This window comes from Empidonax traillii, unplaced genomic scaffold (genome assembly GCF_003031625.1).
Source record: "Empidonax traillii isolate 1590-97213 ecotype Southwest subspecies unplaced genomic scaffold, ASM303162v1 scaffold482:size1200881, whole genome shotgun sequence".
Classification (NCBI taxonomy): Eukaryota; Metazoa; Chordata; class Aves; order Passeriformes; family Tyrannidae; genus Empidonax; species Empidonax traillii.
The window spans coordinates 347538-419626 of NW_020955675.1; the positions used below are offsets into that span (position 1 = coordinate 347538).

Consider the following 72089-nt stretch of genomic DNA (forward strand, 5'->3'; position numbering starts at 1 on the left):
ATCCAAAACATAGCAGAAATTGTGTTTTTAGTAGAGTCTCCTGGGTGAAATATCATCTATATTTATTAATATTGGAAAAATAATTGTTTTTGTTCACTGAGGTTGGAGTCCAAAGGATTTACCAGAGTGCCCATTCCCATCAAATTTTAAGTCAATGACAAACTACTAAGACACTTTCATGAAGCCCAAAGGATTGCAAATCAAATGTAAAGATACTTTTAATTATGGTATATTCTATCAATATATGCATTTATTCAAAAGTAGATATACCCTACAGAAAGATGGCAATTTTTTGTATGAAGAAAGGTGAGGAGGGTCAGAAAAAATGCACATTCTGCAGAAAATAGGGAATATGGGCACTGTAATTAATGGATCAAATTGCCAGGGAATTGTAGAGAGGATCAGAGGGCAAAAAGATAATTACCAGATCAAAGGGTAAGAAGCCAAATGTTGAACTAAAGTGATAATAATGGAGACAGCTAAAGAGGAATTATTGACCAATAATTGTATTGCTTTAGGCAATGTGTGCTTTGATAGAACCATTATTAAGAAGGTTTTTAATGGACTAATCTGCTTTTATAAATGTGGAGTTATGAATGTCAAATGCCATGAATACACTGTAGAGCCAGAGTGCACTAACAATAACCTAGTTTTTAGGAGTTTGTAACAGGAATATCCAGGGAAATAGAAGGAATTTAGACCCTTGCTTTAAATAGAGAAATAACACAGAGTGTGATTTTCGGTGGTTTGGCTTGTTCTGGTATCAACAGAAATTATACAGTTTATTCTGGAGTGGGAACACCCTGAGCTAAAGCCTCTGGGAATCCTCGCCATTGCTCTGAGATTTATTCCCTTTGTTGTCCAAAAGAGCTCATTTTCCGTGTCACAGCACACCTGCCTCCCGGGAACGAGGCTGGATTGGCAGAGGGAAACGCTGAAGGGCATCCAGGATGTTCCAATTGTCCCCTGAAGGCCTGTGTTGCTTGAAGTGCAAGATCTCTGCCGAAGTGGAGACTTCAATCCCGTTTTCACCCCCACACCGGGTTAGACGTGGGGTCTTGCTATGGCAAAACACCACAGGATGTGGTTAGCCAGGTAGAAAGAGTAGGTAAGACCTTTTTTTTTTTGTGCCCTCTGATTTCGGACTTGAGCTCAAAGCTGAGGGGGAAACCTGACGCCATCGTTGCCTCAGCCCAGTCTGAGGCGGCTAAAGCCGTCGATCTGGCATTTTTGCGCCCAGAGATAGGAAATAAAACCCGCTGAATTGTTCTTTATTGCTTTCTTTGTTCCCAGGTGTTGCCAAATTGCCCTGCTCAGACCCTATCCCGTAGTTTCTTGGAGCAGGAGTAGAGACCTGCAGGCTGAGCTTTGACCGAGGCCTGGCTTTGCAGTCTGGACTAACAGGGACGGGCCCAGGCTCGGGAGCTCCTGGAGTGGCTGGAAAGGAATTTTAGGGTATGTTGTTGTTATTATTTTAAGTAATATGTACTCTGAGTGTGGATAAAGATTGGAACTGCTCCAGTGGATCAGATTTGTGGTACAATGAAACCAAACTGTTGAGAGCTTTTGCTGAGGGGAGCAGAGGGCCCTCAGGCGGGCTGAAATCACCACCAGTTTTTTTCAGGATAATTTTGGTTTCTGCTTGCATTTTGCAGACTCCATTCACTAGGAATATGTAGAAACGTGGAATATGAAAAGTAAACAGCATCTTTAGTTGGCACCTGGTGGATTTTTCTCCACAAAGAGGAGTAGATAAATGCGATTTGTTCACGGCTTTGTTCTCCCATTTAGCTCATCATTAAGAGAAACCTGTGGGGGAAAAAAGTATGTTCTGAGGTGTGGATTTTTTTTTTTTTCTTACATAGTAAATATCTCTCAGATTATTAAGGGATAGCGAAGATTGAAAATGTCACTCAGAGGAGCTCTTATGCTTCTGCTGAAGGCAATGACAAAACCTTAATTAACTAAAAATCACCCAATTGTCTAAAAGTGGGAGTGCTGGGTCACTCCCAAAGATAGACGGACATGGAAGTTTTATGGAATGGAGTCAATGGTGAGTGTGGGTTTGGTTTGTAATAATAATTTCTGCAACCAGAGTTATCCCTGCTACAGGATCAAGCTCTTAAAAGCAAAGATGGGGAAAGTTCTAACTATGTTCATCACTATAGTCCTGAAAATGAAACATGAAATGGAATGAATGTCTAGATAAAATACATACTGGAAGATAACAAAGCAACACTTTTTTTTTTTTGTTTTCCTGCAGTTATCACTCCTAATTTTAAAAAAAAAAAATGTGTTTTAAGTCAGGAAAAATGAGACACAGTTAAGGTTATTTAATGACTGATGTAATTTAGTGACTGTAACAGTACCTATAAAATTGGCATCTCTGTAATTAGTGAGTGAGAGAAGTTTAATATTTCAGAAGTATCATTTTGGATGTGTAAGTCCAGCTGGTTCTCAGTGCTAAATAAGGTGCCTGTGAATTACTTTCTAAACAACTCTTGATAAATGATCAGTCACATCTTTTGCTACTTTTTCTGGGTTGATACCCTAATTGTCTCACATATGAGATGATGAAATAAGCCCAGGCTCAAAACTCAGTAAAAATGTATGTATTTTGTAAGAAGTGGTGCTGCACAGGCTCTAATAGAGAGAGAGGATGATGAGGTGCCCTGGAGTGATTAGAAATGCTGCAAGAGGGAATTTAATTTGGAAGATTGAGAGGTGTGGTGATAACTCCTTTCTGCCTCCACACTTTTACCACTACTCAGTCTAACTGAGGACTTCTAAATACTTCATGAATTAAAGAAATTAACCCCAGCACTCCCAAACTGAAGGGGCCCTCCACACTATTAGTAGGTGGTTCTAAACATTAACTCCTGCAGCCAGGGGATGTCTTGAAGCAGTGAAAACATCAGAAGGTGCCGTTTTTTCCAGGCAAATATATGGATTACAGTATTTTTACAGTATTTTTAAAAAGTGATACATATGCAATGACCAGATTCAATAAATCCCAGAAGACAAACCCACACCCAGCCTCTGCAAGTGTCCTCAACTGAGGGGAAGAAAACTCTTTACTTGTTGATTTTCGTGCTGGAATTAAGCTTCATTTTCCCTCCTAATTCTCCCCAGACTAACTGAAATCATTATGTGACTAAAACCCTCCCTCCCCAGCCCAGCACTTCTTGCCTCGAAGCCTTATTTAATCTCACCTGCAGTCCAATTAAAAGCCTCTCAAAACTTCACACCTGCACTAATTGTAGATTCACATCAGTGCTTTGCAGTCATTAAGTCTATGAGTTAAAGTTTTTATGAGTGCAACTAATCTGGTTTTATCAACAAAGCACTGGAAGGTTTCCCTGCTAAAACAGGATAATCAGTGCTCGGGCTCCAAGATTTCTGCAGGGGTCAGGAAGGAATTATCTTGTCTTACCAAGCATTTCAAGATGCCTAATTATGTTTGTTCGTCAAATTTGCTCCTGAAACGACTGAAATCCGAGGAAAAGCTTTTGAACTTTTAACTGTGAATGACTAACTTGGCTGAGGCGCTGTTTTATGTCAGAAAGTCTTGTGGGAGTTTTAATGTTCGGTAAAGACCAAAAAGATACCGGGCTTGTGTTTTCAAAGTGGAACACCTAAGTTTTCATCTTCAGGTGGCTGGGCAGGTTGGGACCCTATATTTCTGTGGATATATGTGTGCATGGATGCATATTCCCTGAGAGAGATGCACTGTTTGGTCCCCCCAGCTCACAGAACAGAGTGGAGGTGGTTAAATATCTGTCTTATTATCAAGGTTGTTAATAACTGTGCACACAGTTGCCAGATTCCTGTTGTAGATCCCAAAGTTCCTCTATGCAAATGGCTAAAATTGTCTGTTTTGCTAAAGATTTTCTTTTTTAAATTAAGTTTCTTCCCCCCTCATCCGACAGCAATCACTTAGCAATGGAACTCCCACCTAGGACCCAAGTACAGACAAGGCTAAACAAAAACAGAGCGAGGAGAAAGAGAGAAATACTTGTAATTCAGCCAGGAAGCTTTATTTTTTCCCTAATGGATTCTTGCTCCCAACCCACCCAGAGTAAATCAACACGTTTGTGGCACGTGCTCCAGCTGGAGCAGCCGTGGGGAACGTTTCCAGCTGCACAGATCCCTTACACAGGTGCTGGGGTTTGGACTCCCCGGCTGGCCAAGGGCAGGGAGTTTTTGGCAAATGCCCCTAATTCCATGGGCTGGAAGAGAGAAGGCAGGGAGAGAGTGGTCAGCTGGCACCAGCACTTTCCATACAGCCCCCAGCCCGAGCCAAACCTGCCTGTCTCATTCCTCACCCCATATTCTGAATCACAGTCAAATTCCTAAACTTATTTGGCAGTTCGGTGGGAGGATTTTTGGCTGGAGTTACTGGAACAGAGACACTGGGATGCTCAGTACCTCTGGGTATGGTACTAACCCCTTCAACTGTTCATTCTGGGGCAGAAAGGCTTGTAGTGGGGTCTTTTCTTCTCCTTTTTTTAGTTTTTTCTTCTCCTTATTTTTTGTTCTCCCCTCAGTGCTTGGGTTTTTTTCCCACTGTCCCCTTTGTGTTTTTTAATTCAGGTTTTTTTATTCCTCCCCTTGTTTGTTCATTTTCTTAATTCCCTCCCTCGGACATTTTAAACTATTTTTTTGACCCTTTATTTTTTTACTTGTGGTTTGTTGTGTTTGTTTGTTTGTTTGTTTTTCCATCCCTTCCTTGTTTATTTTTTTAATTCCTCCCTTTGGATTTTAACTATTTTTCCCCCTTGTGTTTTTTGGGGTTTTTTTTTTGGAGGTTTATCTTCCCCCTTGTTAAATTTCTCCCTCCTCAACTGGAAGGGAAGGAAGGACAAGAGGATTCTGTGGCCAGGCTGGCACTTGGCAGTGACAGCTCAGGCTGCTCTTCACGAGCTGGACACGCTGCAGGTGTAACTCAAGGACAGTGACGTTTGTTGTGGCCCCTAAATAGCTGCTGATGATGTTGCAGAACTGGTGCTGAGCCAGTAGAAATGATAAACCACAATCAAGCCCAAACCCACGACGTTATCATGTTGATAGAGACAAATATACATCTCTCCTCTGTTCATGCCACATTCGGATTAATCCACGTGGGATCTGCACCTGAAAATGGGCCAAATCACCTGCTGATGGTCTGTTGGGAAAGGAATATTAGGAGGCCCTCCATCAGTTTTTTTGTAAACTGAGGTAATTTTCTCTCCAGCACTCTAATTAAAGTAATAATTATAAAAAAGCAAGGCTTAGATTCCTTGTGTGGCAAAGATTCTTTTCCAGCTGGGAGCTGACAGAGATGAGTTGTCTGTTCGTGAAGATCTAAACTGGGCACGTCCATCTCTGTGTTTATAGAGCTCTAATCTCTGCTGTATAAATAACCTCTAGTGACCAAAAAAGGCCAAAAGGCAGACTTCCACTTACACAGAAATTTGGCTTTATCAGTGTGATAAACTTGGAGTGATGGCCAAGGCTTAGGACAGCACGGCCTGAGCACCCATCCCAAAAACCTCCCAGAAAAATGAGTGCCAAATCTGCAGTGGGGAGGAAGCCTGGAAAACTTGGGAGGGTCTTAGTTGTGCTAGAGGTGACTTTTAGGGGCTGAAGGTCCCTGTTCAGGGTGAAAAAGCATCAACATTGGTAAGTCCAGCTGTGCAGACTGGCCCTAGACAAGGTACCATGAATAACATCCCAGCTCTCTCCAGAAGAGATGGGATTTCACTCAAAGAATTCTGAGCTTTACTGAAAGCTTGTCTAACCCAAAGTCATTCAGACAAAACATTTAAAATGGAAAATAAATAAATAAAATAAATAAAATAAATAAATAAACGGTGGTTTTATTAAACAGTTTTGCTTGGAAATATCTGACTTCAGTCCTTTCTAAAATATGTGTGAGATGTCTGTCATTTAACCATTGTGCTGGTAGATTATAAACCTGACAACAACTGGTTTAATGCCAACACTTTTGTTGGCATTGCAGTTTGTTTTATTATAACCTTTCAGCAAGTCTGTGCCCAAATTCAGAATCCTTGCTTTGGATATCAAGAATGGTAAGGAAGAATTGACACATTTTCTCTGCTTTCACAGAGGAACTTGTGTTTTTTGGCTCTCATGAGTGAAAATAAAACATAATTAACAACATTACATCTTCAGTGAGGTCTGGGTGAGACATCCCTCTAATATCCCTCTTATATTATCAATGACACAGGTTTTTCTCTTTCCTCTTTGTTACCTTAACCATTTACATCCAAACACTTGTTTTTTCCTTTTTTGTATGTGTGAGACATGAATATATACATGATACAGTGATTTCATATGGATGATAAATGGAGATATTATTCCCCAGCATGTGAATAAATACAAAACCACCAACTCACACCAAGAAAATCAGTAAAACCACATCTCAAAAAGTGGTTTAACCTCTGCTTTATTCAAAAAAAGAGAGACCTTCCCAGCAAAATATTTTATGAACTGCTTCTCCACCTGTCCTTTCCAAAGGTTATTTTACATTTTAATTGGCTCAGGTATTTTTCCCCTCATTGATTAGGCTGATCAGACAGATGGAGGGGGAAATATACCGAAGAAAAGGATATCAAAAGAAACAAATGCTGCTTTTAAATGTGCTGTTGGTGCTGTCAATGCTCATTGTGGCAGATCAGCGCCCAGCACATCTATGAAGCCCAGAAATAAAATGGGCAGTGCCAGAACTGCTCAGTGATGGGCAGAAAGTTCATCCTCCTGTGTTTATTTTCAGCAGCTCGTCACTAGCACGAAGAATATTCAATAAATACCCAATGCACTGTAGACTAACACAGCTCTCCATGCCATTATTAATAGCAGAAACTATGCTAATATATGTAATGAGCTTCTTATCTCTGCTATAAACATGTAGTGCTGCATTAAAAGCACTGTTTAATCCCAGGTAATTTTAAGTTTTGATCAGCTTGTTCAAAAGTCAGATTTTTTTTTCATTGTGAAGCTTTGACTGCAGCCTTTGAAATACTGTGCTAAAAGGTGGCTTCCCATAATGTAGCCAGGAAATAATTGTGTTCTCTTGGAAATAACTGAACAGATGATAAGCCATCATCTCTTGCAGAACTTGGCCTTTCTGTATAAATAAATCCTCTCAGAGCAGGGATCCTGTGTGGTCAAACTGATTGCCAGAAAGAGAACACTCTCTGTTCATTATCTGGATCTCTTCACTCTACTCAATCCAAAGAGGCATTTTGCAAGAGCTTGCAATCACCAGAACAGAAAATAGATGCACTGAGATGTTATTGCATTTACAGAGAGCTCCAGGATAATTTATTTATGAGATGCCTTGTTGCTTTTACATACTACTTACGTTCATCAAATTTTTGGCATTTATTCTTCCCAGTTGGGCCAGCGAAAAGCAGCCAATTAAGGTGTTATTCAGGCATAAAAATTCCAGCCCCATCATCACAGAAGCAGAGGAGCAGGAAAGGGAATTATCCAAGGGTTTTTTGTTGTGTTTTTTTTTTAGAAGCTTCTAAGAGGTTCAGCTCAGGTGGGTAGAAAGGGGTCTGGGAGATGGCAGGTAGAGCTCACTGGAGTATGTCAAAGAGCTGGGTCCTTCCCACCAGGGGCACAACACTTCTCTGCAGTGATGCCCTTCCCAACCCTCTCCAAGAGGAGTTTTTGGCAAGGTTCCCCCTCCTGGTTGGTTCTTGATGAACCATTTGGTGAAATATTTGGCCAATTTTCTTTGTGTGATCTGTGTGGATGTTGCTGTGCAGGGCCAGGGGATGGACTCGATCCTTGTGGGTTCTTGTGGGTCGCTTCCAACTCAGCCTGTTCTGTGATTCTCTGTTCTGCAGGTGCAAAGACTCATCTGTCATGTTCTATGGGGCTGCCCCCTGACTAAGAGGCAACTCAGTGGACAAAAAAATGTCATAATCGGAGCTTATCTCCACAGCAGAGACTTCTACCAGGTGAAGACAGTGGGTGACTGAGGAGGGGAAAGCTGTGAGTTCATTCCTTGTGAGTCTGTAGTTCCTCACTCCTTGAAAGGTGAGGATGGAGGAAGCAGAGGTGTGGGGTTTTCTGCCTTGTTTCACCCCAACACTTGCACTCAGAGTGCTGATGGTTTAGGCTTTCAACACACAGCTTGAATCCTCTCCTAACGTGGCTTTGTCCTACAAATTTAGCCATTTAGAAAGTGATTCCCACTTTAATGGCAGCCCTAAAACTTTTTTTTGTCCAACAAACAAATATCATTTTGTTTGTCCAGCAAAGCTGTTGTACATTTATGTTTATGTCAACTCAGTTATGTCTGAACCAAGGTTTAAGTGTGGTGGTGTTGCAGTTAAAGATCAAACCCAACTGTGTTTTGCATGATAACACTGTAAATCACTGCTATTCCTATTAAAAAAAAATAAATATCCATTTTCCTCCAAGAGGTTACATTGTCTCTTTGAAGTGTGAATTTAAGCAGCTAATATTTATAATAACATGTACACCATTAATCTTCAGACTTTACAGTCCTATTTAACCCAGTGAAGCTTCAAAGGGTACAGATGCCATACACTGTTTATTGAGATAGGAGGCAAAATCTAAATGAAAGATCTGAGGAATCAAAATTATATCTGTAACATTGTTGTTTTGTTTTGTTTTTTTTTTTAATCTGCAGAACACATTTAATGCCAGAGATGTTAGAATGCTACCTGGATATTTGCCTGATGAAGAGTTCTATGGACACACTGGAAAGGGTAAACATATTAATTAGAGCTTGCACAGCTCCTTCTTGCTGGTGTAATCATTAAATTGATTTTTCCAGTCTGACATGTAATTGTTCCAGCGATGGAATCCTGCTTTCCACTCTCGTTCTGCTTCATCAATATTTCCTGTAAAACATGAAATGGGTTACATTAATCTAAATTTGAATCTCTTTGTATGCTAATTGAAAAATAATTTTGATTATCAATGTCATCTGCTCCAAATACGTTGTAGGCTGGTCCTTTGCTTCTTTTCTTAAACCTGGAATGACTGAAAATTCAGTGATTGATGCTTTGTCTTTACATCAGGAAGGAAGGACTGCAAAGATATCACTCTGGCACATTGCAGGGCAATAAATATACTTATTTATGGGCTTGTGGCTTTTGGATAATACTTCTGTCCATCAGATTCATCATTTTAAAGCCACTTTTTTTATTTTTTCCGTCCTCAAAACATTCCTTCGGTTCAACATATCTGCAGTGAAAACTCCATACCCTGAAGACTACAATATGTAAAATGAGATAGATGCTTGTAAAGATAGGATGAAATCACAGCTTTATTCCAGGCAACAACAGGATTGCTATTAGTTTGGATGGATTTCAATGGATGGCCAGGATTTCACCCTACCCTGGAATAAACCCCCAAGTTAAAAGCAAAAAGGGTGCAGGTTTGGAGCAGGAACTGTGAAATGTGAACTATGTCAACATGAAACCACCTTCTCTTTCTAACCTGTAAAGCATTTGCTGATTAATCCCGTGCCCCAAGGCTACATTTATTGCCGGAATTGTTGTGAGCGTCAGAGCAGAGGGTGAGGATGAGAAGAGTAATAAAAGTACAACCTTTCCCAAGGTTCCCTGAGTATTTTATAGACAGGGATTGCTCCCTCCAGCCCCCAAAAAGTACTTAACCCTCCAGGGAAATGCAGTGACCTTGCAGGAACAGCCCATCCAACAATGACATTAAAGGTGAGACAGGCAGGCTGTGCCACACCCTGTGGTTCATTAGTTTGTAGCAGTTGTAGGCTTGAAGAAAAAGTTTATAAAGCACTGATGACCTCGGAATGCTTTATTCATTCTGGCCCTGACTATCTGGGCGTCCCTGTTGCCATAGGCTGGTTTCCAAAAAAACTTGGTTATTGTGTTCAGGAGAGAACAGTTCCATGGTTTCTTTATGCTCCTCTGACTTTATGTTCTTCTGCTGCAGTGGAGCATCAGCCCTTTCCCTCCATAAATACACCCCCTTCCCCCTTTTTTATGAGCTGCCAGCACTGCAACTGTAGCTGCTGATGTGAAAATGAAATACTTTTGTGTTTTACACATCAGTAGAGAAAATATTCGGGAAAGAGAGTTAACTGAATCAGAGATTTAGTCTGGAGAAGCATCCAGTAATTTGGTTGCTTATCTGCAGTTTAGCTCAACATTTCCAAACCTTTTTGGTCTGGAAATCCAGATGGCAATTTAATGAGAGTTTGAAATGAGATTTACATTGCTTCTTGGTTTTAGTGAGACCAGAAATAAAACCAACTTGTTTCTTGGAAAGTTCTGTGCTTTGAACTTCATGTGGTTCAAAAGGGAAAGTGTAGAAAACAAATATGGGAAAAAAAAATAGTTGAAAAATTAACCACTCTCTTTTCCCTCAGTTCAAAGTTGTAAATAAGCTTGGTTATATCAGAGATCAAAGAAAAGTTCACATATTTTTTATTTTTTTTTCTTCTGCAAGCTACAATTGCCCCTAACTCAGAGAGGATTTGTAAGTGCTGGTAACAATAAAACTTCATTTTGATTTCAAAGCCATGACTCAGAACTATGGGGAGAAGACACGCACAACATTTTGCTTTCCTGGCTCTGAGAACTCCCCTTTGCACATTTCTTAATTTAAAGGTGTAGGCAGGGTCTCAGGTAAAGCCAAATTTTCCATGTTCAGTCAAATGGGTTGGTAATTTAGTGTATGAAGAGTGTTAATATTATTTGGAGAAAAATACTTAAGCCATGTTTCTTATCTTGTTCTTGATTTTAGGTATCCAGTTTTACTTATCCAGGCAAAGCCTCCACTTATGAATTAAAAAAAAGACCAGTTCCTTCTTTAATTATTCAAGTGTAGATGTGTTTGAAGTCTGCCCAAAGACTTTAGAAACTGGAATATCTCTACCATAGACACATCTTGAATTAAAAGTCACTGTTGTAGGGTATAAATTATGGGGCATTTCAGTGCTTCTTAAAGATTATGGTGAAGAAGTGAGTCAGCCAGAGAAAGCAGGCACCAGAAAATTCAGAGTAGCCACCATTATGAATCTAAAAGACAAAAGGGGGAAGGAAAACACTGAAATAAGAACTTGGATTCCAATTTGTTTGCTTTTTTTTTTTTTTTGCTTTTTTTTTTTTATCCCAGTGATAAGATCCAAATTGAAGTCACAAGTCAATGCATCCCATTATCACCAACATCATCAATCTCTTTGAGGCAACCACCCATGACTTAGACGAGCTGACAGCTGGGAGGCAGAGAAGGGAAAGATGAGAGAGAACTGGAGCTGACCGATAATTACAGCTGGGAGCTCTGGGTGGCTGCTCCCTCCTGCCCTGCCAGGGGAGCCACCAACAACCCACAGAGGGGATTCTGCTCCCTGCAGTCACTCAGGCAACACAAACCTTGGAGTAATTCCCATCAGCCCAAAGCAAAGCCTGGTGAAGCTGACAGGGGGGAAAGGGGAGATTCTCCAGGCAGTGAATCAGGGCAGGTCCCAGTCTGAGGGTTTTTTGATCCCTCAGCAGTGGCATTTGCTGTCCTTCCACACAGCCCTTTAATGGCACTGCAGCAACGGGAAATTCATAACCACACCATCCTCTGGATGGGCCAGTAAAGTGCTAATCTTCAACGTATTTTTGTGCATTAACATTAAGACTGGGACAAAGGCTGTGTAGCTGTTATGATACAGTAGAATTAATAAGGAATGACAAGTTAGGATTAATTTCTGCGTCCTCAACAGCTCATAATTAAAGGCACTTTAAAACTTCTTGATTCATTAGTGTGATAAAATGCCACAGGTTTGTGCTGTAGATTCTCATGGTGAGGGTTTCACAAAGGTCCAGGAAGCAGAAAACAAATGGGATCTATATTTCAGTATCTCTATTCAGTGTTTTTGTGTCACCTGCTCCAGGTGATCCTGCCTTAGGACTGGAGGATCTCCAGAGGCCCCTTCCAGTCCCCTGAGATTCTTTAAATCACACTCTCTGAACATCAAAATTTTGTTAGCCTCAACCATATATTGATTTTCACATGTATGTTTAAGAACTTCAGATTTCTTCAGTAGAGTTCTCTGGGAGAGGAATTACTGTAAAGGCTGTTGTCTTTCCAATGCCATGGGATGGAAGGTCCTGGAGTTAGAAAGAAATCCGATTGCTCAGAGGTGCAAAGAGTAAATTTTGCTCTGTCAGTAGGTGCTGTAGTTCTGGTGAGGTGACTTTTGACTAGTTCACATTTCGGTGGAAATTTAAAACTAATTCTGATGACGAATGTTCTGTTTAGTCAAATTTCTAATATCCTGACTCCCCTGAGTATTTAGCTCTGCAGAACCCAGACACTGCTGGGAGGATCACAGCAAACACAATTATTTTTGTTACTCATTGGCCAAGAGGTTGAACTTTTCTCTGCCTCCACATCCAAAATCTTTTTAGGGTGGTTTTAAAACTTAATGTATTTATGTTACCTATTTTGATTTCTCTTTAGATGATACATGATGCAGTAATATATTAAAAAAAATAGAAAAAATATGTATTAGGCACACTAAAATAGTAATGGACCAGTAATGGAAAGCTTGGCTGCCTGCAGCTTTCTATAATCAAGAGGAAGCTGGCATATATAAATAGTTAGGGCTCTAGATGCATTAAAGATTGTGTTGAGGAGGTAGAGACTAACATAGATGCTTTTATAATTAACATATGATTGCTCTAAAAGCTACTTAAAAGTCACTTAGTGTTTACTGTCCCTCCAGTGTGTCTCTTGCAGAAGCAGTCACCAGCAAAACTCCTGGGGCTTGTCCCAGTGCTCACACCCTCAAATGGAATATTAAATCTGAGTGCTCCCTGCTCGTCTGGGGGTGAGGGGATGGAGGGTGTGCCCAGTGCCTTCCAGATGGGGTTAAAATACCCTGCAGAAATCGTGTCTACTTGGAATTTGGAGCTCATGGGAGGGAGCTTTAGGGCCACTTTACTTGTCTAGTGATTGTTACCAAGTCGGGCACACAAAGAAGGGCTCTGACCCAATTATAGATTTATGTATTGAAACTCGAGGAGAAGGCATTGAGAAATCTTCCAAAACCACACAAAGAACTCTAGAGACATCAAGGCCATCTTTTACATGTGGCTGTTACTCTGGTGTTACTGTGTGAGGCTTAAATCGTTCCTTATTAATTTTTCTAACCCATAACCGTAATTTTTTTTTTTTTTTATGTATCTGATTTAGTTGCTTGAGGAAAAAGTTAATTATATAAAACTAAAGATGGCAGGGGCTAAATATTTTCCTCTCTCATATACTTTAACTGCCTCAAGGAACTTGTCTTGCCCAGCCTGCGATGGGAACAAGCTTGTTCAGGTGCAGGACATGTTTGGAGCTGGTCATGAAAAGCTGAAAAGACCTCAAGGGGTGGCAAGGCTTGTGCTTGCATGGGTCAGGAACTAAACGAGTGGTTCCCAAGCACATCCTGGTTGCTTGACACTGAGAAATCATGGCAATTTCTGTAAAATAAGTTGCTTTGGGTTCTACCTGATAGAATTGTACCTACCTGAACCCTACTTGAACCTGTAATAATGATAACATAAAATCTCCTTACTTCTCCTTCTCTGTTGTCTCACATCACCCCGTGTTACAGCAACCTTTCCCTAAGAATATTGCAATGGAAGGAGTAATAGAAAAGAGACACCCTCAGAAAATGAGAAAATACATATATTTATGGCATTCGCTGTCCTTTGGGCATAAGAGGAGAGGGGAAATGCAAAATAATACTTCAGTGAAGAGAATTATTGCAATATAAAGTATTATATCATGATTTTTAGCAGAACTTTATAGGGATTTTTTTTCTTTGTCAGAGTGCTGTAACACTGTATAGGGATCATAATGGAAATACTATGTTTTTACATTTACAATATTTCAAGGACTGACAGATGCAGACACACGACAAAACAGTGCTACCTCAACAGCATTCTCGCCTCAGCTCTCTATGAGGATCCAGACACGATGATGCTTTTCATTTTTCCCAAGAATATTCTCATGGATTTCTTGTCATTAAATTTATATTGTAAATCACTGATTATGGCAAAGTGATGAGTTTCTGGGGGATGTCTTCCCTCCTGCTCCAGCCCAGAGCACTTGGTTGTGCTCAGCCCATTTGTTGGATACACATTTTTCCACAGGGATTCCCAGCCGGGTTCAAAAAAAAAACCACGGAAAACAGTTCAGTTCTCCTGGCTCAGCACAAATGGCTTGTCAGAGTCTTTGAAACCTCCCCAAAATCCATCTGTAATTTGGAACGCCGTGATTTTAAAAATCACAGAGTGAGGCTCATAAATTATTCATTTTACCTGCTGATTTTGCTTCTCCTGATTTAATTGAAAAACATCTGTTGAATTGAGAGGGGATAAAAGTTGAGCCATAATACAGTCATAGACTCAAATGAGGAAGGAATAAATTATTTCAGAAGGAATCATCTGTGCACCGTGACAGTTTACATATTTTTAAGACTTAACATATTTTTAAGACCAGCATTCAAACCGAGCCTTACAGGAAGATTTTAAATTACTAATTAACATTTTAAACATGTATCTCATTTTCGAAACCAGACTTTCCCCCAGTCGAACTGCAGGATGTGGTTCCAGAGCTGCAAAATCACTATATAAAATCAATTCCTTTTGAAATCCAAAACCCAGAGGCTTGGTCTGTGTGCTGGGCTTTGTGAAAATGATGGGGTCGGTCCTCTAAAAATTTGAGTTCCACCTGTTCAACTGGACTTAGAATTTCAAACAGCCCCTTATACTCTTCTAGGTAGTGAAATCTCAAACCCCTGTTTTATATAGGCACAAATTAGTTGTTCAGTTCAGGCAGATCTTGCAGTGTCTGTTTGTCATCAGTGGCTGACCCTCCAGAAATAAAACACAAGGCTCTCACGTGAGACAGAAACCAGAATCCCCTCCTGGCAGCAGCCACACACTTAATATCCTCTGTGGATTAGCTGCATAATAATAGAATCCCATAAATAATAGATAATATAATCTACCAGCCTCAGACACACGAAGTTTACACAGAACATCTAAAGCTTCCAGAAGTCCCTCCTTTAGCACTGTTTTTCCTGCTTTCCAGAGCCTGGCAGCACCAAGACTCTTGCAGGGGGGTACCTTGAGAACAGGGATTTGCAGCGCTTTTAATGCCTCCCATTGTGGCTGCATCTGCGTTTTGGGACAGAGAAACTCCACATCACAAAGTCCTAGGCCTTGGTTTGTCCCCAGTTTTCGTCCTACCTGTCATTTCCACGACTTTGGGGAAAAAATATTTCCAGAATCGACACTGCTGAGCCCGGAGTTTCGTCAGGATCTCTGGAGTGCTGGTGTTTAGTGTCAAATATTTCTGCTCAGTACTGGTGAAGGTTGGCCACCTTACTCCGTTAATCAGGGTCCCGTTAGGAGCTCTAAATGAGGAAAGAAACACTTCATTTGGAATGAGAAATCACTTCAGCATACCAATACAGCATTATTTGGTTTTACTTAACAGTTATTTCAGTTTGAATGAGTTAGTTTGGATTTACTGATAAATCCTTTTGTAAGCAACGGAAGGGGGGGGAAAGAAGGTAAATGTGATTTATATATGTATTTATAGTCCCCTTTTTAGGTGTTCTGGGTTCATCTAAGGGGAAAAGTTGATGAATGACCACATGCAAACTACTTGAATTTGGAGATTCTCACTGGAGATATAAATTATTGTGGAATACTCAAGAACAAACCAAGCCACAAGTCTGGAAGGTTGAGTGGTTTATGATTTAACTTGAAGGTTGCTGATCCCTTTAAATAGATTGGACTAAAGAACTGGGATAAACATGCAAGTAAAGCCACAAATAATGTCCAAACTTGAATGAGAAAACAATTATCCCTCATTAGGCAGAACTGTTCCTCCTTGAATTATGTTGAGCCCCATTAGTAGAATGTCAAACGGGAACAATTTGAAATCTTCTGGAAACTGGGAAGAGGTACAGAGTGCTTGACCCTTTATAACACAACCTCTGCATGTTAAAGGATCACAGCTGTTGCTGTTAAAATAGTTGTGATAAATATTTATAAACCAACAGAATTCATAAAGTTCTAGGGACAGGCATCCGGTTTTTCACCTCCAAAAAGGACAGTACCAAATGAGGGGAAAAAAAAAAATGTTTAAATATGTAGAACAACAAGAGTTTTGCATTAAGGAACAAATGAGACAGAACATGATTTTCAGAAAAAGAAGGAGATAACAGAGGAGTCCAGGCTGTGTGGAGCCCATTTGGGTTCTGCTTGCCAAGAGTGGGAAGGAGGTACCAGGTGTAGGTGGGAGCAGCCAAAGCACAAGATGCAGCTGCTGAAGTAGCATCAACATCTCCCAGTTAATTCAGAATTAACCAAGCTTTCACACCAGGTTTTGGTGTTCTGGGGTCTTTGGCACGGGCTGCTTAGAGAAACTGTGTTGAGGGAAGAGCTTCAGCATGTCATTTCCTCAACTGCTCCCTTCTTTATGAATTTTTCGTGACTGATTCAGCTCTGATTAACCCCCAGCACCTTTTTAAACTGCACATTTATTTGTGGATCATGAGAATGATGACTTAAGCAGAGCTGACTTGCACTTCAGTTCAAGATCAGAACACTAATGGTGCTGTCAGTATTCATTTAAGAGCTTTTATGCTATGAAATAAATCATGACATCCCACATTATAATTTCCAGGTGTGTGGGGGGATTACACAATGGCTCAATGGCTACAGATGTATTTTACTAAAAAAAAAAAAAAATGATTGAAAGAACTGTCAGGTGAACACAGCACTTTGAAATCCATGAGCCTGCTGATTATGACATTCCCACTGCATTTCTAGGAAGTTTATGGCTCAAAGAAATGTCCAGCAATTTCCTTCTCCGCTTCATTATTGAAAATTTCCCAAGTTAAAAAGCAGCTCCCAGTTAGAGCAAAATGGAGATCACAGGAGCATAATTTTGAATGGGGAAGAACAAGTTATGATTATAACCTCATTGTTCCCTGACAATTGCTTTCATTCCTTCTTGCTAATAACTTCATGATGAGAATTGCAGTGCCCAGAATAGGCTATAAAATTCCCTGTTCTTTGCACCAAATTCTAAGTATAATAATATTCATACAGAAAAGGGAAAGTGTGGTGAGAATACCCTTAGTGAGCAGACAGGAATCCAATACACTGCACAAACTTCTGTCCATCTGTGTTTGGATGGACAGCCTTTGCTGATAGATTACAGGAACTTGTTTCTGCTGACAAAAATAAGTTCAATTTCCATGCAAACCTCCTTCTTTTCATTTCTGGTACTCCTCAGCCATCTCTGCTTCACTACATTCCAGTTTTGCCCTCTCTGTGCTGTCATTGGGGCCTGGAGGTGTGTCCTGACAGTGTTTGGATCATGAATCTTCAGGGAAAACTTCTATCTCGTGCATCTACCTTGTCAATTCATCTTTCTTCTACCTCTCTACAGAACTACAAGCTCTAGTCAGGGAAAACCTTCATTTTGTTTGGAGAAAATCTTCAAGTGGTTTGGGTTGGAAGGGACCTTTGAAGGTTGTTCAGCCCAACCCCCTGCAATGAGCAGGGACATCTCCAACTAGACCAGGAACATTATCTTCACTCAACATTTCAGAAGGAAGCTGGTTCCTTTTTTACACAGTTTCTCCTGTTTACAGAAGCAAGTCTCAAGGCAATTAAGAAATACAATTATTTGAATTGCTCCCAGAGAAGAAATGTAAGAGATAGAGGAAAAAAAAAAAAAAAAAAAAAAAAAAAAAAAAAAAAAAAAAAAAAAAAAAAAAAAAAAAAAAAAAAAAAAAAAAAAAAAAAAAAAACAACAAAAAAGACCAAAACAAATTCAAACCACCTGTGTTTAAATTCTGATGTGAACAGAATTTGTCTCACTATTTCAGCTATTTTTTTTTCCTCTGCATATGCCCTGAAGTTATAGCTGGACTCTCTCTATTCTGATAGTGATACAGCAGCTCATTTACAGTTAATTATTTTGTTAAGGTATGTCTTTAGGGCAGCCAAACTTATTTTCTCATTAACTAGAAAACCAGAGTATCTTTGTGGGCTCAGTCTCCAGCAAAGCTGCTCTCGTGTTCTACCTTCAAACTCACGTGTGCTGTTATTGAAATTCATGAGCATTATTTAATCTTGTGCTCAGGGGAAGTTGCTTGGTTGTACTTGTTGTTGCAAAGATCGGGTTCTCCCCCCTTTGAGTATTTATGTCCACAACTGTCAATAATATTTAATTTTCAAGATTAATTTATAGTAAGCATATCAGATTTGACATAGAAGTGAAAAGGGTTTTACAGGAGCTTATTCACTGATCATTTCTCTGTATTTAATGTCCATCTTCAGTAATTTCAGGAGAAAGTTGATTTCATTCAAATGGAAAATGCAACATGAATGCAGTTCTGTTAATCATAATAAACATACACACATTACCATTCTCATTAATATGATCAATATAGTCTGAAATACAATCCTAGCTCACTGCATATTTATTAATATTCACATAGCATTCCTTTTACAGATGGTTTATCACACAGATACACAAAACCATGTAATTCATCATCTGACTTTTTTTTTTGGTGAAAATTCGTGTCATAAAGTGCTTGGAAAATATTCACTTTATTTTGTGAGTGAGCTCTGAATAGCAGAGTGAGAACTCATAGAGTGCATTCCATCATTTGAAAGAGGTTGTTGTTTTATACTTCTAACTTATATTTTGACATAGTCCACAAAGAAAAATTTTCCCTGCTAACTCTCCTGAAAACATTTTTAGGCAGTTTCAGGATGAGTGCTGTAAACCAAGTGTAGCACATGCCATCTTAGATGGTCCCAGCCTTTCACCACGTTCCTCTTTAGCTGTTCTATTTGTCAACAGATCTGGTTAACGTGCCGTGCATGTCCCCAGAGCACAAGAAAATCAACCTGCCCGTTGTTGTACCTGCCTAACACAGCTGGATTAGGCCAACCCAAACCCACCCAAAGCTTCAGAAGCTGGAAAGCATTTTTACCCCCAGTCCCTGGTGCAGCCCCTTCCTCCAGACTGACAAATGTTTGCTCTGCCTGGCTGGAGCTGCTGGTGGAGGGATTGCTCCCTGTGAAGCCTCATGCCCTGATTTCACCTAGAAATGAAACAGAGCCCTGTCCCTCCTAAACGTGACAGTACCAGCTTCACCCTGGTGGGAGCTGCTGATGCTCATTTTCAATTTGGCCCTTTTTTTTTTTTCTTTTAACCAGCTTTTCTTTTAAAGGAAGGAGAGGGTGAATGTGAATCATTTTTTATTACCTTTTGTGATTCCTTGTATCTGTCGGGCAGCACTGGCAGTCAGCTTGTTTTTATGGGATGGTGTTTTATGGTGTGTTACCATGGGCACGACAGAACTGGGAGGGAGAACGGCCTTGGAGCTGCAACAGCAGCAGGAACCCCATCATCTCGTGCAGGATTTCTGCAGCTGCCTTACAAAACCCTCTCAGAATGATGGAAACAGTCAGCTCAAACAAGAAGCACATTGTAAATGTTTCACCCCAAAGGAAGCTCTGGGAGTAAGGGATGGCTCTGCACATTTCTACATCATATAGACATGTCTATAGCACACCTGGAGGGATTTAAAAGACATGTAGATGTGGCACCTGGGGACACTGGCAATGCTGGGGTAACAGTGATAATCTCAAAGGTCTAAACCAAATAGATGAACCTTTTCTTTGTTTTTCCTTATCTTTATTTGGTTGGTTGGTTGGTTGGTTTGGTTTTGTTCTTGGGGTTTTTTTGGTGTTTTTTTCCGCACACAATCTGGAAGAAAACATTTTGTTGTTTTCCCTTTTATTCCCCACGGACAGAAGGACACTTCTAATTAGCAGCAATGCTGATGAGGAGCACCAGGCCCGTGCTACCTCAATGCTCTGCTGAGGGCAGGGAAGTGGTTTTGGCATTAGTCAGGCAAACTTATCCAGATGTCTCACGTAATTTCTAAAGGCCAGGACGTGTGATATTTATACCTGTGTTCACTTTTCCAATGCAACACAGCAAATGCCTGGTTAATATCAATTTTGGGGAGTGGTGTGGTTTGTGTTAAGCTTTGCCTGGATAGTACAAATGGGAGCTTAACAGATAATCCCAGCCCAGTCCCATTAAAAAGAAGAGCAGGTTTTACTGTTAACTACTGGCTGAGTCTTTTCAAACCCTCAAGCAGTTTGTCTTATTACTGGTTTCTTCATGCCAGGCTATTAGTTTCAGATGACTCGCTGATAAGTAGACACCAGAGAGGGCTGTGAGGTTGAAGGCTCCAAGCCCTTACCCTGAGGAGCAGTCCTACCTACTGGAACAAAGGAAATGAACATTCCCTGGAAACTTTCCTAAAAAAAAGTTAGCCAGGGAAAGGATGAAGAAATATCTGTAAAAAAACCAGAAGCTCTAATTCCTGTCTAAAATTTCCATTCAGAGACTGGAGCCTTTATAAATCTGAAAAGCTCTCTCTGCGTGAATATGTAGATTGCACCTGATGCAATATCACCATCAACTGGGTTGATATATCTTTGGTTCAGTATAATGAAGTTATTCTTAGCTTTTTTTTTTTAAATTCAGGTAGTTATCCAGGACATTTTCCTAAGTCAGCTAATCTTCTACCACCCATCAAAATGACTCGATGGGTCTCCCCGGATAAAATCTTTACGTTATGCCAAAATATTTTACATTAAATTGCACACTTTGAGGCTGTTTGATATTTAAAAATGCAAAAGCAAAAAATAAAAGATGACAGGGGCGCTTTTCTGCTCATTATCCAAAGTTTATGAGTGGCCCATTTGGAATAACAAGCAAGGGGGAGTAATATTGGTTTTGGTGTCACTGCTGCTACCAGTTGGTGCTCTTTATACATGATACTGCATAATAAGTTAACTTGTTAGTTTTAATTAAATTGAGGAGCCCTTCAGAGTACTGCTTAGTATCAGCTAATCATGAAACATCCTTTTTACTGAACCCTCTGCACAATTGTGCTGCCACACTTACGAGTTTATTTTTAAAATACTGTCTTAAGGCCTTTATCTTCTTAGGCTGATGGGACAGACAGCAGTTATCTAATCTATCAACTGAAATTATTATTGTTATAGAATAATAACAATAATAATAATAATAATAATAATAATAATAATAATAATACAGCAACAACAACCAAACTTTAAAAACTCTCACACTGGAAGGTAACAACTCAAACAGGGGTATTATCAGCATGTACAATACTGGGTGATTGGAAAGTGTCCATGATTATCTGTTTCATACACTAAATTTCATCTCAGCCTTTGGCATCAGTGTTGCCAAGGTCTCAGTGCCTGTGGCGCTAGGAAGAACTGTGAAACTTGGAAAAAAAAAAATCCAAAAAAAAAAGGGCATATTTAAAATAATTTGATTTATTATAAGTGAATTGTGGTGAGAAAATAGTAACCAGTTTCTGAAAATCTAAGTAATTAAACCTTTCTCATTTGCTCGTTCCTTAATAAGGTGCAAAAATCCTAATTTTGTGAAATTTGAGCCCACAGTACTGAATGGAAGGACTCCTGTGATGAGCACTGCAAGTCTGGGAGAGGTGCAGATTTAAATCCTTCAAATACATTTAATAAGCAGCTGGTTCTGGGAAGTTCATTAAATCCTGTTATGCTCAGCTCTCACTCCCAGCTCACACACATGAGTTCATAATCCAGTGACTGTAAAGTGCCCCTGAACCACAGTGGAAAAAAACCTGCTTTGCAAGTTATATCGAAGGTAAATATTATTCCTTCTGCTGATCCTTGAGGAAACCTGTAGGATCCAGCTGGCACAGCCCTTAACTGGCAGAAAGTGGAGAAGGACCGTTGCAGCCAGGCTTTCTTACACCTTCACTGGCTAAAAAAAGCTCAGGATATTCCTTCCAGATTCCAGCTGGGTGACAGCAGATGAGTGTTTAAATGCCTTAAACTATAAATTATCACACTATGTGCTGTTACAACCAGTATCAGTTGCAGGAAATGAAGCAACAAGATGTTGCTTCTTTCTTTCTTTCTTTCTTTTTTTTTTTTTTTTTTTTTTCTTGGTTCTTATTCACGAATTCCTGGTATAGATATATGGTAGGTCTTCGGGTATTGGCCATAAATAACATAGTTTTTGAGAAATTCAGATCCAGGATGTTCTGCCTTAGCTCTCTGGGCGTTCCTGCTGTGCATTTGGGGTTCCTCAAATCCCTGGCTCCTGGACTGGAACCTGCTCTGCTATCAGGAGGAATAACGAGCTGGGTGAGTTGAGCCAGAGCTCCAGGACTCCACGTTCTGGTGTGAATATATTCACATTTCATATTTACCTCGCTTTTGAATAGACATGAGAGAGGCAACACCACAGCTTAGTCCTTCTTTATTCTGAAGGAACACTTCTGCCTTTTTTATTTTTTTTAATGTTCCTGTAAAGTACTTTGTAAGATCCTCGTGTCCTTTCGTATGGGATCAATTTTAGCTTTAAAGGACCACTTTTCAAAGCTGTTATTCCTTAACACTCTTGGTTGCAGTAAGAAATCAAATGGAACTGTAGTTTTTAGTCTTAGCTTGTAGAGGTTCAAGAGGGCTGTTTGGAAATGGAAGAAGGTCCTGAACCCTATTGAGACTTTGAAGGAGGAAGTAACTTCCAAAGAGGGTAAGTAAAGGAATAAGTGGAGAGGAAGGCACGTGGCACTTGTCCTTTTAATCATCCTCTGAGACCTCTTTTCCTTCTTCTCAGGACCTGGGAAAAAAATCTTACACAGTGTCATAACCAGAATTACTCCCTGGCTCAAACCTAAAGAGAGGGTGTGAAGGGAGAGAAAAATTATTTTATTGCTGTGGAAGTATTAATACTGTGCAAGTATTAAATTCCCAGTGCCTTTGGTAAAATTTGTCAGCCCAGTTGGTTGTGAGAGAGTGGATACTGTGCTCATGTGCGTATGATTGCTGGTTCCATCCCTTCCTTCCTCTCCCATTAATAAAGTTCATCCCAGGCACCCAGGAATTGTTGGAAAAATGTGTTCAACGCTCTCCTTATCTCTAGAGCCCAAATTTTCAATACACACTGTGCAGTTGATAGTACACTAGGATATGATGTTTGAGATTTGTTTCCAATTGTAATTGCCCTAATCATGATTTCCTTTCGAGGCAGATACTCCACACAGCCCTGCACTGAACAAAATCATGTGGATTCAGCGTGTCCTGATGGATTTCATCACAGTGGCATTTTCCTTTTTATTCTCCACTACTGCCACTGCTTTATTTCTCTGAGTGGGAGGAAGTGCATGAGTCACAAACTTTCACTACCATGTAATCCAGGCCAAATTGAGCAGTCCTGTAAAGGAAACTGTTGGGTAGCTTTCAGGAGGGTGTATATGTGTTATTGCTTCTTCAGAAACAGAACTGCTGAGACTTCATGTTGCAAGATGTAAACAAGAATGTCTAACATTCACAACCTCCCAAAGGTATTTGGAAATAATAATAATAATAATAATGAAAAGGATGAAGGGGTTTTTTTTTCTGGTCTCTTATAAATTCACTGCAGGTTTGACACTTACAAGTGGAAGTTACATGTAATTTTCCTCGATAAACACATTTAAATTCTCTCCCAGCATTGTAACATCTACCAACATTTGGACTGAGAGCTGTGAAAGACGCCCTCAAGAGGAAAAAGGGGGCATATCTGAACCTCTTTAAAGTTCTCTTTCAAAATTGAGGGGGCTTAATTGGAAATTATGGTGTGCAACTATTTCACAACTAGGAAAAAAGCAACTGTTAAACCTCCAAGCATTTCCAGTTGTACAGAAAATTCACTTGGAGGCTACTCACTGAGAACACCGTGAGTAAGATGCGTGAGAGGCAGATATTTAAAACCTCATTAGCTAAAATTTTAAAAAAAATCACAGTATTTGAACAGCCATTCCAGTAGGAAAAGGATCCCTCTGGTGTAAATTTGAGTCAACAATCTTTAGGATTTGTACTGTATAAAATTAGGAAGTTGTTTAATGTTCCCTCAAGGAAAGGTAAAGAACACAGATGGGGACCAGAGATGTCTGGAAAAGCAGAGGATGGAAGCTTTTAATTTTACATAGAATTGTGTAACGTTTAGTAGAAAAGCTTCATTTCTAATAAAGCAGCTTCTAGATTTGTGGGGACAGAACCTCACAAACCCTGTGACTAAATTTCTAACTACATTTACCAACAAGTGCCTTCTCTTGCAGCTGATTGGAAAAAAAAAAATTAAACAACATGTTGAGCTACCTTCAAAAAATATGGTGTTGGGTAACCTCTGCTGCTCCTCATTTCCTCCCTTCTCCCCTTTGCCACTTCCCTGAAATAAGCCAATCTCTTGCTTTGGGGAGTAAATTAAAATGTGTACTGAAAGGTTTCCATTCTTCCTGGGAAATTTCTCGGTAGGACTTCAGATTAGTGTGTTCCAGAACCACCTGGAAAAATGGGGTTTGCAGACCTTTCAAACTTTCTGCCGTCTGATGATGAAACAAGGACTAAGCTGCAGAAAAGCAGCATGGAAGAAGAGTGGCCCTGAAAAGGGGATTAACTGTGGGTGAACATCAATTAGAATTTCACAGTGACTTTGGCAGCCACATGTTTAGGTGTCTGTAAAAGTTACGATATAGGGAAAGCAATCCCTAATCCTAGATCATCTCTGAAGGGTGTTGCTTTTATGAGTGAACCTGCCTTACAGATAAGTCTGAATGATTTCATGTGTACCCTTCCTTCATTTCTCTGTTCACAGATTTGTTCACCCCCTGAAGTGCTTACAAGTCTTTTGGATATTTTCTTCTTTCATACATCAATCTCTTTTTGCTCTTTCCCTCTTCTTTGTGTATTTCTTGGTCACTGACCTCTTGCCTCAGTCAGCGTTTCCCTCTCTTGCTTTCCCATTTGCCTTACCAGTGTGCTTTTCATCAAACACTAAAGTATTTCCACTCAGGCTTCTTACTCCCACTCCCAAATCTGAGCCCCTTCCCCAGCTCCGTTCCCTTCCCTGCACACGCTCCAGCCCCTCAGATTCCCCTCCCTTCTTTTACAGGGTCAGCTAAAGGCAGCACAGCTCTGCAAAAAAACCCATCTCAAAGAGATCCACTCCTTTTCTCGGGCCTGTGTGTGGGTGTTGATGTGTCTCTGCCTCCACTGCAGACCCAGGGAGTTCACTTTGCTCCGTCCCAGGGCTCTGAATCATCACTGATGGTTTTGATCCCTCAGCCTTCGACAACTGAATTAAAGTTTCCCCTTCTCCATCAAGCACTGCCGGTCCTCTCTTCAAGGCAAACCTCTGCATTATGGTCTCAGGTTTTCAGTTTTTATGTCTCACTCAATTACTCCTACAATATTTGGACATTTCCTTAATAGATGTTCTCCTCTCCTGTTTGAAAATAATAGCTTGACTCATCTGTTGTAGGGAATAAAATCTGTGTGGACGGAATTGCATTTGCTGCACAAGACATCCTCTTGTAATTGCAATATTTGTAACAGCATTAAATCCAATCTAAACAATTTTGTATCCCAGACCTATTTTGAGAAGAGGACTGAACCAAATACTCCTGTTTTCAATTCTGAAAGTCGATGACAGCTTGTCAGCTTGCAGCCAGAAAGGGAGAGACGCCTGCCAAAGCAGGGCTCGAGTTACTGATTTTTTTCCATGATGCACTTTTTCCAAATACTTTGCTAAAAAGGTGTTTCCATTACTGCTTCTGAATATAACAATATATATGGACCCTGCAAAGATGATGAGTCCCTTTTAAGAACCTAAAACTGAAGGTGGAGAAATAGGAACAAAGTTTCTTAAAATTTGACCTTGTTCTTTGGGGTCCTTCTTTTTTTTTGTTCATTACTGTGATTTCCACAATTTTTTTTTCACAGCTCAGAAATTACACTAATGGGAGTGAATTTGAGACTAAATATGCCCTTTAGGATCAAAATGAAAGCTTTGGTTTTCCTTAACATGGGAAAGGAAGACATTCCATGGAACTATTTTTGCTTTTAGAAACCCTTCTCATGGTTTGTTCACACTCCTTGTGTTTTTTTCCCTCACGCCCAGAAATCTTTTTGTTCTGGATTCTTGACCTTATCAGGGAAAATCACCAGTTAAGATGAAAAATGACATTTTTCCAGATGAATGTGAGGTATCAGGAGCATCAGCCTCAGGAAAAGTCTCCTCTTGGTGCCCCTGAGCTCTGGTATTTGAAGACCCTGTAAGGATCAGAGGGGCTCCAACACAACCACCTTCCTCTCTCCATGTGGCTCTCTGGAAGAAATACAGCCCACAGTAAATTTCTGACCTCGAAATGGCTTAGTGGTACATAAAACTTCCTGCTTCCTGAAGTAGAAGAAAATTAAAAGTGGTTGGAGTTTTTTATTTTTACTTTTTCCCAGTCTATCCAGTCCCTGCCATACAGAGTGTACAGGTCCCCAGTTCAACTGCTGCCTGGACTCTATATGAGGCTGTTGGTTTTGTTCTCACTGCTCTGAAACTACTTTCTATAAACAGGTTGTGATAAGTTGGTAACAAAAGCACCGAAATTTATTATATGTCTACCAGAGGAACATCAGGGAAAGGCAATAATAACCAGACAAAGTGCTTCAGAGCTTTAGTGGGACAATCAAAGCCTCACAAATTCCCCTAAAACATAGCAGGAAATATTTCAAAGGCTTCACTTTATAGAAAAAGCTGCAAAGATTTGTTTCAGAGGTTGTAAAACTGGCAGTGAGACAAGCCTTGCCCGTTTCCTTTTATCCCAAACATTTTTCACAAAGCCTTAAAAAAAAATATTATCTTTGTGTGTTCCTCTATATCCTTATTCGAGTTCTCATCTCGTCTGGTTTGTCTGTCCCCCTGACACTTTGCATCACTCACCACTAAAGAACGCAGCTACCAAAATTAATGAAGAAAATAACAGGAAAATCATAACCCAGAGCCCACTGATTTTGGGGGCCCTCCAGTTTTTCATGTGAAATAAAACTTCTCCTTTCTAGAGGTAGCAGAGAATTCTGCTGCTTCTGATTGATGGCACCTGTTAGTGTCACTCTACTTTTGAAAGCTTTCTGAAGAATAACAGAAGTGCAGCAAAGAAATGAGCTTTAAAAGGGTTCAAAAAGAGAAATTTCAATTTTTTTCACCCTGGGTGTAGCTTAGGATAAAGCGTGCTGGAAAGAATTCAGGAGAAGGCCACTGAAAACTAACATTACTGTTAAAATGAATGTTATTTACACAGGAACATGATCATTCTGAGCCTGATCCATATGACATCACACTGTGGTTTCCTGCTGAATCCCATTTGGCCACATCTCTTTGTCCAATTTGATGATATGTGGTATTTTATCAAATGATTTTAAGGCTAACAATTGATATTCAACTGCCAATGTTCTTAAATACAATAATAAGCTGAGGAGACCCTGGGTCAAGGTACAGGGAGGAATTTAAACTCCAAGTGTAAATCAAGTACATTGATTTTGGAATCTGTTCTTTCTTATAACACAAATATTTTATTATGCTTGATTTATTCAGGCAGCAGGAGTAATAAGTCTCTTTCTTCCCTTGCTGGTAGAACAGAGATTTTTTTGAGGGTATGATGAAAATATTGTTCTTTCAAGGATCAAACACAAGCAACTAAAAAAAAATATTTTATGAAATTACATTAATAGCACAAGGAAAAGCTGGGATAGATGGTCAACCCTGCTCAATATCAAAATTTCAGTCTTGAAAAATTATAATGAAGTGAAACAGCAGAAATGTTCAGGTGACAGAAAAGGAATTGTCATTCCTGGAAGCTTTTTTTAATAGTAGTTTGATTTCTCTACACCTTCATGGACATCAGTATCCACTCCCAGACTGACCTCACACTGCTCAGCCAGGTCATCCCTACCTGTGGACTTTCTCCCTCCTTCCAAGATCCCAGCAGACCACCTGATTCCTTAGATCTGTTTTGGAAGTAAATCACGGGCTGATCCTGAACATCACAGCCAGGAATCCTACGGCCCTCCCAGCCTGTCCTTTCACCAAGATACTCCATTTTCACTCCTTAAACAGTCAGTCGCACTGGGTCTTTTTTTTTTTTTTTTTTTTCATTCTTCTCAAACTACATGAGGTGATAAATCTGTGATGCAATGAACAACATGGTGTGATATAATAGCATATAAGACAATACTGTAATACTGTATGATGTGATAATTGGGATTGTTCAGCCTGGAGAAGAGAAGCTTTGGGGTGACCTGATTCCAGCCTTCCAGTACCTGAAGGGGGAACTTTCAGAAAGATGGAGAGAGACTGTTCACAAGAGCCTGGAGGGACAGGACAAGGGGGAATGGCCCCAAACTGACTTAGAGCAGGTTTAGATTGGATATTAGGAAGAAATTCTTCCCTGTGAGGGTGGGGAGGGCCTGGTACAGGTTGCCCAGAGAAGCTGTGATGTCCCTACCCTGGAAGTGTCCAAGACCAGTTGGAGGAAACTGGGATTAGTAGAAGGTGTCCCTGCCCATGGCAGGGGTTTGGAACAAGATGATCTTTAAGGTCCCTTCCAACCCAACCATTCTACAATTTTATTATAAAAAGTAATCATATTTCTCTGGGTAAATCTTGCAGACAGTAATTAGCAGCCTGTCCCTACGTGCAGTAACAGGCAGTTATGGCATCCCCAGCTCCAAGGGGTTCCCAGGCTGATAAAACCTGTTCTGGATAATGAATCTGCAAGAAATCTTGTGGATGAAAAGCAAAGGCTGATTTTCAAAGAAGACCATTTGAGCCGGATCCTCACAGGTGCTACAGACTATGTAAATATGTGACAGATTCCTAAAGATGACACTATTCCCAGGGATACAGAAGAGGGATACTGGAGTATAACAACAGCATCTACCTTCAGATATTTGTTCCTGTCTCCTACTGAATCACCTACATCTCCCATTCCCAATTCCTATTCAAAAATAAAAATTCTTGCTGCCTGTAATTTTCCAGGAAAAGTGGTCACTTATCATCGATATTTATTTTTAGCAAGGATGTGAAATAACAAGTGTCTGGAGATTTGGAAAATGGCATCTGCTACTGATGGGGGTGGACTGGGAAAGCCTTGGGCTGCCTGACAGTCTCCTTTTAGTTACTGAGAAAGGCAGACATCAAGAATCTCACATACACTCTTGGGATGCTTTGAAGGAGTCACTTCTCCTTTTCTCCCTAACAACTCTGCTTTTGTTCTTTCATGACTTTGGGGGTTTCTCAGGAGTTTTCTTGCTTTTACCCTTCAGACTCTCTCCCCCATCCCACTGTGGGGGGAGTGGGTGAGCATTTTTCTGGGGTTTAGTTGCTGCCTGGGGTTAAACAATGACAGAAACAGAAAATGTTCTTGAAGTGCATATTTTTAACCTTTTCTATCACCAATTTAATTCCTCTGAATGAGGACATGAAGAAAGACCACGAAGGTCAAAGTCTGAGCTTGAAGACCCCTCTGAGAAACAGCTCTGCCACCTCTCAGTCCCTCCCAGCCAGAAAACACCAGGAAAAAGATGATTTCTTCCAGTTTTGTTGACTCTACCTCATCTCCTTCCCTCTGCAGGCTCCTCTTCCCTCCCTTGTGCTTTTGTACTTCTGCACATTAGAATATTAGGTCAAACGCCCTCACTAAAAATTGTGCTGTACAACATTTCTCATTTTCATCTTTTTTTTTTTCTGCTTGATTTTCTCCTCATCTGCTGGAGACATCAATGGGAATTTTCCCCTCAGAGGTTTGCCCTTTGATCATGCCAGAGTTTCCTATAAACATTATATCAAAACAGGGCTTCCCTAGTTCTTTATAAATGTTTACCATGTGCTCAAATATGCCATGAAAACAAGGATCAGCTCTTAATCTTGGAATTATTGGCAATTTTTATTACTTCCTCACACTGTGAATAATGTGTAACAGAGCCTGAGATGTCTGTGGTCTTGTCAGGGAGTGAAGTGTCACACAGTGGGTAAATCCTGATCTTTTATTGTTACATAAATTGCACAATTTAATGTTTATCCCAATAGTGATGCTTTCGATTATTGTGTGGAAGCAGAGAGAGGGATTATTTTGCTGTTTGCCGTGGAAACCACCTGAAATTCAATCTGTAGGGTAATCTAATTATAGTGTGAATGATAATCAGACTAGATGACAGCACTGTCTTCTACAAACTTCAACCTGAATGTACCTTATGTTGTCTATTATTAGCAAGCTACAGGGACAGGGACAGTGTCCTCTGTTTGCACAAGAGGTTATTGAGATTTATATATAAAAATATACATAAATATATATATATACATATATATACATAAAAATTATGTAGATGAAAATTAAATATATATCTAATTTAGTGTAAAATAATGGTTCACAGAACTGTAAACACAGTTCTGCAAAATTTAATATGGACCTGAATTTTCCTTTTCCACTAAGAAATAGTTGTGTTTAATGGAAAGCTCTGCTGTCTCTGGTGTAAGATCCTGATTTGAAACCCCTGCAGGGCACGGAGTGTGTAATAAGGAGCCTTCACTCACTTTGCTCTCCACCAAGGACCAAAAGACACCTCAAAGTCGTGTTGTCACAGCGTGTCTTCACGATGCAGGAAGTGTCACCAGGCTTTTCCAGACCTCACCTCAGCCTGGCAATCTATCACACGCACTTTTGGCATTGACAAATCAACTGCACAGCTCAATTCCAGAGCCTGCAGCCTGCTGGATGCTTCTCTCTGCACCACAGCCTTTCCCACCGAATTCCCACGGAGAGGTGTCAGCAGGCTTAGAGTGGAGGGGGCGGCAGGAAGAGCTCGGAGATTAAAGTTTAGATTAAATTTCACAGTAATAAAGCCTGTATTAAAACACTCTGCACTGATGAGTGCAGTTGTTTTCTGAGTTTTAACATGCTCACCACCTATGGTAAAAGAAATACTACAAGCTCCAAACATATAAAGGGGAGAGGAGTTGTTAATATTCCTACAAACCAAGATAATCAATCAATCGATCAATCAATCACACCTTGGATAAAGCCACAGCGAAGGCAACACTTGGATGAGTAAACAGGGAATATCAGGTTGAACTAGAAGGGATATATGACACCTTTGATTACAACACCTTGGGGACAACAATGTTTAATTCCAACTAGGAAAATTCCAACAAGGTGTTGATGAATCAGAGGTTTAAAGGTGGATAGTTATTATTTAAGAACTTGAAAAAAACTCTATTATAGTGAAAACTTTAGGAGTGCAACCTGGTTTATTTGACCAAAAAAAACACAATAAAAAAGGATTAAAGGTTATAAGGGATTATTTGAATAGACCCTTAATAAAGATATTTAAATGGAAAAAATCATAAAATAAAACTTAAAAATTGTCAAAAAAACATAGTGCTTGGAAAAAAGTAGAAGTAGAATAGGCAAATTCAGACTAGGGACAAAACTTATTTTTATGACTCTAAGCCTTCTAAATGTAATTAAACTTTAGAACAACCTACCAGTGTTTGTTCTGGGTTTTTAGTCACTGGAAATGTGTAAGTCCTACCTGTGTTTTGAGTTATGTACAAGGTACGGACTAAATGAGCACAGTGGTCTCCCCTGGTTTCTAATCTAATAAGAAAATTAATTAAATCCTATTACAATGCTGATTTTAGCCTTTACAAATCTATATATAAATCAAGGGAATGGTTCACCTTAGAAACAGAATTAATGCAAGACTTTGAAAGTTAAGTTAAACAAGCATTTTGTAGAGTGAATTAAGTGTTTGGCTGTGAGTTCTCAAGGGCACGTAGTTTTATATACATCATTTTCTCAGGAGAGAGCACAGACCAAGCTTCTGGAACACAAGATCCCTCCCCATCCCATCAGGTTTACAGCCTTGAGACGAATCACACATGACTGCAGCAGTGGCTGGTTTTCTTACTGCTCTGAAATGTTTCCATTTCCCACTGAGTGTTGCACTGAGAGCCCACAGCTCTGCTGAGCAGAGCAGGGGCTGCCTCACTTCTCCTGGACACCAGCAGAAGGCACCTAATGAGGGGTTGTATTTAAATCCATTTCAAACATCCACATGAAATATTCTTATTTGCTTCTTGTCCAGGCTTGGACACATTTTGCTTACAGAGGAGTCGAATGGAAATGGGGAGTGATTTGTCACCAGGATTGGTGAAGTCCAAGCTCATCCTCACAGCACACGTGGGAAGAGGGGCTTTCTGGGAAGCACGTCCTGAAATCTCTTCATCATGTGTCCATAACACACCTCTATATTATAAACCTGCGTATTCTGAGCAAATTACATCTTCAAGGAAATTGTGTTTTTTGCTCCTATTTCTGCTCCTACTTGTCTGTTTCCCCGAGTCTGAAATGTTTTGTTTCTAGTGCTTGAAACCATTACCTTCCTTTGTAACCACTGCTGCTATGGCAAAAAAAAAAAAAAAAAAAAAAAAAAAAAAAAAAAAAATGTTTTGTGCTTGCTTTTAGGGGTGGATAAACGTTGTTTTCTTAGGCTTATCCAACACAGTGAGCAGCACATCAACAGTTTATTTTATTAAGACAGTGTTTTTAGCAGAACTAAAAAAGAATTTCTGAATAACTGAACAATAAATCTGTTCTCATCATTCCAGGCAGCACCAAAATCATCAAGCTTTTTCCACTGGTGAAACAGCAAGCAAAAATCAAAGCAACCTCCCCAGCAAACTTACCCAGTTTTGGCAAACGTTGCCCAGTGTCTCATCATGGACCGGCTCAAGATTTCCTCGGCTTTGGTGTAATTCACCTTTCTCTCCAGGGGCAGCCCAAACACAAACTCAATCTCATAGCCATGCATCACTCCCATCCACTCTGGCCAGGGCAGCTTGGAGGATCGATGCTCAAAGAAGTAAAAGAACACGTTGTTTCCCAGCTGGGCGAATTTTGTGGTGAATTCCAGGACAGGACAGATGATGTTGTAGTCCCCGACGGCATCATCAGCAGCGTCACAGTAGTGCTCCGGCCTGTGCTGGTTTTCCCAATCCGTGTACTGAAAGATGATGGATTCTATTGCGAGTTTGCTCACTCCTGGGAAGGCCAGAGTTAAGGCTGTTTCAAACTGGGTTTTATTGACCAAGCCATCACTGTCCTTGCTGAAGCCAGGGACTCCATACGCCAGAAATCCTGAGCCTTCGTCTTTATTAACGCCGACTAAGATCTGCGTTTGTTTGAAAAGGCCTTTCTCGATCAATTTTTCTGGCATGTCTAAGAGAAAATCGCCATCCACAGTTGGGCAAAAATGCACTTGCAACAAGGAGACGCCCGGAGCAGCAAAAATTTCGTTCTCCAGTATTTCCTTCGGGTCCTTGTCTTGGAGGCAGAGAATCAGCTCTGTCTCATTGCTGGTGGGACACTGGAGCTGTTTAGCTAAAGCCACTGTTCTGTTTCTGGCTTCAGATGCTGTGACTGCAGCCCAAGGGGCATTGGCAGATCCACTCTGCATGATGGCCCTGGTGAACAAAGGATGGCTTTTGGGGGAAAGGATGTGGTAGTTGACAGAGGCCGAGCCAGCGCTCTCCCCAAATATCGTCACGCTTTTCGGGTTGCCTCCAAAGGCTGCTATGTTCTCCTGCACCCACTGAAGGGCCAACCTTTGGTCAAACAAACCCGCATTTCCAGGAGCTTCCTGGTTTCCTGGCAAAGCCAAAAACCCAAATGCAGCGACCCTGTAGTTCATGGAAACCACGACAACTCGTTCTACCCTGGCCAGAAATTTGCCATCGTAGACCAGCAGGGAGGTGGACCCAGACTCGAAGCCACCGCCGTAAATCCACACCATGACGCTTGCATTCTTGGGCCTGGGAGAAGGAACCCACACATTAAGGTACAAGCAGTCTTCACTCAGGTTGGTTTTTGGATTCCACATCTCTGATCCGGCGAATCCCGGGTAAGTTGTGTCTATGTGCTGGTAACAAGAGCTGGCGTGTTTTGTGGCATCCCAAACGTCCGACCACTTCTCCCGAGGTTCTGGCCTTTGAAACCTCAGTCTGCCAAGGGGTGGCTGTCCATAAGGTATTCCAAGGAAGGCTGTCACAGTTCCCCCCAGGACCTGCAGGTTTGTCCCCCTGACTCTGCCTTTCTTGGTTGTAACAATGTTGTCTTCAGGCATCACCTTCCTGATGAACATGCACAGGAGAAGAAGCCACATCAGAAACCTGGTAAGGAGACTTGGCCCATTTGTCCAAATCATGATGCCTGAAACACAGGAGAAAGAAATTCAGAATTAGTGTTGCAATATATTACTACCAGAGCCAAAATGATTTGTTAAATAAGGGTGCAGGTCATCCCAGGGGCTTTGAAAAGAACATGGTGCTGTTGCACAAAGCTCAGCAGTATTTAATCATAAATTCTCATTTGCCAGTTGTGTTGCAAAGACTGTGTTTAGTATTTTGTGTTTGGTCATTCCTGCAGAAAAATTCTGCTGCTGAAAAGCACAGAACTGAACAAGCCAGATCAGGGAAGGTAAAGTAACATAAGCAGGCTCTGATTACTCCAGTTAGCAGGTGACTTAAACACTAAAGACTTAAATGAGACATGTCTTTCAAGATCTTGTTTCTCTAGAGGAGTTAAAGCAAGTTCACAACCATCAGAGTACTACATAGTAGTAGTCAAACTTCTGCTGCTTAGAATGAACGTTAAAATGCTAAAACACCAAGGACCTTTGAATATATGTAGATGGTACCTAAAAATGTACATATTGTCCACTCATTGCTTCCTGAGAACCCTTCCAAGTGATAATTAGTATTACCTAAAAGCTAAGGGAATAATAGCTGATTCTATATCATATATAAATACTATTATTCTGATTTACCCCAACCTTCTCAAATGCTATAAAACCCCAGTACTGTCCTCTTGAAAGTGAAAATTCAGACAAAGGCTATTTGCATAAATCCATTTTTGTGCTTTACATATTTGAAAATGCTCAACAAAGCTCCCTTCTATTTTTTCCTTGTTACCCTGTTGTACATCATGTACTCTGTCCTGCCCCTTTAAACAGGCCACTCTTTGTTAATGAGGAGAATTTGTGTCCTTAAAAGGAATGAGGCCAATTTGTATGGAAAATACAGCTGTGGCCTAATTTGAGCTCCTCATGATTGTTTGCCTGTTCTTGGAAAGAAAATGTAGAGGGGGGGGGGGAAAGGAATATTTTGTGCAAAGAGGTTCTTAACTTTGAGACAGCACCAAAGAAGCAGGGAGGAATCTTCAAGGATATTTTTATCGTTCATCAAAACAGATAGCAAATAGATAAATTTTAGAAAGCATGAACATTTATTGCCATTTTATCTTGTTACTGTGTTAAAGAAAATAGATAAGGTGGTGAATGGGGGTAATCAGAGTTGGTGTCACACTCCACCTTCAGCTGGACTAGCAGAAACCTGCAAGTGCCCCACTGTTTGCTAGATTTTACAGATGTGAGTTGTCAGCTCATGTGGTCCAGCAATTCCTGAGGGGTTTGGGTGAGCAGGACTCGCTCTGGCATGGACAGGAGGCTCACTCCCATCAGTTAGTGGCATTTAGCTCCTCTCCCTTTGTGGCCTTAGGGAATCATAGAATATTCTGAGTTGAAAGAGACCCACAAGGATCATCCAGCCCAACCCCTGGCCCTGCACAGACACCCCAAAAATCCCACCCTGTCCCTGAGAGCATTGTCCAAACACCCCTGGAGCTCTGGCAGCCTTGGGGCCGTGACCGAACCCTGGGGAGCCTGTTCAGTGCCCACCACCTTTCAAAGGGAAGAACCTTTTCCTGAGATCCAGCTCAAACCCCCACAAAGACCCAAACAAGAGCCTGTCTTCACAGTTCCCTTACTTTGCTAAAACTCTCAAGCCTAAATGCCGCTGTCTTTGAGAGAATTTGGCATAATTGAACCAGTTTGCTGAATATTTCCAGCCTGATAAACTGAGACAGACTCCACTCTCACTTGGGATTATTTTTTTAACACGGCGTGTTTAATTTTGAAACTTTCTCAGGAAGATTTAAGAGATACCATGGAAGGAGAGGAGAGGAAAATAACTTGGTTTGCTCTGGAAATCTGATCTTAAAACTTCACTGGTTTTGAGCACCCTAGGGCTCATCTCTGTAAAACCAGATCCAAACTCTTCCCTCAGGATCCTAAAAACCTGCCAGAGCGGAGAGAAGGATGATGATGGAGAAGGGATGGAGACAGGATGGAGAAGGGATGAAGAAGGGATAGAGGCATCCAAGGTAGCTGGGGTGACTAGGAAGAATGTTAATATTAGGGATCTAGTTGGGTATTTGAGCACCCAATACCACTGTGAGATGGGAGAAGTTACTTCTGTACATCTGTTGCTTCACTGACACTTCACTGACCATGTGAAGAAAGATTAAGGCAAAACCACAGCAACAAGCTGGAAATAATAAGATATTTCAAATATTGTCATTATGAAGGGAAAATAACACTGAGAAAAGCAAGAGACTTTAAAGTTTCTAAAGCTTTTACTATCTAAGTAGTAATTAAAATTAATTCCCCCGTGCACTTTCCTGTTCGTTAAAAAGGAATGTGATGGGAGGAAAACACTGTAGCATTTCAAGAAAAAGAAACTGATGAAGTTTTAAACAAGAATATTAGAAAGACAAAAAAAAATTAGCAAAAAATTCAGCTGGGTACCTTTTAACTTAGTTCTGCAAATTTCAAAGGAAAAGTTAGAAACAGATCAAGCTTGAAAAACACAGAAGTTTTGTGCTACTGAAGGAGAGGACTTGTCTCAAGCTACTCTGCCAATATTAACAGAAGCAGCAAGAGACAGAGGATTATTATTACACCTCGACTGCATGGCAAATATTACATTTAATAAGGTTTTTAATGCTGCTTTAAACCAAACTCGGCAATGTAAAGCACACTGAGCAAAACAAACACGACTCGATTATTACTACGAGAGTAAAAGGGTCAGAAATTGCTTTAGCTCATCAACATTAACCCAGCATAGTTATATCCTACAGTGTATTTGCATATTTTAAAAAGTTGCTGCTGGAGTAGTTTCCTTCAGCAAAAGTTAAACAGAGTCTACTTTTGCATTCTTATTCAGCGAGGGAACACTGCTTATTTCAATCACTGTTTCCTCCCCTTGCAAATCCTTACCCAGTCCAAAAAATCTATACACAGGGCTATATAATCACTATTTAAATAGAAGAGATGGTCGAATTAACAAGCGATTTCTAGCTCAGCCTAATTTACTCAGCCCAGGATCCCTTGAATAATCCTAGGTTGGACACACACGCTGCATTGGCAGAGCAGGGGGAGTTCTCCCAAGAGAGCAACAAATGGGCAGAGCAGAACGTTCTAAAAGATCCCAATCCCCGTGCAAATCAAGCCGAACTGTAAATTATCCTAGCAGGCAAGAGAGACACGGAAAGAGAGAATCACTTACCCCTCTTCTATTACAAGAGCTACGAAGTTTTTAGGAGTCGGGATCTTTGGGTACCTCGGGGGAAAACGCAGCCGAGCGGCTGCTGCTTTAAGCCCGTAAATTGGCCAGTGGTGACATTGTAATCAAGTGTTTCTGACATAAAGCTCGCGAGAGTTGGCAGCAGCAACTCCATCTGCGGGCAGGCGCTGCTTCCCACCCGGCATCTGCCCCCGGGATAACGGGATAACGGGATAGCGCTCTGGGAACGCCACGGAGGGACCCCCGCCCCGGGCGAAACCAGGCAGGAGCTTCCCCGGGGCTGGGGGAACTCAGGGATGTGCCCTTTGCATGGGGCGGCTGGTTTAGGAGCTGGAAATATAAACAGAATTTTGAATATAATAAGTCCTGCCTGTCTTTGCTTGGTCTTGCTTAGAGCTGTCTCCCTCCTCTGTGTTTTTTTTTTTTTTTTTCTCTTTTTTTTTTTACCATTTTCAACTACCTCAAACTTTTCACTGTAAGATAAGTGGTTATTTTTGGTTTTAAGCAACTGTGGCGGATAAAACAGGAGCGTGCTCTGCCCAGGCATGTCACAACTGGCAAAGCATCAGCTGTAAGGCTTGACTCGCTGCCACCAGGGCTGTGGCAGAGCCCTGCGTGGTCCTCTGCTGATGGAGGGGGTTAAAAACGGGACCCAGGAGGTATCACATGCTGATGATCTCTGTCTTCTTGGGATTCCAACAGGAGAGATCACCCCTGGTGCTTAGGACACCTGATACCCTCCTCTTACCCCAGCCTCCCAAACACTGTTCCCACCAGAATTCCACGCTGCAGGTACAAAGCCAGGCTGAGCCACAGGTCAGGTCCTACAGCACGGGGGGGGGGGTTATTCAAAATGGAAATATTTTGATGCACAAATGAATAGACGAGAGGGGTGGAGAAGAGAAATAAATTATGTACAACCCTCCTTACAGATTGTCTTGTCAAACCCACACCCCTGAAGGTCAGCCCTTGGTGGTGGGACCGCTGCCCCCCAGGAGCTTTTACCCTCAATCTCTGCTCTGAATAAAAAAAAAGAGCAACTTTCTCAGAGTTTAAGTTTCTTTCCATGCAGCACCTTTACTTCCCCCTGTACAGCCAAACACAATTACTTTCCCTGTTTAATAATCAAACTACAGCTCTGTTTCAATTACACAGAAGCAATATTTGGTGATGCAGAGAAGAGGAATAAAGCAGAAATAAAAAGTTAAGTATGAAGTTTATAGACCTTAATATGGAGACTACAAGTGGGGTTTTTTTACAGCTAGAACGGGAAATGGTGCTTTCAGAGAGGAAAGCTTAAGAAATCATGGTCAGTTCATTTCTCCTGGTAATTTTGCAGACTCCCTTTAGGATCAGAGATCAGGGGTATTGCATGGACAAGCTCACTGGATACGATATGGCCCAGTCTAAATGTAAACCACCATGGCAAGGGGTCAGAACTGGAGGTTCTTTAAGGTCCCTTCCAACCCAGGGTTTTCAAGGATTCTATGATTCTGTGATAAAACCAAAAGCTTTCAGCATGGAAATGCCCGGTACTTGCCCAATTCTTAGCCAAGATTGTTGTGTCAGCAATGCAAATAGAAATATTTAGTGACAAAACAAGATTAATTCAGAATTAATTCTAGCCACAGCTCCTGCTGATTAAAACTTTTCAAGTGCAGTTTCCTGCAGGAAACACCAAATCATGCTCTTGAAATTAAGGCAGTTTCAATGTTCTCTGATGTGTGTGCATTCACTGCTTTTCTCTGATGCCTCTTTCCCCCATTTGGAGACGTGGCCAGGTGACACACATTTCCTTCATTTCCATGACATCAGAGGAATGAATCACAAGCCCCAAATCTTGTTAGAGGCCGCTTTTAAATGAGACATTTCAGATGTTTATGACTAACCATTGCGTTCTGAAACCTCTTTGCCTTGAGCAGCAGCGAAACAGCAGGACACTCAAACACTAAAAAATGCTTTATCTATCTGACTTTATCTATTTTCTGGCATTGTCTGTGTTTTCCTACATCTGCTGTCAGGGCTGTACCTTCCCCTCTCCTCACCCCTGCCTGCTCCCCTTTGCAGTGCCCAAGGCACCCAAACACCCCCTGCTCTCAGGCAGGACCCTCAGCAAATGCAAAATGTGGAGCCTTCCTGACAAGGTGACCCCAAGGCTGAGTGAATCAACAGTCTCAGGCTGTTTCTGAGGCAGCAGAAAACACGAGTTCAGCCTTGGGGTTACCTGGATGTCCTCAGGGAAGAGTGGTTGGGCTGTTAGACATCACAACTCTCATCCTCCAGTCTAATGTTAGACCGTTATGCCGCACTTTTAAAGAAAACCAAACCCTCTCCTATAATTTTTTTCCCTTTAATTAAAAAATTAACATATAAATTAAAGTTTCACAACTGTGTGCTGCTGCGAGAGGAAACACTTCTCTTAGTTATTACTGAGCTTGCTAAAAATACCTGAGCGAAAAGTAGAGATTAAATACATTTAATGCCTTTTGTAATTCTGTGTAGAATTGTTGCTTTCTCAGTTATCCTTTGGGAGCTTGAAAACAAAGGAGGTATAAACCAGTGCATGGAACACTATATATGTGTGTGCATATATATGTGTGTGTGTTGTGTACATACATATATATATTTATTCTGTTACTTTTAAACATTTCCATCCATCTATCTAATGAGGCTTTATGAGGTTATATGATTTTTTTTTATTTAAGGTTCTTAAAGATCACTGCAAAATATAAAAGTGCCTTTTCATTATTTCAAGTGTATGTGTGAAAGTAGTGTCACGTTGTCATAGGAAATTTGATACAAGAGATGTCCAGGTGTCTTAAGAAGTGAAAGCCAAGGTCAGCTCTAGGAAAGACTGATATTTATCAGGCTAAGAAGTTTAGAGAGCAATAGTTACTATATATAAATACGTAAACATACCTGAAAATATATAGTCAATATATAGTATAAAATATATTTTTGTTATTATTTAATTAATTATTTAGGTGCCTTTCAGGATATTAATTAAGCATAGGCAGATTTTTTAAATTATGAATATCCTAAGTCATGCCCCTTCCGTGTTATCAGAGGAGCATGGAGTGGTTTGGGTTGGAAGGCACCTTAAAGATCATCCAGTCCCACTCCCTGCCATGGGCAGGGACACCTTCCACTATCCCAGGTTGCTCCAAGCCCCATCCAACCTGGCCTTGGACACTCCCAGGGACCCAGGGAAAGCCACAGCTTCTCTGGGCAACCTGTGCCAGGGCCTGCCCACCCTCACAGCCAACAATTTCTTTCTAATATCTCATCTAAACCTTCCCTCCCTCGCTTTGAAACCATTCCCCATTGTCCTGTCACTCCATGCCCTCTCCATTTATCTTCAGGACTTACTGGAGCTGAGAAATCCTTGAGAGATAAAACTGTGGGGGAAAAGATGTGTCTCAGATGTTTCTAGTGGAGAACACGAGCCTCTCTCGAGAGGTGTCCTCTGAGCTTTCGAGGTCTACCTGCACATGAAGAGCCCCATTCACCAGAGCTGGTGCTGCCCTTCCAAGCCATCTACAGCTCAGGAAGAGCACCTGGGCTCCTGTGAGGAAAACTGGGCTGAAAAGCTTTGCAAATATCCCTTCAAAGTGAAGGATATCACATACCAAGTGTGGGCATGTCCAGGGAAATATTTACATGCTCATAGTGGGAAATATTCTCATTTTTTTAAGTGCTGGGAGGGTAATCAAAAGGCAAATTTTAGCTAAGCTATATGTAATGTCACTTGTGTGAAGATGTGGGCAGGTTGTTTTAAACTCCTGCTCTCCAATCCCTCGGGAGGGTTCAGCTCTCTCTGATCCCTGGCTGGATTTTCACGCTGAGCATCTGTGTGACCTTGGCTGGGACCTCTGAGAAAACCACCACGTTGGGAGGAAAAAAGCTGTGAGGGAAACAAGTGAACTCGAGCTGTACAAGATACAAAAGGTGAAACTGCAGACAGGGGTAAGATTGCTGAGAAGGGGACACTTAACAGCTCAAGGACTCACAGGGAGAAAACATCAAAGCTGCAAGCTGTGAGATTTTCAGGTAAAAAAAAAAAACCCACAACACAGAAGAGAGAGCTCAACAGCAGCAAAGAAGTACTGATGCTCAGCTTTGGGGCTTGTAGCCATGATGTTTAAGTGTGAATATTAAGAAATAAATCACTGCCTTTTCTTTTGAATTTTCAGAGCATCTTTTCATGCCCAAATACGGTGACCACAAAGAGCTATGTTGTTATTCTGATTATTCCAAGAAGCCTCACCACAGAGTGGCTGCCAGGATGAACAGAAGTTCCCAACAACGGATCCAAAGCGTAATTTGATAATATTAGGAAAGGTGTCTTAGATACACACCAGGAAAATGGATACCAATTTATTAAGTATACAGAAGACACTAACACTCATATAAGCCATTAAACATGATTATATTTTCCCCTTATTGGTTCAGTTATGATCTGCTGTGCCTTTTTCCTTATTACTCTAATTATAGATCAGCATAATTTCCTCTTTATTAGCACAATTATGGTCTGTACTTTTATAAATGTCTTGGAGAAATCAGAGCCAATGAGAAGATATAGCCAGTTAAAAGATAAAGGTATTATTATTATTTCTTTTGAAAGTTCATGTATTCCTAATTCCTCGTGGTATTACATAACTCAGTATTTTGTCTCATCAGGGGATCAGTTTCAATCAAGAAAATAAAATATGATTAATGTGTACAAAATATGTCTTGCATGACATTATTATAGCAAGGTGTTTACCTTGCAGGAAAATAGGAAAAATTGAAGCCTCAGCAAAGAGCTCATCTTGTGTGAGCTTTTTAGAGCTAATTAAATTACAAGTTAGGGTTTTCAGATTTCTGCAGATGATTAATTAATTGACTGTATAAGTTTTTTCCATTACTGTTTCCTGTTTCTTTTCTACGAGTTCTAAAGCTCTAATTGTTTAAAATAAAGATATTTGAATTCCCATGGTCACCTACCAGCAGCAGATTCATGAAGTTCATGATATTATGTTCTCTCACACCCAAACTCTGTGAATAACTAAGAAGTTTGGTGGATCAATGAGCTCATTTGAATCTCTAAAGTAGAATCTCTATCTGAAAGGTGGGAATTCTCCCCAAACCTCCCAATTTTCTTTTTATTATACTTTCAGTTTCTGCATCCACAAGAGAAGCAACATCCCTAATGAAAAATGCCATAGGGGTGTTCAAAGGTTCATCTTAAGTCACTGCTGTTTTCAGATTTCAATTTCATCCAGCGTGGTGAAAATGAGAATGAAAGAATTGAGCCTGACATCAGGACCTGCTGGGACCTGTGGGAGGGAAAATACAGAGGAAACAAGTTCAGTGGGCCCCAAAAATGGGTCACAGCACCTGAATATGTCACAACGATGGATTTTAGTGGAGATAATGAGGTGTTTGGTACCAGTTAAAGTTTCAGATCCACTGGTGCTCTGTGGTAGGCCTGAAGCTTTTGGGAGAGGAGGTTTGAGAGGTCACTGCAGGCCCCGTGCTGGAAAAGCCCTTTCCAATAACTTTGCTCAGGTAGAGGGAAGACAGTGTTGATGGAGGGAATTAAAAGACATGTAGATGTGGCACTTATGGACATGATTTATGGTGGCCTTGGCTGTGCTGGGGTAGTAGATGGATTCAGTGACATTAGAGGGTTTTTCCAACCGTCTTGATTCTGTGTTGGCCACATCAGGACACAAGTTTTATTTTTCTCACTATTATTGCATCAGGGCAAAACTAAAAAACATTCCAGAGCCAGTTTTCCTTCATTTTCTATAATCCCCAGCAGATTTGATCCCGTTGCCTTTGTGTTTCAGGAAAGAAAATATAACGTTGGAGAAAAAACAAATGACCCTGGAAGAGGCCGTGCTTGTTTTCTCCCCACTGGGGCACCACGGGCTGCCCTCTGCCACCACAGCAGCAACCTTCTCAGGCTGAATGACTTCCCAACAGAAGGCCCCTTCCTTCTGTGGATGTGCAAGTGTTGTGTGGGATCACGCAGACCTCATTACAAACATCTGTGCGAACGTTTGGGGAGGACGCCGCGATTGGTGAGTCCCAGGTAATCCATCACGGGGCCATCTGCCTCGACAACAGCCCTGTCAGAACAGCTGGCTGAGTGCTGAAGTAAGGGAGACCCCCCTCTGGTCTTGCTGTATGTTTATATATTAAGTACATAACATTAAGTGAAAGGTGATGTGATGCCCAAAACGCGGGGATCAGTGTGAATTTTGAGGACAGGGGGCAAATTATTAAGGCCGTGTCGATTCCAACAGCGTTCCTAAAACATTAATCAGGTATAACCATTAGAGAGCATTACACTGTAAAGGAGATAGAATTATTCTGCATTAGTTTAATAACAGTACATTCTGCTCATGATTACCCCACCCCATAACATTATTTTTCCTTCCTCTCACCTTTGTTTTCCTGGAGGAAACTGTACGAGCCTGAAACAGCACCGACTTCTCCCAGTCCCTTTCCCTCTACCATGTAGGAACATTTTAACACCAAAAACCATCCATAAGAGTATTTTCCCCTGGCAGGAGTTGCAGCAGGGAAGGAAAACTTCAGGGAGGGCAGTGCTGGAGAAGCCGGCCCTGTGAGCAGACCCTGCTGACCTTGGGGAGAAGAGGCAGTTTTAGCGGTTGAAGGAATGTTACAACTCTCTGCTCCTTCTCTCCCTTTTGCCTGAAGGCAGGTTCACTGCAAAATGCACAAAGACAGTCCACAACCTGAAAGACTTTCTGTTTCAGTTATCAGACCAAGGATATTGGGAAATTGAAAGATGTGCCCAAGATCATAGGAAGTCCGAGTTGCTTTCAGACAGCCAGGACTTAAGGACACTATTCTTTTTGGTTTGTTTTAAATATCCCACTTTTATAGCTGCAGTGTGGTAGGTTTCCTCTCAGTATATCACTAAAAATAAAGAATTTTTGATGGCAATCTTGAATAAAAGAAGCATTTCCATCCATTTTCCACAGTAAACAGAAGTCAGCCCTCGGAATTCAGAGGTTACATTTTCTAGAAGTCACTACAGGCAATACCCAAAGGAAAATAGTGAAGAATATCTCTGGGCTCCTGAGCTGGGGAAGGAAAGCCACTTGGGAGCAGCCTGCCCAGGAACTGCCTGTGCTTCTTGTTGGAGCCACTAGCACAGCTGTGAATCTTGTGTGCACAATAATCAATCATAATAAAGGTTGTAGTGAGGGTTCGGTCTGGAAGTGGATTCAGAAGGCACAGATGGAATAACGTGGCACAAACCCCCGTGCCTTCCTTTTTGCCAAAGCAGCAGCAACTCACTCACACTGGAGCAAACCCACACGTAGGTGGGAGGGTGCTGCTGAGTGAGATTTACACGGATTGCCCTCCAGTGCCCATCCCACAGGAACACAGCTTCCATAAAGTAGAATCACAGGATCATTTAGTTTGGAAAAGACTGTGAGTCTATTCCCAGCGCCCCTGGAGGAACACAGGATGGCTGAGGCTTGCTCAGTGAGAGCAGTCAAGTGAGCTTAATTTTCGTGTTCACGCCAAAAGAAAAAGCAAATCCCATCCCCGGCTGCTGAAAACACAGAAGGTTTGGAATGTTGCACAAAGGGGTGGAAGTGCCTGTGGTGTTGCTTTTCTGATCAAGTACACTTATACCTATATCAGATATGAGCTGTCCTCCCCAGTGAAAAGGCATTTACCAGTGTTTAGGATTTAACCATGTGAAAAGTGAAAGGCAATTTTCTAATCTTCCTGTGCTGCCTTTTCTCTCCTCCTTTTCTTCCACATCTCCCCCACACCTCCCCCCCTCAAATTTTAGTTGGCTATTCATGACGCCAAAAAATCTGCAGTGATGTCCTCACATGCAGAGTGTAAAAAATAGTTTCCTTAGTAAATGTTAACAGCAGCCATGAAACAGCAAAATAAAATAACACCAAGGAAAGCAATCGATAAAAACCTGTACAAAAATTAAGTATTGGTGCATGAAATAGGAAAAGGGTCTGAATTCTGATGTTTTACGGAGAAACTTAGAAGCTTTTTCCAGAGAAGATGGGCAGGGGGTAAAACTGATGAATTTTTGCTGAGATAATTGTACCAAAACAGACAGGAAACAAGATGTTTGACCAAAGGGAATGGAATGCCGTTTCCATGACAGAAGCAGATTCAAAGCAGAGGCTACGGAGGTGCTTCCTGTTCCCCAGTGGATATTTATTCAATAAAGTGACTGAAAGGATGACATATTGCAGCCTCCTCCTCACCCAAAACTCCTGAGGTGGGAAAACACCAACAGCCTCCCTTGAACAACGGGGTGAGATTCTCCAAGCACAGTAAAACCCAAAATATCTGCTGGAGATGACAGTGACCCCACAGTGAACAGCCCATCAGTGATAACCAGCACATGACATAGCAAACATCCAAAGATTTATACAGAGCACTTGGAGAGCTGTGCTGGGCCACTCCATGACTGGATTTTCAGTCATGATCTTCATGTAAGTCAAAGAAGATCAGTATGAGCAGCCTTAGTAACAAAAAGCTTTCCTTTTAAGATAAGTGGCATCTGGTGAGAGCAGAAAGATGGGACTCACACACACTGAAAACCACAAGGCAACATTTGTCAGTGTATAACCAAAGGAATGTAAGGCACTGGCAGGTGACAGTGGTGTGGAAATGTTTATGGGAAGCTCCTGAGGAACAGGGAAGTGTTTGCACGAGACAGGATCAGCCAGAAATAGAGTCTGGAGTTTTGGGCATTTCCCCAGCCGTGAAAACAAGAGGTAGGATGAGGGTAGGGATTGAGGACAAGTCATTTAGAGGGAAGCAGGAAGGACTCTGGCACCATCAGGATGCAGTGAGCCAGTCCTATCCCAGTTATTAGCATGTCTACCTTTGACAGGATGCCTGAGGAGTTTCTCCACGGGACAGCTGCTGTATTGCATCATGTCAGGGCACAGGACACAGCTATTAATGACTTTTAATGTGATACCCTGTATCCTGACAATGCATCCATTCCATTCCATAAGCAATCCTTAATCCCTGGATCAGGGATATTGATACACCAACCCCAACAGCTCCAAAGGTATGCAGCACCCACATCTGCATCACTATATACTTAAACAATTAGGCAAAGACCCAAAATGCTGTTTAGTTCACAGGAAAATTAGGACATTTCAAACCCGAGCATCCACACATCTAGTGCTTTCTGAATTTTCATTTTCCAGGTGTCCACCTACTCCTGGGTTAATGACTGAGTGTCACAGCCAGCTTTTCAAAAACATAACCAAAAAAATATCGCTGCTTATTTTCCTGGCAGACTGCTTGCATCACTTTAATTTAGGAAGCGAACCATCTCACAATAATCACAGACATGTAAATGAGGCAAAAAAAAAAATGGTGTTTATTCTGTTGCTTTCCGAATTTAAGCTGACCTAAATAATTTAATGCAAAATTTACAGCAATGAGAACACACAATTAGGTGGACAAATATGGGAACACAGTGAATTTGTTCTACAGAACTGTTGCTCCTCCTCCTACATGTACTATAAGTGTTGATGCAACATTTATTTCGGGGGCACAAATGGCTCTGCAAAAACAATACAGACCCTCTCCCTGTTCCCTCCATTTACATGGAGAAAGGAGAGCATGAAAACTGGGAACGTGACTGTTCTCTGGGAGGGTTTTTGACACTCAGTTGTCAAGAGTTTTCTCTCTACAACACCCTGAAAGGAGGTTGGAGCCAGGTGGGGATTGGTCTCTGCTCTCAGGTAACAAGTGACAGGACCAGAAGAAATGTCCTCAAGTTGCTCCAGGGGAGGTCAGATTGGATAGCAGGAAAGATTTTCTTCACTGAAAGGGTTGTCTAGAGCAGAAACAGGCTGGAACAGTGGGATCACCATGCCTGGAAGTGTTAAAAAATTTGAGGATGTGGCCCTTGAGGACATGGCTGGCAGTGCTGGGTCAATGGTTCGACTCGATGATCTTAGAGGGTTTTTCCAACCTCAATGATTCCATGACAGGAAGATGCTCCCAAGGAGTATAGTAAGTTATTTCCAACAAATTCTTTCTGCTAAGATGAAAATATGGCTCAACTCTGGCAAAGAGCAGGGCCAGCAGAGTGGAGGACTGACCCTACCAGAAGTTTCTGTGCTGGCCCAGACATCACCCAGCAGTTATGGCAGGAGGGGCTGATGGAGACGTGTCAGCTCAACCCAGCTGACCTGAGATGCTCCATTCAACCATCAAAACTGCCTCTGCTTCGTGAGCAAAGCACAAATCAGTGTCTCAACTGATGGGTTATAATTAGAGGGTGATCAAAGCACATCAAGCAGATAGACCTGACATCAGCGCGCTCACCAATCCTACTTAGCAAGCTGGAACATAATCTGGAGTTCCTCCACCCTGAAGCAGGACGTGTGGGAAGCTGGCACAAAGGCATTTCATCTCAGAGGTTTGTTTTCTGTCCACAGTTGTGGATAGCTGTGGTAGAACTCACCATGATTCCCATACCTGCTCTAGTGGGATGTAGGAACCACATCACCACCCTGTGCTTTAGTGGACTGTAGGGAAAGGTTGTGGACAACAGCATTTGGTCTTTGACCATTTTGTCCTCCAATTTGGCACTCAAGGAAAAGAAAACAAATATTTCTCTTAAATACTTTCTCCTTTTTTTCCCTCCCTTTTTTCTATTCTACACTTTTCCAAAGCTCTTTGTACAATTCTGCAGAAATGTCATCACTGGCCTTCAGAGTACTTTGTCCTGTTTATGTAATAATGCGTTTCCTCTGTAATAAACCAAAGCAGAATAATAATAATAATAATAATCTTCACGAATTTCAGCACACTTTCTATATCTGATCGCCATAAATAAACAAAAGTTGAATGAGTTTAAACGCATTAATCACACTTCCACGTGGAGTCAGTGCTTTCCTGGACCAGGACTGTGAGTCATCCTTCAGCCATGAACTGGGCTAAAGGACAAAGATGAAGCAAAGAGACACCTCGGCATTTCTTTGTGGGGAAAATCCTGCAGGAATATTCCCTGCATAAACATAATGCTACTTTTGTCCCAAAGCCACTTCAGTCCTTCAGTTTTTCCGTAAGTGTCTTTTAAAATCCCTTTGCTCTCAGGTCCAAACCCACTCAGGTGAAATCAAAGGTTCTTTCTATCAAGTCGAGCAGGACTGAACAGTCTGTGTTTCGGACACAGCCTGAAGATAAATAACTCAGAAGGGCTCCCAATCCCTGGAGATGGTCAAGGCCAGGCTGGATGGGGCTCTGAGCAACCTGCTGTGTGGAAGGTGCCCCTGCCCACGGCAGGAGTTTGGAACAAGATGAGCTTTAAGGTCCCTTTCAACCCAAACCATTCTATAACTCCATGATTCTATGAAAAAGCCTTTCACAATCTCAGTAACAGCCCCAGCACTGCACTGGAACCCCTTTCTAGTTACAGTCAGTGGCTTTTGTCCCCTTCCACGCGATCAATAAGGGAACTGAATACGTAGTTTGCGAGATATTCAGTTCAGCACCCGCAGCAGTGCCAGCTGCATTGCCAGTAATAACAGCCTGTTCTTCAGAACCCAGCAAAACACAAAGTGTAATTAATTTTATTTGGAAATCCTGGCTGGGCACGTTTGCCACCCGTTTCATTTCACTGCCACGTCAGAAGATACACTCTGACCAACCTCACTTACCCTGAAGACACAGAGGAAAGAGAATAAATGCTATTATTGGTGTCTGAACAGTCATTCGGAGTAAATGCATTTTATACTTTTCTTGGCTTCGTCATAACAGAAAGAGCAGGGCAAACTTGCATTTTTTTTTTCTGCACACACTTCCCTTTTGTCTGTTTTTCCAAAATTTTCATAGTGCATATTGCAAGCTTTTCTTTTTAGTTATACACCCCTAGCCATTACCTTGGAATAAAAATTCAGATGTATCCAGCACAAACTGCACCTCGAGGTTTCACAATCAGTGATGCTGGGAAGGATCTGCTGCTTTGTCTTTTTGCAGTGTCCTGACAGTCTGGGGGTTTTTCTATTTATTCTGAAAACCTCAGGTAAAACAGTATCTTACAAATGAACTAATGAAAACCAGCTGCAGTTCTGAGCAGGTTTGTGGGGAAGGGAAATTTCTGTGTTGTCTGTGCAGATACCCGATCTGATGCATTAGAATAACCAGAAACCACCAGGTTGTGCTGTTGCCCTTAAGCAATATTCATCACCACAGAGCTGGCTCAACTCGTGGCTGCTATTCATCTGAAATCCTAGAAAACCAGAAAGAAAACAAGCCTCTCAGACTCATTTTGCTTCTGATTATACAGTTCGGGATTTTTCACAGGACTTCGTCTCACTTTGAAAACCACCAGCAGCGTTTGCTGAAATTCAGGTCCAAACCAAATTAAAATAAGCAGTAAAAGTAAAATTATTAAAATAATGAAAATAAAGTAATAAAAAAATAATTTAAAAAAAAATTTAGAAAAAGAATCATCAACAGCAAAGGCTTAGGATGCAAACACTGCAGAGCTGACCCAAGAACTGCTGTTACACTCAGTGCAATTTCCAGCGAAGCTTCCATTGATTTCGTAGCTGCACCTTATTTCACTACTGCATTTCTACCCCTTGCATAGACCATTCCAATCTTTCAAAACTCCATATTATTTAAAAAAATCAAGAGTAGGCTTAGGTTAGAACTCTGAGGATGCCTTGGGTAAGTAGAGTTTAATGAAGATGTTGGACATCCTGTCCCTTTGCAGCTGGAACCTCAATGCACTACCCTAACCCTTTGAATCTTATGAATGCTTCTGCCATGCTGACCTCACCCATAATTTAATCAGAATATCTTTCAGATTACCCTTTTTAATCGTTTATACCTGAATGTTTATTTTCCTTCCTAACTTCTGAACAGATTTAGTCTTCCCAGGTTCCCCATTACACAGTTTCTAAGTAAATCACAACTAAACTGAGAAGACTTTTTTTTTTCCTACAAGACTGATCACCTCAGACAGGTGGTATGTCTCAAAATTAGTTTTCCACTCTGTATGACTAAAGAGATGTGTTAACTGCAGAGATGTGTTAACTGCAGGGATATGGTAACTGCAGGGAAGGAATAACATTTTTCATGAAATTAAGAATTTGCCAGAATGGCCATGCAGAGTCTGAGTAAACGTAAACCAAAACAACTCATAGAATGACAGAATGGTTTGGGTTGGAAGGGACCTTAAAGGTCACTCAGTCCCACCCCCTGCCATGGGCAGGGACATCTTCCACTAGCCCAGGTTGCTCCAACCTGGCCTTGGACACTTCCAGGGATGGGGCAGCCACAGCTTCTCTGGGCAACCTGTGCCAGGGCGTCCCCACCCTCACAGGGAAAAAATTCTTCCCCATATTTAATCTAAACCTCCCCTCTTTTAGTTTGAAGCCACAAATGTGATCTCCTACTGAAAAGCCACAATGTGATCTCCTCAGAGCCTTCTCTTCTCCAGGCGTAACAATTCCAACTCTTTCAGCCTTTCCTCGTAGCAGAGGTGCTTCATCCCTCTACTCATCTCTGTGGCCTCCTCTGGACTCTCTCCAAAACCAGGGAAGTTGGCAAAAGCCAAGTAGAAGAGCAGACAAAACATGAAATGATGCAAGTAAAACTTCCCAACCAGCTAAAAATGGAGCCTCGGTAAGAGGGGATGTTTTTGCCTCCTGTTTCCACCTAGAGCTTTTTCCTTCCTTGAATTCATCCAAGCACTTTTTTGTAACCTTGGAAACACTCAACATCCAGAACATCTGGTGACAAGACCCATTGCACTGGGATGTGAGCTGTGAAAGGTGGTTGCTTTCAGTTTGTTTTGAACCCACCACCTGGTAGCTGCACATGAGATAAAGGGAAAAGCAAACCTGGCTAAGGTTCAAGGCTGAATCCTGGCACTTTCCCTCCTAAAACTAGGTAATTCCATAAAACCAGTTTTATGGGATTGTGGCACAAGAGCTAAGACTGTCCCACAACACGATATTAAACCAGGATCCTAGATCTTTAAACCTACATGAAATAACTGAGAGTCACATTTAGAAAGCATTTAGTTGAATTTTAACATCCAAATCACTAAACATTTGACTATTTTTTTTCTCTTCTTAATATTCCCAAACATTTTAGGATTCTTCCTCAACTACCCTTCAGCTTTTCCCTTGGCTCTGGGGAGCTTTTCCACACTGTGTCCTTTCCTCCTCAATTGATGCAACACATGCTGTCCTCAAAGTACTCCAAGATAAAAAACCTTTTAGCTCAGCTTAAAAAGAAGAAGGGGAAAGGCTCCTTTTCTTTCATGCACCTCAGTGGGAATACACTGGATCAGGAATTGTTGTAACACAAGAAACACAACTCAGGTTATTCAGCTCCCTGTGGGGAGCTGGGACCATCCTGGCTCGTGGATCACACTCCAGTGGCAGATTACAGGCTCCACAGTTGCTCCCTCTCCTAAAACAGTCTCTCAGAGGATACCACCAGATTTTTAGCTACTGAACAGCAGCACTTTGTAGCCTGTTTCTGTCCATCTCTTTCGAAGTGAATCTGTCCTTTCAGAAAGAGGATAATTATATGTTGGACATTTCCAAACTTCCTCCTGTCCAAGTCATCGACCTCCTGCTGTGTCCAGTCCAGTGTTATAAACACTGATAAATGTGAATATTAAACTCCAGAACATTTACAAAGCGGTCAAAGACAGGGAAATCCTCCCCCCTCCCCTTTTGGAATGGTTAAAATTGTTGCCCCACAGACCTGCTGAGTGCCAGCAGAAAGGTTCACAGAATAAAAACCAACCTAAGGAGATCATTGAGGGGTGGTTTTAGAAAGCTTATGACCCAATCCATCAGCAAAGCCTATTACAGAAATTTGAAAACTACAGGGTAAAAGGTAAATTTCTGCCATGGATTAAAAACTATTCCTGAGACAGAGAAAACAGAAGAAAAAAGATCTAATTCTTGCCATACAGAGAGGTTAATGTGGAATGCCCCGAGACTTGCTGCTGGGACTGATTTTTTTTTTTTTTTGTCCCTTTAAATCCCTGGCATAATACAAAAAGTCCTGGCTTACTCAGCAAATATTCTGCACTCCTCTCTTGCAATAAATACTTGTGCTTCAGCTCAAATTGGAATGGCACCACCAGACTATCAGGGCACACAGGGAGGAAGCTCAATCTCCATGTGGTTCCACTTCAGCAGAAACATCCCAAGGGGGGGATCTGTATTACTGCTGATTGCTCATAAATCAGAACAAAGACAATTTTTCTTTTCAACATTCCACAAGTCTGAAGCTCTGCAAGGCAGATAAAACACATTTTTCCCTTGTATATATTAAAAAAAAAAAAAAAGTGGGAACCACGCTGCTGCTGTGGAACACATTGCTGTTACATCTGAATGAATGGCTTGAAGCATCAAAAAGATTATTTAAATACAAAGTAGCACCTTAAAGGTTTAAGTGATAACATGCATGTATGCAGATGGTCAGCATGGAAGTAAAAATATATATATTTATACAGTTCGTAACAGTAAATATACACATATATATATAAATAGTGAATATATATATATATATATATATATACATACACACAGCTCATTTTCCAGTAAATGCAGCTACCTGGAAACAATAGTAAAGGAAGTTTCATCCAGATGAAGATTCATGAATCTACCAATACAGACAATAATGGATTCAGAGATGGTTGTTTAACTCTTAAAAAAAAAAAAAAAATTAAATCTAAACAATGTGAAATCTAAACAGTGAAAATGTCTGGTTATTCTTCAAAAGCAGCCAAAAATGGTTAATATGTTTCAAGTGACTGCCAGCAAAAAAAAAGATAAAGCCCAATTAAAAAGTTTGTTGTTTGTCTTAATTTTGAATTCAGGTTCAGTCACGACACAGAAAACTTGGCAAACACTCAGAAGGAGCAGAACAGAAATTGATTTGCAGTCAGTTCAACCCAAAAGTTGTCCTGTCCACAGGTATCATGGCAGTAGGATTTGGTAGAAAACAAAGCTGAACATTTAATTTCCCCTGTCGGTGATGGAGCAACGAGCTCAGAAATTGTTGTGCCCACCCGGATGGATAGGTGGGACTATGCAATATTTTCATTTGCTTTATGAATAATGACACCTAAAATATCCCATTTTTTCTAAAAATGGGTTTGAGAGCTTTCCCAGCTTACCCTGTACTTTTGCCCTTTTGAGTATAATGCAGAAGTGAAGGCGGTAACTTTGTTTTATTTCAGGTTGTGTGCAGCACATGCAAAGCATTCTCTTTCCCCCTCCTCATCCAAGCATAGATCATCAAAAGTGATAGTGCCAAGACTTAAAAAAAATAAATACTTTTTGAAAAATACTTGTTCTGCACAGAGATCAAGGTCCACTGGACTGTCCAGAGCCAGTCCTTGTACCCTCCTGATGTGGTGTACAGCACCTCAGCAGCTGTTTTTCCCTCTGGCCTCATCCACCCCATCTACTTAGTTTTGGGGGAAAGAAATGAGAGAAGACCATTTCTTGAGCCAGAGAACCTCTGGGGACAGGGATAAAGAAGCAAAGGAAATAAAAGCAGGGCAGGTGGTGCAAAGCAGGGCTGGGATGTCCTGGACTGGATACTGAGACCGAAGTTGTCCCATCACTAAATGGTCTGTTGATGCAGCCTCTTTGCATGGCCCTGAGACAGAAGGAACTGGGTATCCAGACTCTTCTTTTCCACATTTCTCTCAGATTCCTTCTTTCCTCTGCAGCTTTGCCCCAATATTCCCCTCTGCCAGGTACCAAGTGAACTGAGTTTTCCCTGAGCAGACCATGCACCCCCACACCCCAACACACACACACCTCTCTCAGTGGAAACCTCTCCAGCTGCATTTTCCCTCCAGAAAGCTGCTTTATGTAATTCCATATTGACTGGAAGGATTTTCAGGGGAAAATACGTCTGAATTAAAATCAGCCACTTTAGAAACATGGAAAGAAAATTGCTGTGTAACAGTCGTACTCCTCCTGCCAGAGAAAACCAGGTGGGGAAAGGGAAGAAAAGCCTTTCTAAGGGTTTTAGAGCTGGGAAAGCCTGGGAAATTTATTTTTAAGAGTTCTTAGAAATTCAGTGATTTACTGCTGTTGCTCACTGTGTTGGTTATGGAAAAATGAAGAGGTTGAGAAGATGAGGAGCTCTGGGATCCTGACAGACCAGCCTGGCCTCCCCAGGGTCCAAAAACCTGAGCACAAATGCTGGCAAATCTATAAAATGAGATCAATCCCAGGAGGGAGAATGAAAAGATTTAATTGACCACCACTGCACCATCACACATGTTAATCAGAAGTTACCAGCACCATCCACCCCAGGGCTGTGTCAGCCAATAATTAACTTCATTGTGCCACAGCCCATCCCTGGCTGCTGCAGGAGCCCTTGGGGCCAGCTGGGAGACAAAAGGGAAGGGAGAAGGGAAAAGCTGAGCACAACTCCCAAGGAAGATGGAGAAGAAGGGAAATCACTCAGAGCTTGTCTCTGAGCACTGAGCAATCAGGCACGTTACATTATAACTGGAAATTTTAACTGTGGAAGCTCCGGGATATCAGCAGGGCCCGGTTGAGCTGTGACCAAGGATTAGCTGCAAACAACCTCTCTGAGGAGCTTCCCCAGCCTGAAAGCTCAGGACCTTCCCAGCACAAGCAAAGAGCAGGTGGGAAAGGCACCATGAAGTGCTGGCAAGTCTCATAGTCCGGGCTTTGCTGACCTCATGGCACGACAGCAGCACCAAGAAAGCCACGTTTGAAGCATCCACCTCTCTGCCACCCCTTCTGTGCCAGTGGAGGAGCTGGAAATGAGCTCAGGAGCGTGTGCTCCCTCGGTTCTGATTATAACAAGATACCTGCCAGCGTGATCAGCCGGAGAGAAAGAGCTGCAAAGCGCAGCACGAGCGGGAGCGCGTTTATTACGGCTGGATTTTTGATGACTGGAAAGCTCCCGGTGGGATCTGGGACACGCAGGCAGCTGACATTTAAAACATTTTAATTCCACCTTGGTGTCCCGCTAACACTTTAAAGAGAAAAGAATTCATGCAGTTGCTTTCCACACTCACTTTACTTCCTTCAGTTTACACCACCTCTTGCTAATTCTCCCTCCAATATTCTTGTGCAATATTAAGGCCGACATTGATTGATTTTTTTTTTTGCACCCATTTCAGATCTTTTTTTTTTTTTTAAATGTTCAGATTTAGATGATGTGTTTTCCTCCTCTGCAGCTCTGATCATTCCTACACCAGTCCCCTTTGCACAGGGGTGACCCAACATGGGTGAAAACCATCCCCTGGCCTGCCCATATGTCTGTACATATTGTAGAGCCTCTCAGTGTCCCCCAGTGTGACACAGAGGTGTCCATATGTCCCTTTTGTGGTCTAAGAAGAGATTTTTCAGTAGTGAAACATAATAGTAAAGTACTGCAATATATTTATGTGCTTATCCATTCTCTAGAGCCTATGGGGCCCTGAGCAACCTGATCTGCTGAGTGTCATCCCTGCCCGTGGCGAGGGGTTGGAAATGATGATCTTTAGGGTCCTTCCAACCTTCCATTCCTTTCCAGGATTTAGGATTCCTTTCTATATTCTGCATTTTCAACAACAAAGAGCATAGAAAGGACCGACAACACGATATTTTTAGCCATCAGCAATCAGCTCATTCCAGTTTGGAGTTCCCAAAATAGAGGACACCCCCCCTCTCCCCTCCTTTCCTGCTTAACACCTTTAGTCCACGCTGTGTGAGCAGCTCAAAGCCCAGGGCAAGGCATGGCTTGCAGCCTGCCCCGGGCTCTGGGGGCAGCTCAGTTCATTTTCCCTGATCCTCATGGCTGGCTGGAGCTCTGAACACCCTCCAGCTGTTCTGGGCCGGGGCCAGAGGCGAAGTCTGCGGGACCAGCAGGCTCCGAGGGGCCGGTCCAGAGTTCAGGGTAAAGGACACGGGAGCACCCGGAGCTGTCACAGCCCCGGCTGGTGCTGCTCGAACCCTCTGCCCTCCCACATGTCAGACCCGCGGAGGTGGCATCGAATTAGCACCGAAATGAGGGGGGAAAGCAGCAGCAGCTCTTTTGTTTGTTCATTCCGACCTGCCTGTCTGATCACATCAGCGCTTCCACCTCTCCCGCTTTCTGTCTCAGAAAAGGAAGCAGAAAAGACCAACCTTGAAAGCTGATTTTTTTTTTTCCCCCGCTCTGGCTGCTTCTTCCTTTGAGCAAAAGAGCCAAGAGTCACCAAACTAGCCAAACTATTTATACCCTCAATTCCTGGTTAACCAGTGAGATAAGCAGGAGGTTGAGGAGCCAGGAACACCACATGACTCCAAAGATGGGCTATTTTTTATCTGTAAATAATGTACTGAAGTAAGGGCGCCTTGGCAAACAACTGAATGAACCACACACATTTCTGCTCAGCTGTGTTTACTCATCTGTGCTGTTCCCACTTTGCTGAGACCTTTCCTGGGTATTGCATGTTTCTGTAGTGACTGAGAGGACTGGAGGGTTTTTTTATTGGTTTTTCAATCCTTTCCAAGCTCCAAAAGGAGCACATGCAGATTTAATTGTTTTCTATAACTGTTTGCAGTTTTAATTCACAGGATGGGTTAGTCGTTTGAGTGGAATTTACATTCCACATTGCTTTTATTAGAAATAAAGAAGCATTAAAATCTAATATAACAAAGAGGGAGACATCCAACTCATTTATTCAGTTTTCATGGTATTGCTTGGCTGTATGAGTGATGTTACCTCAGTGAGAAAGGACTGTGCTCTGGTCAGGTACCTGCTGGGGCATTGAACTACTTTCTTTTCCAGCGTTTTAAAGAAAAATAAAACTGTTTTGTTGTGGGTTTTTCCGTTGACTAGTCGGTTGGGTTTGTGGTTTTTATAGTAGTATTTTCTGTGAATATTTTAATTGCATATAAAACCCCCAAATTTTGCCGCAGAAAGAAAATGTCTGAAAAATAATTCAGGTTGAAGAAACTCCACATTTCAGTCCTCAGTAAATCTGCAGTGTTGTCACTCTCACACTGTCACTTGACTGTATTTTAGTCCTACGTGTATTTGCCATCTGCATTACAAAACCTTCAGCCTGAGCCATTTATGTCCTGAGTTTTGGCCAACTAAAACAAGGCAGGGAAGTTCAGCTGGAAACAACATTCGCCTGACTCCAGCTGCGTCCATGACCATCCCCAGCTTAAGTCTGGCGTTATTATGCTCTTGATTCCATGTAATGAAACATGGAACATTTTAAAAGGACCAGAGGTGACCATGTCCTAAACTGCAGAAAGAGTGGAACCACTCAGGAAGTGTCCAAGGCCAGGCTTGGAGAAACCTGGGCTAGTGGAAGGTGTCCCTGCCCATGGCAGGGGGTGGAACAAGATGAGCTTTAAGGTCCCTTCCAACCCAAACCACTCTGTGATTCTATGATTTTGTGATTCTTTCAGTGCTAAACACAAATAGGTGGCACAGCCAGGCCGGGATTAGCTTGTTAAGCTGATGGTAATAATTAACTGGTAACAGCTGGTAATGGTAACACCAGAAACCGGGATGGTAACAGGTGGTGTGGCTGACACAGACCATGAGCCTTTGGAAAGAGGGAAGTGCTACCACCTGGGTGGGTCTCCCAGCTTTAAATCTGTGCTGCCTGGTCTTTATTGGTACCTGTTATTCCCAGACCTCTCACATACCCTGATTCCACCAGGCAGCTCTTTCCCCTGTTACATCTGCAGCAGTTTCTCTACTCAGCCTCTGTCTGTGCCCACACATCATATTCCCTGCTCCAGAATGATCCTGTTCAGCACCAGCACACCCCCTCAGGAGGTTTTGTTGAAGGTATGTGTATTTAAGATGTAAAATTACAGAAGCACTTTAATTTTCAGTGGTGTCTTGCTAAAAAGAGCTGAGGGACCCCCCAGCAGGTCCTGGGGGAAGCTGGTGAGAGCAGTGTAGGAGCAGGTCTGGAAGGACAGCCGGGCCAGGGAAATAGTTTTTAGGTTGAGAAACTTATCAGGAAGCTGGACTGGAGTCTCTCAGCTGGGGTTTCTGTTTATTTCTACAGTATTAAAGAAAATGTGGTTTGGGTTTATGTAAGTTTTCAGTAAATATTTTTGTATCTGAGAAATACTTCACTAATGCCAACAGGGCATTATTTTACACAAATGAACTGCTGGCATTATTATTTTGATTATTATTCTCTGAAAAAGGTTCACTGAGGATGTGATATTTCACCTCTGGGTGTTAGGTTTATTCCATGCATATTAAGACAGCTCTGGCTTTCAGTATTGTAATTTGGAAATACACACACTTTACAAGAATTTACTGTCTCTTTTGATCCTTGACCTGTTTATATGGTAATTATTAACTAGCCTAATTCTGAGAACTGTGTTCACGTTGTGTTTTTACACAAGATACCTTGGCATAATAAAATGATGCCTAATGCAAGTCAAGGTTGCTTTTGCTCAACCAGAACAGTCACATTAATTCTAAATTCAGTGTAAACAAGAAGCAGAATAAATGTTTTCCAAGTAGAAGAACAAACCTGGCAAGGAATGAAACATATTCATGCTTTTAAGTTCATAATACAAGTGTGTAGAAATACAGAATCTTGGCTTTCAAGGATGTTGGGACATTCTACAGGCTATGGATTATGTATTGTTTTCCCTTTAATTTTTTGAGCTAGTTCTTTATTTTAACCAGACTTAATCTGTTTATTTCCAGGTATTTATAACTTTTACATATATCCAAGACTGAATTTGGGGCTGATTTTTGAATGTCTTTTGCGGGCAAATCAGAGCACAGATTGAATTTACCTGGGGATAAAGTACCAGCACAGAAACCCCCCACTATGAACTTACTATGACTCACATAATAGCAAGGCTCCAGTGCTGTCAGTGATGCTGTCACAGTCTGTGTAAGGATCAGAAGAGCTACTGGGTTTAATAACTTATTATTACATGATTTTTCACATCACTGCTTCCTTGATTTCAGGAAAGTCACCTCCTAAACCCTACTCAGAGAAACCACATGCATCCAGTTTTATAATTCACTCTCTATAAAACATCTTTTCCAGGCATCCTACTTTCCATTTGCTGAATATTTCCTATTTTCATCATCAGTTTGGAAATCAGGCTGCAGAATTAAACAGGTCATTGCAATAATGGTCTCCCCAGTGTTCCGTGGGCAGATGCCACCTCTTGCCTGCTGTTTTTTCTTCCTTGTCCTTGCTCTTTCTTGCAGCACTTTGCTAACACTTCATATTCAGCTTCTTACCTGAGATCCTTATTTCTGCAGTGCAGGACATGCTGATTTTCTAAGCATAAATATATGACACTGCAGATGTAAAAAACATGTTTGTCTACGGTAAAATAGATGTGATTTCCACTTGGACGTGGCAAACCTTCCCCAGTATCTCTTTAATCCGCATTTCATTGTACATTAGTATCAAACCAAGACAGAAATGGTCAGAAACTATTTTTCAATGTCTTTTAACATTGATTGTAGTAGTGTGAAAAGTCTAAAAGCAGCGGTTTAATGTTGCCCAAGTGTACTATTGATCATTAAAACTGGTACTAGAGTGAGTGAAGTCCTGTACTTTAACACTTACTGGAAAATAAGTGGTTTAGATCCTCCTCTGGTGTGAATAGTCATGCTGAAATCAAAATGAATGAACCTATGATCACTTATACGAAGTAAGAGCTGGTATTTCCTAAGTTTACAAATATCTAGCTGTATTTTAATTTGCCTTTTTCATATTGAAAGGAAAAAAATTCAAAACAACAACAAAAACAAAAAAAACAAACAAAAAAACCCACCACCAAAAAACCAGCTTCTTTATTTATCATCTGAAATTTGTCTTTGCTTCTTACATTCAGGAACCAAAAATACAGAGGGTGGAAAAAAGTCAGGAATTGCTGAATAGAAATAGCTCCATCCCCTGTCATGAACCATGTTATGGAATACACATTTTTACATTTTTCTCTTTGCTTAATATTTTTTTAGTCGAGCTCTTTGCAGTGCAAATGAATGGGCACATGCAAATAAACCAATTTACTAATGGTCTTTATTGTTGTCAATAGTTTTAAAACCTAAAGACTTAAGAAAATAATGTGGCCAGAGAGGAAAACTCCTGAAAAAGAGTCTTAAACCACCTGTAGGCAGCGTTTCTAGCAGGAAAAAAAAAATAACATTCTGAGATAAACCATGGTAAAAAATGTCCTCTGCCAACAAATCTTTGGGTTACTGCTACAAATATCCTCATTTCCCATCCCAGTAAAGCCTTTTTTTTTTTTTTTTTGGCCTCTGAGTGGAGCAAAACAGTTTGAAGATAATGACTTGAATACTACATTTGAGAAAAGACTGTAATCTTAATCAGGGAGGGGTGGAAGCAGAGAGAAGATTACACAATCAAAAGATAGGAAGAGTGTTTATTCATTATTAAGAACAATTTATCCTCTGCTATTTCTGCAGCTCCCGGTGCAGGCTTTAAAACACATGGAACTTGCACAGGAAGGGGCTGGGAGGAGATAGGAATCTTTTTAAGGCAGATGTATTTCACGGCATCCTGGGGGATAGGAAAGATTACTCTCTGCATTTCAATAGCTGGCATTCAATCTGATTTTTAAAAAATCCCAGACCACAGGACTTCCATCTCTTCTATTATTCAACAGTTTAATATGCTGCATTTCCTGATATTTACATCAAATGTCTTTCATCCCTTATAATATATTCCCTTCACCTGTTAAAATTCTACTGTCATATAACAGAGTGAATAATTATTATCCTTTCTACAAGCTTATGTCCTCAGACACTTGAAAACTGTTATTGTGTTCCTGCTTATTCCCTATTTGGCCAAATTATAACTGCTCAGTCCTCTTCATTTTTCTTCCCACTTCAGCTCTAACAAAACCCCTTAATTTTTTATTCTGTCTCTTCTCTGATTCCCTTCCAATTTAACATCTTTCTGGGAGAGCATTTCTCAGAGTTGCCTACAGTGGCCAGGGCAAGGTTGCAGATAATCCCTGCTCTGTGACTGCCATCCATGACCAAAATCCTTTGAAGTCCACGGCTGAGCTTACAGTGGATGCAAAGGGCGCTGGATCTTAAACTTGCATTTTACTTTTTGTACTCCCTCTAACATCCTCCAACCCTCTTATCCATCACTGCTATTCCATTTCCTAAATTTCTGGCTCATCTTCTGCTTGGTTCTATGTTTTCTGTTGGCTCTGTGTTTGCAGTAGAATAATTTTCCTCCCTTGCTGAGTCTCTTTTGGCCAATGTTCACCCACGTTTCCTATCGGTCCCTTTTTGTTTCGCTCTCTTTATTGGCATTTCAAATCTCCTAGAATGAGCATAATCTGTGTGTTTAATTAAGATATTAATTATGTCCTTTTTCTAAATCATTAATGAAGATATGAAGTGAACCCAGACTAACAATCAGTGTGTGTTACCCCACTGGACATTTCCAACCATCTTGTTTCACAGCTGTTTGTCATCAGTTTTTTCATTTGTCTTTTAGCCAATATTCAATCCACACACCATTGTCTCCAGCCAAACAGACTTGAATTAATTTTTCAATTAAGATTTCATGAGACAGTGTCAAATGCTGTACTAAAATCCAAATATCTGTCAACTCCCATGCTGGGGTTTTTTTTATTATTATTTTTTTTCTTTACTTTTTTTCCCCTGCTCCATCTGTTGAAAGCTTATTCCTTCAAGTGCTTCACACAAAGACATCAACAACTATTCCACATCTGGATCACTTTAAAATCGTGCTTGTCAACAGGTAGACTTGAACTGCCTGTTTGTCTAAACACCATTTAGCTCAAGGTTTGCAGACCATGAAGAGACATCTCTCTCCATCCCTCTGCAGAGTGGCTGGTGGAAGCTTATTCTGACTAAATCCGCTCTCAGACTCCTAAATCTCTCTATTATTTTAGTTTACACGGCTTGAAAATACTTTCTGTCTGTTCCTTATCGTGGTCCAAAGAGCAGCAGATGAATCTGTAGCTGCATTCTCTTATTTTTATGCCAACCAGAGAGATCTCTTTCCACCTCCATCGTCTGGTGTTGTGGTGTGCCCAAACCAGCAAACCCAGGCTTCCTAAATCCAGGGTTCTCCTCCTCAAAGAGTCAAAGGATTTGAATTTTGACAGCTTCATTCCTTTCCATTAATCCTCTGGTATTTCCATTGCTTTCAGAGGGACTAATCATGTGGTGAAGTGCTGTTCATGTTAATTAAAACAGTCTAACTTAGACTTTTTTAGAGATGCTCTGTGTTTCTTTTGTTGAGGGGAAAATATGGTGACCTGCTGTATTAACATATTATTGAACTTTTAGTTAATTCCTTCCATTCACTGCAAACAGCCATGAGAGAAACTGTTCTTGTCTCTGTTAACTCCCTGTGTCCTGGATCCTCACTCTTTACCAAGGAAGTTTTATGTGATTAAAAAGACAGTAAGTTCCTCCGAACATGAACGTGCCATTCTTGTCCAATTAAAATCAAATCTCCAGCCACGAGAATGGCTTTCAAATTAATTCACAGTGACTAATTAGAAGGCGTTTCTTCATTTATTCCAGAAGGATATTACCAGAAAAGCATTTCATAATATATTCACATTCCTGCCAATGCATAGGAACCAATAAGCAAGTTTTGAAGAATTAAAGTGCTTTCTCCTTCCGTGAGAGACCATCAGTGCCCAATTTTTCAGTAACCAGAGACTCAGATTAATTGCTGAAGGATTATGTATTTCTTTTTAAAAAAAAAAAAATCCCATCTGAATCTATGAAAGATTTAAAGAGGCTTTTGAATAATGAAGAAAGCCATTGAAATTAAAAAAAGCCAATGGCTTCTGGTTTATTGCAAACATATTTTAAGGCTTGACAACAGTTGCAGCGTTCCCCTAATTTTTGCTGTAAAAGGGAAGTAAAACAACAGTTTATTGTGGCAATACTTCATACTGCCCTACTTCTGTAAATTGTCTTTAAGCTCTAGGGTAAGGACAGAGCATTCATGTTTTTAAATTGGATACAAAATGCTGTTTCTATGCAGTGGCTGCTGCAGCATAAATTGCTATACAGAGACTACCAGCTATATCTGAACACACTGATGCTCAGCAAGCTGTGGCTGTTCCTTGCATTGCATTACCTGCAGTGCTCATAGTCTGTGCTCCTTTGAAATGTTTGGAAGGTCGGACACAGAACCTGGAGAATGTTTCCCGCTCCTGGGAAGTTGCAGAGTTCTCCTTGAAACGACCCCTGAACTCTCTGAGCTGTCCCAAAGCTTTGAAATGTTTTAGCGTGGTTTATTTATGATATAAACTGGGTGACCAGCGTGAACCTGGATCTGGCACTGCGATTTTTATTTTTTTTTTTTTTTTAAGGACACGATGTCCCACACACACAATAATGGGGAGAAAATAGCGCTTATTAAACTTTCACTGGAGAGAGCATCAGAGGGTCAAGGGCAGTGTCAGGGAGATGCTGCTCCCTCCGGATGCCACCGGGGAGGGACCAAGGGGTGGCCTTCCCGAGGAGAAGGTCCTGGGGCTGCTCGGGAAGCAGCGGGACGTTTTGCAGGTGGGTTGGGGAGGTCTGCTTGATATTCCAGATGGCATCTGGAATAATTACATTTAGCGCGACTGCGCCGTTCAGGAGCCCTCCCGAAAAGCCGTTTGAATGTGATGCTGAGCAATTAGACATCGAATTAGCAATTAGCTCCTGAATCGAGTAGATCACTGCCGTAGATACCAACTGGCTCTGGGAACTCCTTCCTCGCTTGTACTTTCATTACACTTCCTTTGTTATTCATTACGGAGCAGGCTTTTACATTCGGAAATGCGTTTTTAAGGCCATTAAGTGCTAATGATCGCTTTGTAAGGTCCTACTGCTTGATTTCTTTATTTGTTCGAGAGCAGAAGGAGCAGGCTGACTTCTCCCCTCGAGAAGTTTGGGTGAGATCAGGCCTTTTGCAGGAAGAAATGCACAGTTTTTGCCTTCCCAAAGGGGTAGGGAGGCCGAGCTGTTACCTGCCAAATGAACGACTTAATCGCCTGATATTTTAAATAATAGGAGACATCAGAAACATGAGAGCAAATTAAGCCTTGCCACGGATGAGAAAACATTACCTGAGAAATAGGTGCGTAGTTAGAGCTTGGCAACAGATGCTGCACCTGGAAAAAAAAAAAAAAGGTATTTATGAAAATGTGCAAAGCTGCCTCTGCACCTTCCCTCCAAACTGCTGTAAACTTCACAAGAATTACAAATTAACTTCAGAGGGGAGAAATGTGCACACGCAGCAGCAAGCAGGGGTGAAATAATTGTTCCTTGTTTCTGAGATTAACATGTGTATCGAGGTTTAATTGGCATCGATTTATAACGAGAAGAATTTTGAAAATAATGTTCTCATGTGGTTTTAGTGCTTGGGTACTGGATTTCTTTTTTATTATTATTATTATTTATTTCAAATTGATGTTACAAAACCTTGAATTTGCTATAATGGTAAAAATATATATATTCCTTACAGTAAAGAAAGAAACAGATCTCATCAAGTGATTTTTCTATATATATAAATATCTTATAATGTTCTGTAAAAAAAAAAAAAACTTTCCTAAGCCTCCAAAGGCTGACAGTATATTTTCCTAAGGCCTAAAACTCCTTACAGAGTCTGTTTATTTCTAATGGCATCAAAAAGATGTGAATTATGGGCAGCACAATCAGTACATTAACATTTCCCAAAACACTTAGAGTAGAAGTGCAGACATGGGTAACTTTTGTTTACTTTGTGTTAAGAAAGTTTGTTCTAAAATAGTCCATTAATGGTGTCCTGCAGCAGGTTTTGGTGCTGGGTTTTTTGGTGTTGCAGAATGATCTCCCCTCAATATTTGGGTGCATTGTAGAAGAAAATTGGGTGCATGGAGAATAAAATCCACTAATCCATAGGATGCCTACAATCTCATCTTGGCTGCTTTTAGTGAATAAAATGGACAGAAAGCAGAGAAATATAGAGCTTTGTTTGCAGAAAAAGCCTGTCTAGGTGATGTTACATTAGCCCAGATTTAGCACAAGACAGGCATTTCTTGCAAAGTTTGCTGTGAAAAAGAAGTTCTATTTACTTATTACTTGTATTGTGATGCAGATTCCAAGAGATTAAGTGAATATAAAGAAGTGGGGATTTCCATTCATGAGATGATGATTCTTACCTGTTTGTCCCTCATACCATTAGAATTCCTAGAGATTCAGACAATACACTAAAACTCACATTTGAGTTATCAAATGTTATTTTCCGAGATCTGGCTGACATCCAGATTGTGGGAAAATCAGAATTGTCCCTCTCTCTGGACTTCAGGTGAAGGCAAAGTATTTTCTGATGTGAACAGGAATAAAATATTCAAGTAGATTTGGCCTCTATTGTCCAAAGAAGAGGAATTGTACGTTTTCATGGCAGCACAAGGCACGTGACTTTCATGACAATCACGAGGTGATGCTCAGACTAAACCTGGGTTTAACCACGTGGGAGTGCAGATGAATTCCCTGTGAAATTTGCCTCCTCCATGCCTGTGTTTTAGGCAGCTCCAAAACAGCTGTTCCATTTTATTTTGTGCTTTCTAAATAGCACCTAAGAAGCTGATAGCCCATAAAGAGGTAATTTCATGTTTTGCTTCAAGTGTGCATCATTTTATCTTTCTGTTGTGACATTGATTTATGTATTATGCTAAAAATAGGGAATGTGTATGGAAAGAGCAGCTGCTTGCATAGAAACACTCAATTCAAGCATTCCTTAGCTTGCAAAGTTACTCATGGGATTTTAAATCACATCACATGTTTTTTTTGCTCTTTGACATCATCTTTTATTACAATATAATATACTATTTTTTTCCACTGTGTCTTGCCACCTTCAGCTGTTTCACTGCTCTGTAATGCAGTCATTAAATATTGCATCTAATTCTTGATTTATTTTTTTTTAGTATTAATTGCATAGTCTTCAAAATGAGGTTGTTATTCCTAAGTAAATGGGGGGGAGGGGGGGAACCTTTTATGACATGATTCTATGATTCTAGGATCTTTTATGATTCTAAATCTTGGTGCTGCCCTTGAGGTGTCATGGTTCTTCCTACATCTGTTGGCTTTGTAGGATGTCTGTTTCATCACCCACAGCACAAGGTTAGGTTTGTTCCTCCAGGAAAAAAAAAAACACCACCACAACAACAAAAAACCCAAACAAACAAACAAAAACCCACACACATTTATAGAGGGTTTTTTGTCAACATAAAATCTATATTTTTTCCACCCAGGTTTCCTAACCTGGGGCACTTACCTGTCTCCTTAGTGGTACACGCAGAGCTGCCCAAACACAACCAGTTTGGGGTGCTTGGACTCTCGAGGAGCTACAAATTGGATATTTCTGTCTCAGCAACACAACCTGAACCAGCCACAATGTCTCTACTGGGTAAAAGCTCTGAGCAAAACATGGGCGTGGAAAGAGGGAGTCCAGTCTCTCCTTTACAAGTTAAAGAAGCCCCAGGATATGGAAAATAATAATAAGTTAATCCCTCCTTATATCTTGTTTATAACCAGATCTCTGCTGCCTTGTTTAATACTTAAACTCCCACTGATCTTTAAGGTCCCTTCCAACCCAAACCATTCTGTGACCAGGAATAGTCTGATTAGTAAATAGGAGTTGAGAGAGGGAGCAGAACAGAGAGTGGAAATGAACTGTCAGCTGCTTGTTGGCATCTTGTCTGGATTTCTAAAGAACAACTGTGTGCACACTGGGTTTTCAGAAGCTTGTTGTAGAACCAAATTTGTATTTGGGAGGTGCTTTCAAAGGGTTTCTCTGCATTAAGAAGAATTCTGTTTAATGAAACAATCCCTCGCTGGCTTCCTGTGCCTGGAAATGCTGAATTCCAAAGGTCCTGGATTTAGCAATTAGCACCATTCCTGACTAATGTTGTGTTAATGCAACATGACTAATTTCATTCCCTGTGCTGTAGGGCTCCGTGGCTTCTGGTCAGGGAACAGTTCAGCACAGCAGTGCGGGAATAGTTCAGCAGAAACTGGTTCTAAGAAATACTGACTCACGTGGTGCAGGTGGGTTTTTAATCTCTATATTTATATCTTTATCTATATCTATGTTTACAGCTCGTTCCAGTGCTCAGAGGTGTTTCTCCATGAAACAGCACTGAAAGTAGTTCTCCCCTTTAACCAACAAATTGGAGGCATTTTAGAAACCACATGAGGTTCTGCCATGAATTTTTGGAAACCAGATGTTTCTAAAATACCCCAATTTTCTGATGTAGAATATACTCCTTAATAACCTGGTTTGCAACAATAAAACCAGGTGAAAGTGAGCCCTCCCAGTGAAAAAAATTCCAGGCAAGGGCACAAGGGGAAGTCACCCATAAAAGAAAATGATAAAGTGCTTTTGAACTCTGTGCCACCATCAGGTGTTTTATTACTCCGTGTCATCTTAGATATTTTCCCTGTACTTAGTGTTGCAATTAATAAAAATCCTGATATAAAGGTAACTAGGTGTCAGCTTCATCTCCAGTGGAGCCTGTCTGTTGATTAAAAACTACTTTACAATGACATTAAGCTGCAAAGAACGAGTCAAAAAAAAAAAGACATAAGCCCGAGACACGCACTGTCAGTCCCCATAGATTTAAATTTAATTAAATGAGAAAACTGCAGGACTCTTTTTGCTCACGTTGGAGATTCCCAGAGCTATCCCATGAGCAGCGTTCAGTTATTGCGAGTCATGAGCTCAGCCTGGAATATTGTTTTGTCATTAAGGGCTGCCACTCATTCCCCATTAGGTCCAGGCTCCAAAATGCCAGGGTGCAGTGATGAAAATAAAAGGCCTTGGCCTCGCCACTAAAAGCATCTTGAGGATGCAGGCTGTGTAATCACATCTCTTTATCCTTTTGCTAACACAGCCAGCCCGTTGTTTAGGACGTGAAATCCAACACTGGAGTGCTGCTATTTTGGGAGGTGGTGACCACCTGCTCCTGGATGCAACAGAGCCCTTCGTTTGGTGACACCCAAAGTGTGGGGTTGGGAAGTGATGGGTGTGAAAACTGTGGGGTTTTATCTTCCCTTTAAAACCGTGTCCTGGCCATGGGAACAACTCCCCATCTTCCCCCTGTGCTGGTGTCCTTGTTCCTCAGGGAACACGGAAAAACGCTTCGTGTACTCCCAGGAGATCTGATATTTTTCCCCACAAAGTATGAGAAAGAACCTGACATTGCTTCCTAACCCCTGCAAATAATTTGCTGTCCTTTGAAGTATGGAATTATTCATCTGACATTTCATCTTGTCTCTCTACCAGCACCCTCAAGTCAAATATAACATCTTTAAGTCCAGTTTTCTATTTTTTCTTTCTTTTTTTCCTTTTAGCTCTAATATTTATATGTTTTCTGTTCTCAAAGACAAATTAGGAAATAAATGAGCCTGCAGACAAAGCTGAGAATATACTATGTGATAACAGTAATGCACAAAGATGAATATGAAAATGTCATCAGCATCATTGCCAGACACGTTCTTGTTAATCTTTTTTTTTTTTTCCAGAAAACTGGCTTATAGTGTTGGGGAGAGAAATAAAAAGAGGCTGAGGAGATGAGAAGAGAGAAAAGAAAGGGGAGAGCTGGACAATCAGACTTCTCTCAGGTCCTTCTTACTTGCTCCAAAAAAAAAAGGTCATTCTTGCCTGTGTAATTGCTGAATTTTTTAAACTGGCCTGGTCTGTGGGTGAGGAACTGTCCCTTTCAAGCAAATACTGTGACTTTCGGAGATTAAAGGCCAAACCATGTGTTCATGAATTTTAATGTAAACAAAATCAGCTTTTTTCCCCTCCCGGTTTTTAAGATCTTTCTCTACTTTGTTGTGTGGGGTGAAGGGCAGGGGAGCAGAACGGCCCAAGGCTGAGCTGCGGTGTGTGCTGGTACTTGTGTTCTCATCTCCAGCTGAATCTCACCCTCCATGCTCTAAGGACGCCACATTTATAACAGAGACACCTGAGAGACTGACACCAGCACAGCCTTTGCAAAACGCCAGTGATAGAAAAAGAATATGAAACAAGATTAACCCTCCTGTTCTCCCCAGGTTTCTCTGAATCTGCTCTTTGTTGATAGACAAAATATAGGTTTCATAATACAAGAGCGTTGTGGATTTTTTAATTAATTGGAAAGGGGGAGGGGAAGTTCTTCCTTGTGCTGAATTAATAATCATTGGACTTTAAGTAGTTGTTTGGTGCAGCTCAGTCTGCTCTGAGTACTAAACCATGGGTGAAATTCCTACCTGATTAGTCCTGAGTGGCAAAAATACGAATGTTTGTTCTCAAACACGGCAAAATTTCTGTAAAACCTCTGCTGATTTGATTCCCAGCCTAAATGAATCCACTAATAATATCCATTTTCAGAGCATTTTTAACTTGTTCTTCTCAGTTCCAGGGAAGCAGCTGAATGTTTGTGGCCGTTCTGTCGCTGGGGAAGGAGCAGAGGGAAGCACCTCTTGCAAAGCAGCACCTGCAGAAGGTACCAGCCATGGTTTCTTACATCATTCCTGCCCTGTGGGTCCCTCAGTCACAGAACGTGTTCCCAGCACTTATTTTGAAGCAGAGCTGACTTTGCAGGGCCACTCCCACCCCCAATTTTCGACTTCTGAAGCTCCAGCTAACGATGCTGACACACCAAAAATGCCATCTGGCATTTCAGAACTGACACCTGCCCTGCACAGAATTCTGAGTATCTCATATGGTAATGCCTCAGACACCCAGGCTTTAATCTCTGCCATCCACCTCGATCCTCCTAACACGTCTCTCCTTGTTAGATATTCCTGTACCTACATCCCTATATAGCTGCAGGAACATCAGAGAGATGCTCTGGGAGTTAAAAATTCAGGCTCTATGAATATTTTGGGGAAGGAGCACAACTCCTATTTCTTCAGAACTTCTTCGCTTTGAAATCTGCAAGACAAGAAGTACCTGAAATTTATTTTATTGCTCTATTTTAAGGGTACATATATTTTTTTTTTCTCATGCAAAACCAAAATTCTGGATGAGTAACTGCATTTTGAAGTATATTTGCTCTAAAAAAAAAAGAATTGTGCAACTGGTTTTGACACCTGCAGTATAAAGGGATTGAAATTCTGAAACTGTAAAGAACATTATAACTTCTTGTTATATATATATGTATGTATATATATAGGTAGGGATCCAGGGGCAGCCACAGCTTCTCTGGGCAACCTGTGCCAGGGCCTCCCCACCCTCACAGCGCAAGATTTCTTCCTAATACCCCACCTAAACCTGCCCTCTGTCAGTTTGAAGCCATTCCCCTTTCTCTTATCAATCCATGCCCTTGCTGACAGTCCCTTCCCAGCTCTCCTGGAGCCCTTTTAGGTCCTGGAAGATTCTCTAAGTTCCAAATGACAATATTGTGCAACCACAAACGACAGCACCGTGGCAACAGCTTTAAGTCTTCTTCCCAATCTTCTACCTCCATCTCTTCAGATATCATTATTCGTGGTCCAAATTCCACTTGACACAGGCCAGCCCCCAAAACGTGCCCAGCTCCAGCAGCGCTGCCCTGGCTGAGCTCCCCCCTGAAGTGGAGCTTTTGTTTACAGCTCTTGCTCTGCTTCATCCCCCCGTGTTTGTGCTGGAAAAGCCACGCGAGTGATTTGCAAGGAGTTCAGCCTCAGTGCCAAGGATGAAGCCACAGCTCTGCAGGAGGAATCGAGGCTCTCAGCAAAGCAGAGTGCAGCAGCACTGGATGACTCTTCTGCATAAGGACCACTCGAGAGCACAAAGCTCTCCTTGCTGCCACCAGCACAATGGGACTGGTTATTAAGGTTTCTTTTTTCAATCACCACTTGAAATTCCTGCACTGAATCTCGGTGGCTACAAGTTAAGATTATTCTCACCCTCTCCTTAACTTCTGTCCATCATCTTCATTTCCACACAGCACGATGTATTTTTATTACTAAATCTAAAGCCAAGAAAAATTATTCCTGTTCCTCCTTTCTCCACTGTTTTTTTTTCTCCCAGCTCAACTCTGTTTTGCTCATAGGGAGATGCCAGGCCCACACAAAGGAGTTGGTGACCCCAAAATGTTCAGGATCCTGGTGCAGTTGGGATGCAGTAGCTGCATCCTGAAGCCCTCCTTGAGGAATGATTTGAGGAATTGAATTATTTATGCACATGATACAAAATTGATTCGATGGTACAAATCACCGAGGAATGATCGATTCAAAATTGATTCCATGATACAAAATCATCAAGGAATGATTTGCATCCTGTGGCTGCTCAAGCATGAAGGCTCAGCCTGGGAGGAACCCAGTTTTGAGGCATTACTTTTAGAGCTTGTTGGGCATTTAAAGTTTCAGACCTAACATATCAAAGTGATTTTAATTTTGTTAGTTTTCATTAACAGGCTAAAAAAAGAGTGAATATCAACCCCCAACCCCCTCCCCTTCCACAGAGGGGATTGATTTAGTTCTGTGCAGCTGATATGTTTAAAGCTGTGTGTGTGCTGTCTGTTGTACTGCACTTTTACATTCTGTGCATGGGAAAGGTTATACAGATTATAAATAAGTTTAATGATAAAAAGACATTGTAAAACAAACAAATGTAGAGCACCTGTTTTTAAATT

The 72089-nt window shown here is 41.2% G+C and overlaps 1 protein-coding gene across 2 annotated transcripts; it reads right to left on the reverse strand.

Moving 5' to 3' along the window:
- Nucleotides 1-7513: 7513 nt before the first annotated feature.
- On the reverse strand, nucleotides 7514-56885 carry BCHE (butyrylcholinesterase). 2 transcript variants are annotated; one of them, XM_027896135.1, is made up of 4 exons: nucleotides 56616-56885; nucleotides 32707-34228; nucleotides 15264-15430; nucleotides 7514-8885 (listed from the first exon to the last, which is right to left on the reverse strand). In XM_027896135.1, the coding sequence occupies exons 2-4, from the start codon at nucleotides 34221-34223 to the stop codon at nucleotides 8764-8766; spliced, it is 1806 nt and encodes a 601-aa protein (XP_027751936.1). In that variant the 5' UTR covers nucleotides 34224-34228; nucleotides 56616-56885; the 3' UTR covers nucleotides 7514-8763. The 2 variants fall into 2 exon arrangements, with proteins under 2 accessions (XP_027751936.1, XP_027751937.1); XM_027896136.1 differs by lacking the exon at nucleotides 56616-56885 and adding an exon at nucleotides 37423-37710.
- Between the last annotated feature and the right edge of the window lie 15204 nt (nucleotides 56886-72089).

Bases quoted from the DNA above. Each gene is read 5' to 3' on its own strand.
- BCHE (XM_027896135.1), bottom strand. From the start codon at position 34,223: ATGATTTGGACAAATGGGCCAAGTCTCCTTACCAGGTTTCTGATGTGG. The intron at 15,431-32,706 runs GTAAGTTTGCTG...TTCCTCATTTAG, and splicing joins GCAACGTTTGCCAAAACTGG to AGCTCCTAACGGGACCCTGA. The intron at 8,886-15,263 runs GTAGGACGAAAA...CATGTTTTACAG, and splicing joins CAAAGTCGTGGAAATGACAG to GAAATATTGATGAAGCAGAA.